At 45.2% G+C, this 72,089-nt stretch overlaps 2 protein-coding genes across 6 annotated transcripts; both read left to right on the top strand.

Annotated features, from left to right (window-relative positions):
* The first annotated feature begins 50,767 nt into the window (after positions 1 to 50,767).
* On the top strand, positions 50,768 to 56,345 carry LOC142255130 (uncharacterized). 3 transcript variants are annotated; one of them, XM_075326593.1, is made up of 3 exons: positions 50,768 to 50,949; positions 51,161 to 52,752; positions 55,137 to 56,345. In XM_075326593.1, the coding sequence occupies exons 2-3, from the start codon at positions 52,030 to 52,032 to the stop codon at positions 55,152 to 55,154; spliced, it is 741 nt and encodes a 246-aa protein (XP_075182708.1). In that variant the 5' UTR covers positions 50,768 to 50,949; positions 51,161 to 52,029; the 3' UTR covers positions 55,155 to 56,345. The 3 variants fall into 3 exon arrangements, with proteins under 3 accessions (XP_075182708.1, XP_075182709.1, XP_075182707.1); XM_075326594.1 differs by having other exon boundaries at positions 50,768 to 51,230; positions 51,314 to 52,752; XM_075326592.1 differs by having other exon boundaries at positions 50,768 to 52,752.
* Positions 56,346 to 56,391: 46 nt separating this feature from the next.
* LOC142255129 (uncharacterized) lies at positions 56,392 to 60,849 on the top strand. 3 transcript variants are annotated; one of them, XM_075326590.1, is made up of 3 exons: positions 56,392 to 56,573; positions 56,785 to 58,376; positions 60,761 to 60,849. In XM_075326590.1, the coding sequence occupies exons 2-3, from the start codon at positions 57,654 to 57,656 to the stop codon at positions 60,776 to 60,778; spliced, it is 741 nt and encodes a 246-aa protein (XP_075182705.1). In that variant the 5' UTR covers positions 56,392 to 56,573; positions 56,785 to 57,653; the 3' UTR covers positions 60,779 to 60,849. The 3 variants fall into 3 exon arrangements, with proteins under 3 accessions (XP_075182705.1, XP_075182706.1, XP_075182704.1); XM_075326591.1 differs by having other exon boundaries at positions 56,392 to 56,854; positions 56,938 to 58,376; XM_075326589.1 differs by having other exon boundaries at positions 56,392 to 58,376.
* The last annotated feature ends 11,240 nt before the right edge of the window (positions 60,850 to 72,089 follow it).

Raw genomic sequence — 72,089 nt, 5'->3', positions numbered from 1 at the left:
TTCCATCTTATAGTGATACGTCTTTGCCTGGTCTATCAATGTTTTTGTGGCTATATATCCACTATTTTATGTCACATTTACGATTGAATTATATGCAGGTGGTTAGACTATGTTGTCAATCTATATATTTTCTTTGACACTGTTCATAATCTTTTGGTCAGAGATTGATGGTTTGTGCCCTTACTTGTTTCGTGCCGCCCCGCACCTACCCCTGTGTTAATAAAGATTATCACTTTGCAACTTGGATATTTGGTCGTGTGCTTCTCTTTTATCTAGATCCATCCACATGCCTAATGAAAACACCGGGGTAGCCACCCCACACCTGCAAGAACTCTGTCACCTGAACCACTGGGCATAGGTGGTGCCCTGGCAATTCAAACAATATCACCAGACGTCCCCGACCTATTTGATCTGTCTTTGAAAACCGTAGCCGGCACTCGCTCCATCCCTTCCAAGCGTAACATCCTCCAATAACAGCCCGCCTACTGCATGCCTGGCAGGGCTACCCAATTCTCCGATGCAGAAAGCCCCAAAAAATGCCAATACGAAGGCAACCGTAAACAAGGCTCGTTCCTAATCGGACGAGCATATATCCTCCAAACACCTCACCAAACGAACCAACAACGGAAACAATATTGGCCGTCTCCTGTCTCGCGACTGCGCGCCCTTTCGAAAACCCTTCATCACCTGCCGCACCAGAAAATCCTTTGTCACGTCCCGAACCCCTTGCATTTTAAACAAGAAGGCCAACACCGCCAACTTGTAATCATCACCGAAACAGACCGGTCTGCTGAAAAATCCCAGCTACTCAATGACAAAACCCCCAGCACTCGGCCTGTCTAACCAAGCTCCATAAAATCCGTCTTCTCCAATTCCTCCCATTCCTGCCACACAGCCTGGTATCGGCACCAAGTAGCCTCAGCCACCGGTCTCCTGATTCCCTCAAATGCTACACCGACGCCAGGTCCCACAGCCATGCCGGGCATAGTTCTCCATCCTTGTCCGCTCCTGGCACCAGTCGCCTGAACCTGTGGAACTGAAACCGAGAGAGTGCATCAGCCACTTCATTTTGCACTCCGGGCACATGCTGCGCCACCACGCACATGTTAAGTTCTAAGCAACGCAACACCAGATGTCTCAAGTACCACACTACCGGGGGCGATTTTGCCGACAATGAATTGATCGAATGCGCCACTGCCATGTCATCACAATGCATGCAAAGCTCTTGCCCGCAAATTCTGGGCCCCACAACTCCACCGCCACTATGATGGGGAACAGTTCCAGCAGCGCCAAATTCGTCACCAACCCCTTTTCCACCCAAAGCCGTGGCCATTTGCCAATACACCAATGCGTCCGAAAAATTGCCCCAAAACCTGATGCCCCCGCCGCATCAATAAACAGTTCCAGCTGGCTATTTGATACTGCCTTACTCATCCATAACGTCCGTCCGTTGTATCGTTCAAGGAATGCAGCCCCACACCAGCAAATCTCCTTTCATCCTCATTGTCACTCTGACAAAATGATTTGTAGCAATCACCCCTGCTGTCGCGCTCGCCAGATGCCTGTTAAATATTCGCCCCATCGGCCTAATGCGACAGGCAAAATTCAACTTCCCAAGGACCGACTGAAATCCCGTAACCGCACCTTCTTAGCCCGGTGCAACAACTGCACCGACGCCTTCAAATCACGCAGCTCATCCTCCGGCAATCGGCATTCCATAGCCACCGTGTCAATTTCAATGGCCAGGAAACACAGGGACGTCACTGGCCCTTCTGTTTTCTCCTGTGCCAACGGAATGCCCAGGCTTCCTGCAATGCGTTCTAATGTAAATAACAGCAAGGAACAAACCGAGGAGCCCGCTGGGCCCACGCAAAAGAAATCATCCAAATAGTGTATTACTGAGTGGACACCCGCCACATCCCTGACTACCCATTCCACAAACGAACTAAACGCTTCAAAATAAGCGCACGAAATAGAACAACCCATGGGCAGGCACCGATCCACATAGTATTCCCCATCCCACATGCACCCCAAAAGGTGAAAACTCTCCGGGTGCACCGGAAGTAACCGGAAAGCTGCTTCCACGTCTGCCTTGGTCATCAGGGCCCCTTGCCCGGCTACCCACACTAACTCCAACGCCTTGTCAAATGATACATAACAGACCGCCGGCAACTCGGGTGAAATCCCACCGTTTACCAACAACCCACTTGGGTTACCACTCCCAGCGGCGAAAACCTCAAGTTGGGTAGTGGCGGGTCCTTGACCGGACCCACCATCCTCCCCACTCCACCTCCTTCTGCAGCTTTTCCGTCACCACCTCCGGATGTTCTTTCGCGGACCTCGAATTACCCGGGCGAAACACCGGTGCCCCAAATTCAAACGGAATCTGGAAACCTTCCGTAAAACCCGTCGCAAACAGCTCCGCCGCCCGATCATCCGGATATCTATTTAAATAGGGAAGCATCGCCTCGACCCTCACTGGCGTCCTCCCTTTTTCCAAAACCTTCCCCCGACTTTTCATTCCCCTTTTGAAACACCTGGCCAAAGAGTGGGAACCTCCACAACCGGAACACTCGTGTTTGAACTGACACGCTGCCCTAAACTTACATTGCCCCTCATTAAATTGCCAACACGCCCCTTTCTTTTGTCCAGCCGAAGACCCGCCACTCACACCCAGGCTCCTGGCACCCCCTCGAAAGGGCTGCGCCAGAGCAGTCATCAAACGCATCCACAGAGAAATATCTTTGTGGTCCCACCGGATGCCAGGCCGCATAGCCTTCCGTTGCCGGAACTGCTCGTCATATCGCAGCCAGCCTAAACCACCGTACACCCTGTATGCCTCGCCGATCGAGTCCATATGACCGAAAAAGGCGGAACAATGCTCCGGCTCCTTTTCCCCAACCACGCTGGCTAATATCGCAAAGGCCTGCAGCCAGTTAGTAAAAGTCCTCGGGATCAACCTACACCTCCTTTTTTCCTCATCCTCCTTTTCTTCTTTTAGAGTCACTTGGCTTCACTTTATCCAAGTTAAACTTTTCCAAGGGAAGCAGGGAAAAAATTTCCACATACTCCCCTTTCCTTATCTTCTCCCTCACCTCCTTTTTCAAATGCACCCCTAACGGACTCTCAAAGCACCCGTAACTTCGCTCCGTGCCCTATCATCCAAACGCACAACCTCATCATCCTTTTCCTTTTCCACGTCCTTGCTAACCAACGCCACGGCCGCCGCGCCGTCCGCCTGACCCGCAACGACCGCCGGCACAACCTCCTAAGCCTCTACCTCGCGCACCGGTACCACCGGCAGCACCCCGACCGTGGGACCCACCCACGCCCCCGCCGGGGACCCAGGCCCGCTTCGACCTGACCGCTCAGCCGACAACCCCTGCAACACCCCTAGCAGCTGCCCCCAAAACTCCGCCCCGGGTAACCCCGACTGACCGACCGCACTAACCCCCGGCAAACCACTCCCCGCGGTGGAACCCCCGCTAACACTACCCACAACATTAAACATATTGGTTGTCCTCTCACCGGGCTGCCTATGAAACCGAATCCGGAGCAGCCGTACCGCGAACATCCTGCTGCCGTTCCATCCGTCCTGCCGCCTCCTCCGGTCCTTCTTCCTCGCCTGAATAAGAAGAGCTGCTGGAGTACGCTGGGGGGACCAGCGAGGGGACAGCCCGCACCTGGCGGCCGTCAACCCCCACGGTCACCGCACCCTGCTCCTCCGTGCGCCTCCTGCTTGTCCTCTTTCTCTTGCCGCGACGCGGCGTCCTGCCGCCGTCCTTCTTTGCTGCCCCCTCCTGCTGCACCGCTGTAAGCTCCGTAGCTCCCGGTGGTCCCCCTCCCTGCCGACTGCAGGAAGGCCGTGCCTCTCCGTCCGGATGCCGGGAACACCCCCCAGCCCGATCCCTGCTGGGAGGTACCGTGACAACGGACCGCAGCAAGGGCCCTGCGGACTGCAGGACCCTGCCACCAGCCCCCTCCGACTACCGCTCCGATCCGCACTGCCCCTCCATCCATGCTCTCTCCCCTGCCGACTGCAGGGAGTCTCCACGTCCGCTCAGTGGTGCCGGGCGCCACCCCCAGCCCGCACCTCACTGGGGGCTGCCGCTGCTCTGGTCCGTGGCCGTGCAGGCCGCGGACCGGAAGTAGGCCTCACAGAAGCTCCGCCCACCCCCGGCCCGCGGGATCTCCGGCGAGGATTCCTCCCGGCGGCCGGAGACACGTCTGAAAGGTGAGGTGGGCTCCGCTGCCCCGGAGGGTCCCCGAAGGGGCTCCTAAATCTGTTTACGCCCTCCCCCCCCCGCCGGGGGAGTAGCGCTCCGGCGGTCGCGCCCGCCGAGTGCGCAGCGCAGGTCCGGGCGCAGGAGCAGAGATAGCCGCTCCAGCCCCGCAGACCGCCTCCAGCTGCTCCCGCAGCGCATCCACGCCGATGGCCTCAGATGCCCCCCGCACCAGCTCCAGCAGCGCTGCTAAGTCCGCCATTCTTCAGTCAGGGATGCAGCAGCGCAGGGGGGGGGGACATGCTGTCTGTAGGTCAAAAGGGGCAGTGACCTCTGCACAGCCCCCTTTATATCCACCACACCAACCCTCCCATATCTTGTCCCTCACCCAATCCCTTTTCCCGACTCTCCCACCAATCAGGCAGCCCCTATGTACCTCCAACCTTAGCACTTAACTCTTTCCTACTCTAACCCTCCCGATCGTCATGGGCCTGTTCACCCCTATGGGGCTCACTGCCCATCTTAATCAAGGTTAATACATGGACACATGAAATCATAACCATAGTCATTGAGAGTAAACAAAATTAATAATGTGTCTCAGCACCGTTGTGCGTATGACCTAGGTCAGACAGACAGCAGATGGAAATATATAGTCATCACAATATTAGAGATCATGTAGTAAGAGGAGCCCCTTATACTTAATTAAAAGGCTAACAAAAGCTATGTCAGTGTAGTACTGGAGAGGGAAAAAAAAAGGAGGGTTGCAAAAACAGTGATTGCGTATATGGACAGGTGCAGACAAAAGCAGATTAAATTATAAAAGAGGCCAAACTCAGGGGAATCATACAGATGTCCATGATCTCACAGATGTAGAGATGTGAGCAAGGATAGCTGCATCAAAAGGCGCATAAGCGCTAGATGTCAGATCAAAAAATGATCAAGAGGAGCATAGTTACCCACCGGGCCCAGTGTGGCCAAAGGATATGCATGCAACATAAAGGGAGAATAGAGGAGCTGAGAAGCAAATATGCTGTAGAGGAGGTCGTGGAGAGAGCCCCATGCGTTACGCTGACAGGCAGCTTCGTTTTTTGTTTTCTTTTCCTCTCCAGTACTACACTGACATAGCTTTTGTTAGCCTTTTAATTAAGTATAAGGGGCTCCTCTTACTGCATGATCTCTAATATTGTGATGACTATATATTTCCATCTGCTGTCTGTCTGACCTAGGTCATATGCACAACGGTGCTGAGACACATTATTATTTTGTTTACTCTCAATGACTATGGTTATGATTTCATGTGTCCATGTATTAACCTTGGTTAAGTGTTCCCCTTCTTCCCTGTTCTGCTGGGAATTAACTCTTTAGGTGCTGACTGCATATTATTGTCTGAATCCATCTTTGCAGGCCACTTATCATTATAATTATAATTGGAGAATTTATTGATACATATTTTGGATATTTTGAATCTATTTATTAGTACTCTTACTGATCTGTATCAATTGGATTATTATCCTGGAGCTATTGTATTACAAATTGAGGTCTTTTTGTGATTGTCTGTCCATTTTAAGTGATTTTAAAATTGTTTGTTTTTCTATTGACCCAATAAAATTATTATATATTACATTAATTCTCACTGTTACTTATTTTGATCATGGTCAAACTGTCTGCACTTTCCGTGGATAGTCGTGTGCGACTGTTATTATTGACCCGCTGAGCTGAAAACATGCTCAGACAACACACTCGCAGCAGGGCAAGCTAGCACTTCCAAAGCGTATAACGCAAGGTCTGGTCAAGTGTTGAGCTTGGAAACCCAATAGTTAAAGGGAATTGTAGACTCTGAAAGCACGCTGATACGGTCACCTACATAGTCCCTCACCATCGTACTTAACTGTTCCCTCCTTGTCATCGTTCCCCCAACCGGTATCTGATTCGCAGTTGACGGTTTGTGGAAAATGGCCCAGTTTTGGCACATTTGTCCCCCGCCTGTGTTGCTCCTACTATGCGTAGCCCTCTCTTGTAATCCTGTTGCATGAGAGGACATGCTACCTCTGACACCAGAATGATTTGAGGGTAATCGTTTAATCTACTGCTCTACTACAGCCCTCTTGAATGTTTCCATAGTGCAATCCTTATTTGCCTCGACAAGCAGTGAAGCGAATGTCTTTGTAGCGTGGGTCAAAGAAGGTACATAACCAGTATTTGTTGTCTGCCAAAATGTGGACTAGCCGACAGTCATGAGAAAAGCAGTGTGGCATGAACTGTGCCATGTGTCCCAGACTCCGAACTGGAAACCTTTTGTGTGTCACTGCTAAGAATACATTCTGTCTCCCTAAACCTCCTCTCCTCCTCAGTCTCTCTCTCCTCCTCATGCCATCCATGCTGGACAGCAGCCCTGAAGCTTGGGTTGTCAATCCCTTCGTTACCAACTTCAAAGCATTCCTGTTCTTCATCATCCTCCTCATCCTCATGATGCTGACCAAAGGTGGCCTGAGCCTGTTGGCCAAGGGTGTGAGGATTACTAGCAACCATTGTGAAGTCTTGATCCACAGACACCTCAGCTGGATTAACACTTTGGTCAGTCAGACTATCCAGAGAGCGTTTCAATAAACAAATCAGTGGAATGGAAATGCTGATAAGAGCATCATCACTGCTCACAATGCTGGTACAGTAATCAAAATTCTCTAGGACCTGACAAATTTCTGCAATCCACACCCACTCTGCAGTACTTATGTCTGGCAGCTGACGGGCATGTTCCAGCTGGAATTGGGATACTACTCTCTGCTACTCATGGATCCTGGCCAACATATGATAGATTGAATTCCATCTTGTAGGGAGGTCACAAATGAGTCTGAGACAAGGCTAGTGTAAGCGCTGCTGCAGCACTGCCAGGCCAGCAAAAGAGGGAGATTACTTGCGGAAAAATGGCGTTAATAAGTCAGGTATTTTTTGAGAAAGTGCTGAACTTCTAAATTTACAACGTGCGCCATACAAAGAACGTGTACAAGCTTTCTAAGCTTTAAAGCCGCCACCAGATTATGACCATTATCGCACACTACCATCCCTGGACGGAGGTCCAACAGTGCAAGCCACTTATCTGTCTGCTCAGTTATTGCTTTCAAAAGCTCAGGTGCCGTGTGTGATTTGTCACCGATACAGATAAGCTTCAGTAGAGCGTGTTGCCGCTTAGCCGAGGCAGTGCTGCAGAGACCCAACTGGGAAATGATGTCGACGGTTGGACACCGGCGGATGTTGAGGAGGATGCACAGGAGACCAGATGAAGAATAGGAGGAGGGAGTTGTTGCTATGTAGGAGGCTACTGAAACTGTGATTGACGTGGGGCCCGCTATTCTGGGTGTGGGAATTATATGGGATGTTGCCGACTCAGACTCTGTACCAGCCGCCACCAGGTTCACCCAGTGTGCCGTCAGTGAGATGTAGCATCCCTGTCCACGTCCGCTTGTCGTGTCGTGTCGGTGGTTAAGTGGACCTTCCCTGTTATAGCATTGGTGACAGCCTGTTTGATGTTTACGGACACGTGATTGTGGAGCGCGGGGACGGCACAACGTGAAAAATAGTGGCAGCTAGGCACAGAGTACCGATGTTCTAACACCGCCAAAAGGTCGCAGAAAGCCTTTGTTCCCAAAAGCCGATACGGCAACATCTCAAGGGCTATCTCAATGTGTGCAGTTATGGTTTCTGCCCTTGGGTGCGTAACAGGGTATTTTTGCTTCTTTTCAAAGCTCTGTGGTAAGGACAACTGAACGGAGTGCTGTGACACCGAAGCGGATGTGGGCGTTGATGATTGAGTTTGGCCAACATCAGGTTGGGAGAAGGCATTAGCGCCACCTTCTTGCACAACAGTTTGGGAAGCAGGCAGCCCAGGGGAAGTGGCAGAGTTTTGAGTCTGGAAATCGTGAATTTCACCTAGAGCTTTCAACCACCTAGTGGTGTGCTTGGCTAACATATAGTTTCTCATGCTGGAGGTGGCCAAGCTGGAAGTTTTTCAGTCTCTGCTAAGCTTGGTCTGACAGATTGGACAAATGGCAACAGTTTGGTCCGAATTACTCTTGAAAAAATAAATCCCACAGAATCGCAGCACGGACCATTGAACTCTGAGATGGCACAGGTGGTGCACGGACCCTTGGACTCTGAGATGGCAATGGTGGTGGTGTCCATGTTGGATCAGTCACCTCATCATCGACCAGGTCGTCTTCAAATTCCTGAAGGTCAACATCTTCGGTAATGGAGGTTTCAGGCTGACGTGAGGGCAATTGTGTCTCATCATCCACCAACACTTCCATTTGACTGCCCAGCATGTCAAGGCCAACAACATGGCTTTCTTCTGGCCTTGGGTGCTCAAAGATCCGTGCATCACTGCACACCACGGCCTCATCTGCATTGGTGGTGTTGCGCGGTGAGAGGCAAGACAGGTCAAGGCTCCCGTAAACCGTTCCTCAGAGTAACCTGCTCTGGGGTCATATGTTTCCTTAGAATACTGATGTTGTGAGGAAGGAGGACTAGGCTGAGGATTCGATGGGCCAGCCTCTGGACTACTCAAGTCTGTCTGTGTGGACCCCTGGGATTTGCTACTCGACAAGAAACTGGAGGAATTTTCTGCTAGCCAATTTGTTACCTGTTCGCACTGTTCAGGGCACAAGAGTGGTTTCCCACGTTGACAAGAAAATTGGGATAGGAAGGCAGATGTAGATAAAGCAGGAACCTTTTTCTTTGGCTCGGTCACACTGCTTGAGCGACCACCACTGTGTCTACCACCTCATCTACGGCCATTACCGCCTCTTTTTCCCATTTTTTTTTTTTTTTAAATTTGATTATTTTAAGGTGACTACTGTAACGTGCCTTTTGTACAGGCAGTGGAACGACACTGATGCTGGGTTGTTAAACTTGTGTTTATGGTTTCCCACGATAGCTGTTTCTGTAAGTCTAAAAATTGCAAGGTACCTTTTATTGGACAAAGTACCACTTGGAGGAGTCGACAAAGATGTTGTGAATGTCTTTCAGCCCGAAAAGAAAACAGGGTTTGACACCACTTTAATTTTAGTGTTGGTTTTTTGCACTCAGACTGTGTTTTAATAATAAGGAAGCAAGGGCCAAACATAGATCGCATAATCAATAAAAAGCAACAACTTCCTATAATGAATACATAAGGCAAGAAATGGAGTCTTTGATTTTGCAAAATGACAAAAGCATACCCAAACGAGCAGAAATATTGTGAAATATTTATTGAAGTAAAGTGCTCGAGGATATATTATACATAGTAGTAGTAGGTTCAAATAAAAAAGAAGAAAGGAAGGGGTGTGCTGAAGGGAAAGGAACCCCACGTGTCCCGGAATGAAATGAGGAGAAAAGGAATTTCCATTATCTCCAATACAGGGTAACTATGAGTAAATTATGGCATTTCGTCCAGGAAAAAAGTGGTGCAATATCAGTAGTAATAGTAAGCTCATAAGGAATCCCATTATGTTCCTAAGTTAAAACCAAAAGAGGTAAAGCCACTTACCCAAATCAAGTTACCATGGAGTACCGGGTTAACACGTGGGGACCAGTGTCCCTATACGTGTTTCGCGTAGATGTGCTTCGTCGAGGGACAGATAAAAGTGTGCAAGAGTACCAACCTTATAAAGCCCAAGAAAAGCTTCCGAACTGCCCATAACCAATGCGCGCTGAGCAGGTGTTCTGCATCCAGAGGCATGCCGCGGCTCGGCGTCCACAGCGGGGACCGGAAGGACGAATACTTCCTGTGACGTCATTACTGTTTACGGATCACCGCTGTCACGGACGCCGCCACAGTCATGCATAGAGAACAGATACTCCCCGCAGCGCGTCATGGTCCCCGCCCCCTCAAAGTGAGGAGATCACGAGTAGCATAATAGATGCCAGGAGAAATCTTAATGGCGCCTCCGCTGACATAGAGCAAGGCCGTACTATAAGAAGGAGAGTGCTAGGGAATGGAATACTCCCCACAGTACATCCCAGAAAACCTCCCTCTCCCAAAAGCCGAGAAAGAGGTTTGCGTAGGACGGCGCACAAGCTGCTACCATCACAGTGCCGCGCTGCTGGAGGAAGAATCGGTCCCGGAAAATGAAGAAGTTGTGCGTCAACACAAACTCCAACAATTCCATAATTAGCTGAGATAAAGATTTCTCCAGATTACTCATGTCAAGATAGAATCGTGTGGCTTTTAGCCCCTCTTGATGGCCAATGCTGGACTAGAGGGCCTCCACGTCCATAGTCGCCAGAAACACGTCCTCCTCTAATGCCAATCCCTCCAGCCGCCTCAGGACGTCAGAAGTGTCTCTGACGCTGGTCCCCACGTATTAACCCGGTACTCCACAGTAATTTGATTGGGCTAAGTGGCTTTACCTCTTTTGGTTTTGACTTAGGAACATAATGTGCTTCCTTATGAGCTTACTATTACTACTTTTTTCCTGGGCAATATGCCATAATTTGCTCATAGTTACCCTGTATTGGAGATAAAGGAAATTCCTTTTCTCCTCATTTCATACCGGGACACGTGGGGTTCCTTCCCCTTCAGCACACCCCTTCCTTTCTTCTTTTTTACTTGAACCTACTACTACTATATATATAATATATCCTTGAGCACTTTACTTCAATAAATATTTCTCAAAATTTCTGCTCGTTTGGGTATGCTTTTGTCATTTTGCAAAATCAAAGACTCAATTTCTTGCCTTATGTGTTTTTAATAAGAGCAGGACACTATGTAGGTTATGTAAGATATGAAGCTGCCACCAGTATGCTAGGTTCTGCTAGTAAGGTATTGGCTTTCAGGCAGAAGTAGAGCCACTGACACAGAGTATTAATTAAAATTTGGTAACACTGACACTGTGTTTTAGTAAGAGCAGGACACTATGTAGGTTCTGTAAGATATGAAGCTGCCAAAAGTATGCTAGGTTGCTGCTAGTAATATATTGGACTTCAGGCAGAAGCAGAGCCACTGACACCGAGTATCAATTAAAATTTGTTAACACTGAGACCGTGTATTAGTTGCAGCAGGCCATTATCTAAGTTCCGTAAGCTATGAAGCCACCACCAGGATGCTATATATTCTGGTATTTGGCTTCAGGCAGAACTACAGGCTGGGACAGCAATTTTATATATATATATATATATATATATATATATATATATATATATATATATATATATATATATATATATATATATATATATATATATATATATATATATATACATATATATATATATATATATATATATGTATAAATATTTTTTTTTTTTTTTTAAACTTAACTATTTTTTAAGTAGGGAACTATGGAGTTTATGTACGCTATGAAGCCAACACAAGGACGCAACTGTGCTGGTATGAATTGAGATGGTGGCTGACAGGCACTACACTACAACTGAACCCGTTGTTTTGTCAATTTTGGACCTTTTTTAGAAAGTTGTAATACCTATTCCTAGTAGAACACACACAAGGGATGAAGCAGTGCTGGGATTGTTGATTATTAGTAGCAGATGTCAGGACCGCTTTAAATCTCTCCCTGCCTGTCAAAAAGCTCTTCCTATATTACACACTGCAGTAACAGACAGTATGCAGCACTAATAAGAGGATTTATTTTTGCCCGGTTTAAAACAAGAACGGCTTTCACCTAACAAATCAATGCACTAACACTGTCCCTATAGCTGGTTCTGCGATTTCTTCAGCTGCTAGCAGATAATGCACATTATCTTCAGCTCTTACAAGGACTTTTTAGGATTTTGCAGCAGGAACGCTATCTCATAGAACGCACTGCACTGTCCCTATACCTGGTTCTACGATTTACACAGCTGCTAGCAGCTACTGGACACGGTGTTCAGCCCTTACAAGGACTATTATTAATTCACTATATAAACGCTCTCCCGCACACAGTACAGTCTATCTACACTGCCAGCTCAGGAATGAATGCGTGCACAAAATTGCGGCAGCCTTATATAGCCCCTACGACGCTGTGTGGGCAAGCCAATCACAGTAACACTACAACAAAGATGGCTGCGGAATTACTGTGAGGGCAAGCAACATCAGATGTGTTCATTGACTGGAAAAAGGCACCAGGAAGTCTGAAATGAAAATGAAAGTATCGAAGCGAATACCATGTTAGCCGTCGGATAGCAAATACCTCGAATACCCCATTATCCGTCAGATACCGAATAGTAGCGAATACATTCGTTCATCCCTAGTTATAAGGTCATGTGGGTAGTGACTGACCATTTTTCTAAGATGGTCCATTTCCTCCCTCTGCCAGTATACCATCCTCCATGGTACTGGCATCCCTATTCATCAAGCACGTCTTCCGCTTTCATGGGATGCCAGACAAGATCGTTAGCGACCAGAGGCCTCAGTTTGCTTCCCAGTTCTGGAGGGAGCTCTGCTCCCTGCTGGAGATAGAGCTGAATCTCTCCACCTCCTACTATTCTGTCACATCCTCACCAGAGTCCGCTCCTGCGACTTCTGCTTCAGTCACCAGGCGCCACCGTATTCCCGCTGTGGTCTGTGCCAGTGGCTTTGGTGGGTGCGTATCCACTAGGCTGCGTTTTCCTGACGCCTGCAGTACCAATGGCTGAGTGTAGGTGGCATGTGTCTTCCACCTGTGTCTTCCACCTGAGGTTGCCACTATTCAGCTACAGCCAATGGGAAGACACCATACCCTTCTTATCCCCCTTCTGTCTGCTGGCCATTGCCAGTTATAGATTGTGAGATCTGAAACCTCTGCAATATGCTTTATTGTTGTGTCCATTATATAGAACTCTTTTGCAAAATATAAACGATAGACCTATATGTAACGGGACAAATGCATTTTGCTTATAAACCAGAGCACCTTGAATTGTATTTACATGCAGATGTTTTATTTATCATTTGAGGGTTATCTCTCTTGCTCTTTTCAGTAAAAAGTTTCATTACTATTATCTACAGATTATATGCAAGGAGAATTGTACGAAAACCCTTTATATGTTTGCACAAACTCATCCCAGTATATAGGGGATGATAGATGATGGTTTCAATATACTAAATGATATTATGAATGAAATTGTCAAAATCATGCCTTCTTGATAGACTCCTCTTTCTACACCTTTGTTCATACATTTTTTTTTATTATGTCTTTGTGTCTTTTGTGTACATGTTTTTTTAATCATGTTAATAAAGATGGAATATTTTGTACTGTAATATGGTCTTTTGAAGTGTTTGTAGGGATATATTTAGTGACGCTCTAAAGACCACCATAAATAAGCCTTTTTGAGCATTGATAACTTCCTTGTGAGTAAACAATTGTTGCTGTTGTTTTAGGAAGGATCACCAACATGGACTTTAGAAACCGAGATTCTACATGGTTAAACAAATTGTCAACCATATTTGGAGATGTGGGTGGTGATGTTGTGGACAACACTTCAGAGGATATCACAGATGAGAAAGATGCATTGAAAGAATTATTGTACAGAAGGACTAAGACATGGTGGAACAAGGCTTCTTTAGAACATTATGACCAACGAAAACTTGTTCCACGTGGCCTACGAGTACAGGTTATGCCATCATTTTCCTTGGAAGAGGAACAATTGGCAAAAAAATGGGAGGAAGCGTGTAATACATGCTCATCATCTTTCCTATCAATATTGATTGAGGCCGATAAAAAACATCTTGAAAAACTAGAGGAACAAATTAAAATATCACAAGATAGAGTGAGACAGGCACTTTCTCCCGAACAAATGCAAAAATTTGACTCGGAATTGAACAACGCCTTCCAAAAGTGGGAGAAAGATATACAGACCTTGAAAACGAATAAATTTCAACGGGATGCCCGGGACTACCAGACTAACAAAGTCTATAGATGGAGATCAAGACCAAATCCCACGAGAACGACATCATTCTCATCGTCCATGAGTGATATCTCGACTATTTCTGCTGATAACTCCCGGGGAGAGACCTCAGCGGCCGGAGGTGGATACTACACACGCAATAAGGCGAAGAAATATAAACCATCTGGCTTTGAATCAGACCCAAAACCAACAAGTACTTTAAAGGTAATTAATTTATCTAACATTGTCTTGACAGCCGCACAAGAATCTGTCCTCTCCTTAGGTTTGGGCTTCAGCCCAACAGCCAATTTCGATCATTTTACGGCAATTAAGGATACCTTTCTTTTTGCCCGAAAATTATTGTTGAAGAAATACCACTCTAATAAATCAAAATCTGATTCATTCTCCACAGAGGAAGAACTGGCGGCACTACAAGCCTTAGAAGATCTGTTATTGGAGCAGATGAATATACAACCTGGTAAGTTTCCAGAAATCCTTAAGAAAAAGAGTACTTATTTTCCACCATTATCATTAAGTTCCTCAGTGGAGGTATTTGTTAGGATGGTTGTTGAGGCAATATTTCGTATTCCCCAACACCGACCGTATGACAACTTATGTAGGGAGCAGCGACAGGCCCTGGATGAATTAAGACACATGAAGGGTGTCATTTTTAAACCAGCAGACAAGGGGGGTAACGTGGTAGTGTGGCCTGTGGACCTCTATGAGAAAGAGGTCTTCAGACAGCTCCACGACCCCCTCTGCTATCAACAACTCCCTAAGGATCCCACGGAATCCTTTCAAAATGAATTATATGATATACTTGATGAAGCTCTTGAAGTGGGAGTCTTACCCAAGAAAGTATGGGAAGGTTTAAAGATCAAATTTCCTTGTGTACCAACGTTATATCTATTACCTAAGGTACACAAGGACCTAAAGAACCCCCCTGGGAGACCGATTGTCTCAGGGATGGGCAGTCTGGTGGAACCTGTATCCAAATTATTGGATCACTTTCTAAAGCCCATAGTCATGGAATTACCATCTTATGTAAGGGACTCCACTGAAGTTTTACAAAGACTAGATGGGATACACATGGACGAGGACATGTTCCTCGTCACATGTGATGTGGAGTCCCTGTACACTAGTATCCTTCATCCCCTGGGACTCTCGGCACTAAGATTTTTCCTAACTAATAGGGATATGGAGAATGATCTTGTTGACTTTCTTCTTACTGTGATGAAATTTATCCTCTCCCACAATTATTTTGTTTTCAAGGATCGCTTTTTCCTACAGAAGAGAGGCGTAGCAATGGGGGTGGCATGTGCCCCATCCTACGCTAATCTTTTCATGGGAATGTGGGAGAGGGAATTTGTGCAAAACAGCGAGGCAATGTTTTCTGGTTCAGTGGTGCTCTGGCTAAGATTCATAGATGACGTTCTATTCATTTGGCAGGGCTCCAGAACAGTGTTGGAAGAATTCCTGAACCATTTGAATAACAACTCGTGGAACGTCAAATTAACATACTCGGTCAGCAAGACCAGAATCAGCTTTTTGGATTTGGATATCATGGTGGACAACCAGGGAGACCTACACACCAACATACATCGTAAGGAGACAAGTGTCAATTCATTTTTACACGCTAAGTCAGCTCACCCTTCACATGTAATACGTGCCATTCCTACTGGCCAATTTATCAGAGCGCGACGCATCTGTGACAGAGTTGAGGACTTTGAACAACAGGCAGGAGATCTCCAGACAAGATTTCTCCAACGTGGATATAAGAGTAAATACATTAACCAAGCCTACCAGCGAGCGAAAACTGCGGAGAGATCAACACTTCTTGTTCCTCATCACAAGGGAACCTCTGATAACAAACTCCGGTTCATCACCACCTACCACTCCAGATGGGCGGAATTAACAGATGTCATTTCAAGACATTGGTCCATCCTAAAACAAGATCCTTATCTGTGTAAAATTGTCACTAACGAACCTTCCTTTGTAGCCAGGAGAAGCAAAACGATACGTGAGTTTCTGGTACATAGTCACCACGTGACTACAACATCTCAATTTATTTTTGATTCGAAGGGACCAAAATGGGGTTCTTGGAAATGCGGTAGCTGTTCAGCATGTAAATATGTCTTAAAAACCCAGAATTTTTCAGATGCGCTAAATGGTAGAACATTCAAAATTCTCCAATACATCAACTGCAGAACCACACATGTCATTTATTTGGCATGTTGTCCGTGCAAAAAATTATACGTGGGCATGACTACACGCGAACTTCGGGTTCGCATTTTGGAACACATCAGAGACATCAAGAATGCTGAAACAGTTACCGCAGACCAAACCGAGAAACTCGCTAAATTGAAACCGATTGCGAAACATTTTCGCGAATGCCACCCTGGTCAGGGACATAATCTTCAATTCTCAGGCATTGATAAATTGCATGTGGGAAACAGAAGGGGCGACATGGGGAAGAAACTGGGACAAATGGAATGCAAATGGATTACCTTATTGAGAACTATGAAACCAATAGGCCTCAATGAACAATGGGGATTTTCTAATTTCTTATAGGATTATCCATTTGTCCCTCCCATTTGACATCCATTGAATGATCTAATATGAATGTCACTTTTCTTCCCATGTCGCCTTGGTATAACATCAGATCACATGCAGCTGAAAATATGTCTCAGAGTTGAGGTCAAATTGTGACCCTATATATGGAGTTGTGACATCATATGTTATGAGTACCATCACATATATCCATATATGATAATGATTGATAACTTATATTATCTTTTGTCACAATGCTAGCCTGATAAAAATTAATACCTACTTTTTCTATCTATGCCATGGGTAGCGGGTGGCGACATTTTCTGTCGTCTCTCTCCACCTCATTGCTATAGATGAGTCCGCTATGGACTTCCCCTGACACTCTTATGACTGATGAGGACTTGAGAATAAAGACTGTTAAGGACTGAAATCTGAATCCCCCCGCCCCTATGATGCTATACATGATGAGTGGTGTCAATAACTGATGTCTATTTCCACTATGAGTATCATTGCATATACTTATATATGAATGAACAATGATCGATAACATACATAATCTTCTGTTGCAATGTTAGTCTGATAAAAATGCATACTGGCTCCTTTTTTCTATCTATGCCATGGGTAGCAGGTGGTGATATTCCTTATCACCTCTTTCTACATCATTACCATAGATGAGTCCTATATGGACTTCCTCTGACACTCCTATGATTGGTGAGGACCTGAAAATAAAGACTGTCAAGGATTGAGATTTGTATCTCTCCACCTCTTTTTGATATTATGTACAGTAGGTGGTGCCTATATGTGACACCCCTCTCTGGTACATTGTCTCTGATACTCTACGCCTTCTGTGTACAACATCCACATTGGAGTGGACATAATTAATTTGAATTTCATTGAATGCGCGGATATATACTTTCTAATTACTATACCATGTTTGGAGAGCGATGACACCCTTGTGTCACCCCTCTCTGTAATGTCGCCTTAGTAGGGTCTAATATGATCTTTCATGACCAAAAAGTTCAAACTCCTAATTGTGATATTCCTCTGAATGTGTCTGTTTGCGGCACCATTACTTTAGATTTGTGTTTTAATTATTTTAATTGAGGGAATGACATGGACACCTTATATGCAGCAACTATGTACATAATGGATATAATTAATATGGGATATTGCTGATAATTGTTTGACACACATACCCCTTCTGTGTCACAAATGTATAGATATATGAATGGTACATTATAAAAATTGATGCAATCTCTATGAATATAAGATTGAATATTAGAGTTGTGCCCTTTTTAGATCTATGAATAGAATATATGGGGTTTCGCTATCTACTTGTTGTCCTATATATCTTATTATCCATATGGAGAAGACCGATTTCTGGTATACAACAAAATGGAGCTGTTTCCCCCTGTACACAGCACTATGAGCACTGACGCTGCGATGCGCATGCGTGCTCCCGTCCCTGCGGCCTCGTGGCGTGGGTGCGTCATCACATGCGACTTCGGTCGCGTCTGGTGACGCGCCCGTGCCTCGCGGCGGCCGGGGGGGAGTTTTCGCGTCCGCACCAGCAGCGTCCGGTAAAAACAGTGTTCATCATTAATAGCAATCAGCTGTTTGGGGGGTATATGAGGCTGGCCAGCATTCCCTCACATCACTCCCTGACGAAGATACGTGAAACGATCGTTGGAGTGGTGTGAGGGAGGCTCTCTCCATTAGGTAACTATACCATCTTTCTGCATGTTTAGTCCACATGGACCTTGAAATACTGGCTTGTGAAATGCTATCGGGTCTCCTTCTTTGTGAGATCTGAAACCTCTGCAATATGCTTTATTGTTGTGTCCATTATATAGAACTCTTTTGCAAAATATAAACGATAGACCTATATGTAACGGGACAAATGCATTTTGCTTATAAACCAGAGCACCTTGAATTGTATTTACATGCAGATGTTTTATTTATCATTTGAGGGTTATCTCTCTTGCTCTTTTCAGTAAAAAGTTTCATTACTATTATCTACAGATTATATGCAAGGAGAATTGTACGAAAACCCTTTATATGTTTGCACAAACTCATCCCAGTATATAGGGGATGATAGATGATGGTTTCAATATACTAAATGATATTATGAATGAAATTGTCAAAATCATGCCTTCTTGATAGACTCCTCTTTCTACACCTTTGTTCATACATTTTTTTTTATTATGTCTTTGTGTCTTTTGTGTACATGTTTTTTTAATCATGTTAATAAAGATGGAATATTTTGTACTGTAATATGGTCTTTTGAAGTGTTTGTAGGGATATATTTAGTGACGCTCTAAAGACCACCATAAATAAGCCTTTTTGAGCATTGATAACTTCCTTGTGAGTAAACAATTGTTGCTGTTGTTTTAGGAAGGATCACCAACATGGACTTTAGAAACCGAGATTCTACATGGTTAAACAAATTGTCAACCATATTTGGAGATGTGGGTGGTGATGTTGTGGACAACACTTCAGAGGATATCACAGATGAGAAAGATGCATTGAAAGAATTATTGTACAGAAGGACTAAGACATGGTGGAACAAGGCTTCTTTAGAACATTATGACCAACGAAAACTTGTTCCACGTGGCCTACGAGTACAGGTTATGCCATCATTTTCCTTGGAAGAGGAACAATTGGCAAAAAAATGGGAGGAAGCGTGTAATACATGCTCATCATCTTTCCTATCAATATTGATTGAGGCCGATAAAAAACATCTTGAAAAACTAGAGGAACAAATTAAAATATCACAAGATAGAGTGAGACAGGCACTTTCTCCCGAACAAATGCAAAAATTTGACTCGGAATTGAACAACGCCTTCCAAAAGTGGGAGAAAGATATACAGACCTTGAAAACGAATAAATTTCAACGGGATGCCCGGGACTACCAGACTAACAAAGTCTATAGATGGAGATCAAGACCAAATCCCACGAGAACGACATCATTCTCATCGTCCATGAGTGATATCTCGACTATTTCTGCTGATAACTCCCGGGGAGAGACCTCAGCGGCCGGAGGTGGATACTACACACGCAATAAGGCGAAGAAATATAAACCATCTGGCTTTGAATCAGACCCAAAACCAACAAGTACTTTAAAGGTAATTAATTTATCTAACATTGTCTTGACAGCCGCACAAGAATCTGTCCTCTCCTTAGGTTTGGGCTTCAGCCCAACAGCCAATTTCGATCATTTTACGGCAATTAAGGATACCTTTCTTTTTGCCCGAAAATTATTGTTGAAGAAATACCACTCTAATAAATCAAAATCTGATTCATTCTCCACAGAGGAAGAACTGGCGGCACTACAAGCCTTAGAAGATCTGTTATTGGAGCAGATGAATATACAACCTGGTAAGTTTCCAGAAATCCTTAAGAAAAAGAGTACTTATTTTCCACCATTATCATTAAGTTCCTCAGTGGAGGTATTTGTTAGGATGGTTGTTGAGGCAATATTTCGTATTCCCCAACACCGACCGTATGACAACTTATGTAGGGAGCAGCGACAGGCCCTGGATGAATTAAGACACATGAAGGGTGTCATTTTTAAACCAGCAGACAAGGGGGGTAACGTGGTAGTGTGGCCTGTGGACCTCTATGAGAAAGAGGTCTTCAGACAGCTCCACGACCCCCTCTGCTATCAACAACTCCCTAAGGATCCCACGGAATCCTTTCAAAATGAATTATATGATATACTTGATGAAGCTCTTGAAGTGGGAGTCTTACCCAAGAAAGTATGGGAAGGTTTAAAGATCAAATTTCCTTGTGTACCAACGTTATATCTATTACCTAAGGTACACAAGGACCTAAAGAACCCCCCTGGGAGACCGATTGTCTCAGGGATGGGCAGTCTGGTGGAACCTGTATCCAAATTATTGGATCACTTTCTAAAGCCCATAGTCATGGAATTACCATCTTATGTAAGGGACTCCACTGAAGTCTTACAAAGACTAGATGGGATACACATGGACGAGGACATGTTCCTCGTCACATGTGATGTGGAGTCCCTGTACACTAGTATCCTTCATCCCCTGGGACTCTCGGCACTAAGATTTTTCCTAACTAATAGGGATATGGAGAATGATCTTGTTGACTTTCTTCTTACTGTGATGAAATTTATCCTCTCCCACAATTATTTTGTTTTCAAGGATCGCTTTTTCCTACAGAAGAGAGGCGTAGCAATGGGGGTGGCATGTGCCCCATCCTACGCTAATCTTTTCATGGGAATGTGGGAGAGGGAATTTGTGCAAAACAGCGAGGCAATGTTTTCTGGTTCAGTGGTGCTCTGGCTAAGATTCATAGATGACGTTCTATTCATTTGGCAGGGCTCCAGAACAGTGTTGGAAGAATTCCTGAACCATTTGAATAACAACTCATGGAACGTCAAATTAACATACTCGGTCAGCAAGACCAGAATCAGCTTTTTGGATTTGGATATCATGGTGGACAACCAGGGAGACCTACACACCAACATACATCGTAAGGAGACAAGTGTCAATTCATTTTTACACGCTAAGTCAGCTCACCCTTCACATGTAATACGTGCCATTCCTACTGGCCAATTTATCAGAGCGCGACGCATCTGTGACAGAGTTGAGGACTTTGAACAACAGGCAGGAGATCTCCAGACAAGATTTCTCCAACGTGGATATAAGAGTAAATACATTAACCAAGCCTACCAGCGAGCGAAAACTGCGGAGAGATCAACACTTCTTGTTCCTCATCACAAGGGAACCTCTGATAACAAACTCCGGTTCATCACCACCTACCACTCCAGATGGGCGGAATTAACAGATGTCATTTCAAGACATTGGTCCATCCTAAAACAAGATCCTTATCTGTGTAAAATTGTCACTAACGAACCTTCCTTTGTAGCCAGGAGAAGCAAAACGATACGTGAGTTTCTGGTACATAGTCACCACGTGACTACAACATCTCAATTTATTTTTGATTCGAAGGGACCAAAATGGGGTTCTTGGAAATGCGGTAGCTGTTCAGCATGTAAATATGTCTTAAAAACCCAGAATTTTTCAGATGCGCTAAATGGTAGAACATTCAAAATTCTCCAATACATCAACTGCAGAACCACACATGTCATTTATTTGGCATGTTGTCCGTGCAAAAAATTATACGTGGGCATGACTACACGCGAACTTCGGGTTCGCATTTTGGAACACATCAGAGACATCAAGAATGCTGAAACAGTTACCGCAGACCAAACCGAGAAACTCGCTAAATTGAAACCGATTGCGAAACATTTTCGCGAATGCCACCCTGGTCAGGGACATAATCTTCAATTCTCAGGCATTGATAAATTGCATGTGGGAAACAGAAGGGGCGACATGGGGAAGAAACTGGGACAAATGGAATGCAAATGGATTACCTTATTGAGAACTATGAAACCAATAGGCCTCAATGAACAATGGGGATTTTCTAATTTCTTATAGGATTATCCATTTGTCCCTCCCATTTGACATCCATTGAATGATCTAATATGAATGTCACTTTTCTTCCCATGTCGCCTTGGTATAACATCAGATCACATGCAGCTGAAAATATGTCTCAGAGTTGAGGTCAAATTGTGACCCTATATATGGAGTTGTGACATCATATGTTATGAGTACCATCACATATATCCATATATGATAATGATTGATAACTTATATTATCTTTTGTCACAATGCTAGCCTGATAAAAATTAATACCTACTTTTTCTATCTATGCCATGGGTAGCGGGTGGCGACATTTTCTGTCGTCTCTCTCCACCTCATTGCTATAGATGAGTCCGCTATGGACTTCCCCTGACACTCTTATGACTGATGAGGACTTGAGAATAAAGACTGTTAAGGACTGAAATCTGAATCCCCCCGCCCCTATGATGCTATACATGATGAGTGGTGTCAATAACTGATGTCTATTTCCACTATGAGTATCATTGCATATACTTATATATGAATGAACAATGATCGATAACATACATAATCTTCTGTTGCAATGTTAGTCTGATAAAAATGCATACTGGCTCCTTTTTTCTATCTATGCCATGGGTAGCAGGTGGTGATATTCCTTATCACCTCTTTCTACATCATTACCATAGATGAGTCCTATATGGACTTCCTCTGACACTCCTATGATTGGTGAGGACCTGAAAATAAAGACTGTCAAGGATTGAGATTTGTATCTCTCCACCTCTTTTTGATATTATGTACAGTAGGTGGTGCCTATATGTGACACCCCTCTCTGGTACATTGTCTCTGATACTCTACGCCTTCTGTGTACAACATCCACATTGGAGTGGACATAATTAATTTGAATTTCATTGAATGCGCGGATATATACTTTCTAATTACTATACCATGTTTGGAGAGCGATGACACCCTTGTGTCACCCCTCTCTGTAATGTCGCCTTAGTAGGGTCTAATATGATCTTTCATGACCAAAAAGTTCAAACTCCTAATTGTGATATTCCTCTGAATGTGTCTGTTTGCGGCACCATTACTTTAGATTTGTGTTTTAATTATTTTAATTGAGGGAATGACATGGACACCTTATATGCAGCAACTATGTACATAATGGATATAATTAATATGGGATATTGCTGATAATTGTTTGACACACATACCCCTTCTGTGTCACAAATGTATAGATATATGAATGGTACATTATAAAAATTGATGCAATCTCTATGAATATAAGATTGAATATTAGAGTTGTGCCCTTTTTAGATCTATGAATAGAATATATGGGGTTTCGCTATCTACTTGTTGTCCTATATATCTTATTATCCATATGGAGAAGACCGATTTCTGGTATACAACAAAATGGAGCTGTTTCCCCCTGTACACAGCACTATGAGCACTGACGCTGCGATGCGCATGCGTGCTCCCGTCCCTGCGGCCTCGTGGCGTGGGTGCGTCATCACATGCGACTTCGGTCGCGTCTGGTGACGCGCCCGTGCCTCGCGGCGGCCGGGGGGGAGTTTTCGCGTCCGCACCAGCAGCGTCCGGTAAAAACAGTGTTCATCATTAATAGCAATCAGCTGTTTGGGGGGTATATGAGGCTGGCCAGCATTCCCTCACATCACTCCCTGACGAAGATACGTGAAACGATCGTTGGAGTGGTGTGAGGGAGGCTCTCTCCATTAGGTAACTATACCATCTTTCTGCATGTTTAGTCCACATGGACCTTGAAATACTGGCTTGTGAAATGCTATCGGGTCTCCTTCTTTGTGAGATCTGAAACCTCTGCAATATGCTTTATTGTTGTGTCCATTATATAGAACTCTTTTGCAAAATATAAACGATAGACCTATATGTAACGGGACAAATGCATTTTGCTTATAAACCAGAGCACCTTGAATTGTATTTACATGCAGATGTTTTATTTATCATTTGAGGGTTATCTCTCTTGCTCTTTTCAGTAAAAAGTTTCATTACTATTATCTACAGATTATATGCAAGGAGAATTGTACGAAAACCCTTTATATGTTTGCACAAACTCATCCCAGTATATAGGGGATGATAGATGATGGTTTCAATATACTAAATGATATTATGAATGAAATTGTCAAAATCATGCCTTCTTGATAGACTCCTCTTTCTACACCTTTGTTCATACATTTTTTTTTATTATGTCTTTGTGTCTTTTGTGTACATGTTTTTTTAATCATGTTAATAAAGATGGAATATTTTGTACTGTAATATGGTCTTTTGAAGTGTTTGTAGGGATATATTTAGTGACGCTCTAAAGACCACCATAAATAAGCCTTTTTGAGCATTGATAACTTCCTTGTGAGTAAACAATTGTTGCTGTTGTTTTAGGAAGGATCACCAACATGGACTTTAGAAACCGAGATTCTACATGGTTAAACAAATTGTCAACCATATTTGGAGATGTGGGTGGTGATGTTGTGGACAACACTTCAGAGGATATCACAGATGAGAAAGATGCATTGAAAGAATTATTGTACAGAAGGACTAAGACATGGTGGAACAAGGCTTCTTTAGAACATTATGACCAACGAAAACTTGTTCCACGTGGCCTACGAGTACAGGTTATGCCATCATTTTCCTTGGAAGAGGAACAATTGGCAAAAAAATGGGAGGAAGCGTGTAATACATGCTCATCATCTTTCCTATCAATATTGATTGAGGCCGATAAAAAACATCTTGAAAAACTAGAGGAACAAATTAAAATATCACAAGATAGAGTGAGACAGGCACTTTCTCCCGAACAAATGCAAAAATTTGACTCGGAATTGAACAACGCCTTCCAAAAGTGGGAGAAAGATATACAGACCTTGAAAACGAATAAATTTCAACGGGATGCCCGGGACTACCAGACTAACAAAGTCTATAGATGGAGATCAAGACCAAATCCCACGAGAACGACATCATTCTCATCGTCCATGAGTGATATCTCGACTATTTCTGCTGATAACTCCCGGGGAGAGACCTCAGCGGCCGGAGGTGGATACTACACACGCAATAAGGCGAAGAAATATAAACCATCTGGCTTTGAATCAGACCCAAAACCAACAAGTACTTTAAAGGTAATTAATTTATCTAACATTGTCTTGACAGCCGCACAAGAATCTGTCCTCTCCTTAGGTTTGGGCTTCAGCCCAACAGCCAATTTCGATCATTTTACGGCAATTAAGGATACCTTTCTTTTTGCCCGAAAATTATTGTTGAACAAATACCACTCTAATAAATCAAAATCTGATTCATTCTCCACAGAGGAAGAACTGGCGGCACTACAAGCCTTAGAAGATCTGTTATTGGAGCAGATGAATATACAACCTGGTAAGTTTCCAGAAATCCTTAAGAAAAAGAGTACTTATTTTCCACCATTATCATTAAGTTCCTCAGTGGAGGTATTTGTTAGGATGGTTGTTGAGGCAATATTTCGTATTCCCCAACACCGACCGTATGACAACTTATGTAGGGAGCAGCGACAGGCCCTGGATGAATTAAGACACATGAAGGGTGTCATTTTTAAACCAGCAGACAAGGGGGGTAACGTGGTAGTGTGGCCTGTGGACCTCTATGAGAAAGAGGTCTTCAGACAGCTCCACGACCCCCTCTGCTATCAACAACTCCCTAAGGATCCCACGGAATCCTTTCAAAATGAATTATATGATATACTTGATGAAGCTCTTGAAGTGGGAGTCTTACCCAAGAAAGTATGGGAAGGTTTAAAGATCAAATTTCCTTGTGTACCAACGTTATATCTATTACCTAAGGTACACAAGGACCTAAAGAACCCCCCTGGGAGACCGATTGTCTCAGGGATGGGCAGTCTGGTGGAACCTGTATCCAAATTATTGGATCACTTTCTAAAGCCCATAGTCATGGAATTACCATCTTATGTAAGGGACTCCACTGAAGTCTTACAAAGACTAGATGGGATACACATGGACGAGGACATGTTCCTCGTCACATGTGATGTGGAGTCCCTGTACACTAGTATCCTTCATCCCCTGGGACTCTCGGCACTAAGATTTTTCCTAACTAATAGGGATATGGAGAATGATCTTGTTGACTTTCTTCTTACTGTGATGAAATTTATCCTCTCCCACAATTATTTTGTTTTCAAGGATCGCTTTTTCCTACAGAAGAGAGGCGTAGCAATGGGGGTGGCATGTGCCCCATCCTACGCTAATCTTTTCATGGGAATGTGGGAGAGGGAATTTGTGCAAAACAGCGAGGCAATGTTTTCTGGTTCAGTGGTGCTCTGGCTAAGATTCATAGATGACGTTCTATTCATTTGGCAGGGCTCCAGAACAGTGTTGGAAGAATTCCTGAACCATTTGAATAACAACTCGTGGAACGTCAAATTAACATACTCGGTCAGCAAGACCAGAATCAGCTTTTTGGATTTGGATATCATGGTGGACAACCAGGGAGACCTACACACCAACCTACATCGTAAGGAGACAAGTGTCAATTCATTTTTACACGCTAAGTCAGCTCACCCTTCACATGTAATACGTGCCATTCCTACTGGCCAATTTATCAGAGCGCGACGCATCTGTGACAGAGTTGAGGACTTTGAACAACAGGCAGGAGATCTCCAGACAAGATTTCTCCAACGTGGATATAAGAGTAAATACATTAACCAAGCCTACCAGCGAGCGAAAACTGCGGAGAGATCAACACTTCTTGTTCCTCATCACAAGGGAACCTCTGATAACAAACTCCGGTTCATCACCACCTACCACTCCAGATGGGCGGAATTAACAGATGTCATTTCAAGACATTGGTCCATCCTAAAACAAGATCCTTATCTGTGTAAAATTGTCACTAACGAACCTTCCTTTGTAGCCAGGAGAAGCAAAACGATACGTGAGTTTCTGGTACATAGTCACCACGTGACTACAACATCTCAATTTATTTTTGATTCGAAGGGACCAAAATGGGGTTCTTGGAAATGCGGTAGCTGTTCAGCATGTAAATATGTCTTAAAAACCCAGAATTTTTCAGATGCGCTAAATGGTAGAACATTCAAAATTCTCCAATACATCAACTGCAGAACCACACATGTCATTTATTTGGCATGTTGTCCGTGCAAAAAATTATACGTGGGCATGACTACACGCGAACTTCGGGTTCGCATTTTGGAACACATCAGAGACATCAAGAATGCTGAAACAGTTACCGCAGACCAAACCGAGAAACTCGCTAAATTGAAACCGATTGCGAAACATTTTCGCGAATGCCACCCTGGTCAGGGACATAATCTTCAATTCTCAGGCATTGATAAATTGCATGTGGGAAACAGAAGGGGCGACATGGGGAAGAAACTGGGACAAATGGAATGCAAATGGATTACCTTATTGAGAACTATGAAACCAATAGGCCTCAATGAACAATGGGGATTTTCTAATTTCTTATAGGATTATCCATTTGTCCCTCCCATTTGACATCCATTGAATGATCTAATATGAATGTCACTTTTCTTCCCATGTCGCCTTGGTATAACATCAGATCACATGCAGCTGAAAATATGTCTCAGAGTTGAGGTCAAATTGTGACCCTATATATGGAGTTGTGACATCATATGTTATGAGTACCATCACATATATCCATATATGATAATGATTGATAACTTATATTATCTTTTGTCACAATGCTAGCCTGATAAAAATTAATACCTACTTTTTCTATCTATGCCATGGGTAGCGGGTGGCGACATTTTCTGTCGTCTCTCTCCACCTCATTGCTATAGATGAGTCCGCTATGGACTTCCCCTGACACTCTTATGACTGATGAGGACTTGAGAATAAAGACTGTTAAGGACTGAAATCTGAATCCCCCCGCCCCTATGATGCTATACATGATGAGTGGTGTCAATAACTGATGTCTATTTCCACTATGAGTATCATTGCATATACTTATATATGAATGAACAATGATCGATAACATACATAATCTTCTGTTGCAATGTTAGTCTGATAAAAATGCATACTGGCTCCTTTTTTCTATCTATGCCATGGGTAGCAGGTGGTGATATTCCTTATCACCTCTTTCTACATCATTACCATAGATGAGTCCTATATGGACTTCCTCTGACACTCCTATGATTGGTGAGGACCTGAAAATAAAGACTGTCAAGGATTGAGATTTGTATCTCTCCACCTCTTTTTGATATTATGTACAGTAGGTGGTGCCTATATGTGACACCCCTCTCTGGTACATTGTCTCTGATACTCTACGCCTTCTGTGTACAACATCCACATTGGAGTGGACATAATTAATTTGAATTTCATTGAATGCGCGGATATATACTTTCTAATTACTATACCATGTTTGGAGAGCGATGACACCCTTGTGTCACCCCTCTCTGTAATGTTGCCTTAGTAGGGTCTAATATGATCTTTCATGACCAAAAAGTTCAAACTCCTAATTGTGATATTCCTCTGAATGTGTCTGTTTGCGGCACCATTACTTTAGATTTGTGTTTTAATTATTTTAATTGAGGGAATGACATGGACACCTTATATGCAGCAACTATGTACATAATGGATATAATTAATATGGGATATTGCTGATAATTGTTTGACACACATACCCCTTCTGTGTCACAAATGTATAGATATATGAATGGTACATTATAAAAATTGATGCAATCTCTATGAATATAAGATTGAATATTAGAGTTGTGCCCTTTTTAGATCTATGAATAGAATATATGGGGTTTCGCTATCTACTTGTTGTCCTATATATCTTATTATCCATATGGAGAAGACCGATTTCTGGTATACAACAAAATGGAGCTGTTTCCCCCTGTACACAGCACTATGAGCACTGACGCTGCGATGCGCATGCGTGCTCCCGTCCCTGCGGCCTCGTGGCGTGGGTGCGTCATCACATGCGACTTCGGTCGCGTCTGGTGACGCGCCCGTGCCTCGCGGCGGCCGGGGGGGAGTTTTCGCGTCCGCACCAGCAGCGTCCGGTAAAAACAGTGTTCATCATTAATAGCAATCAGCTGTTTGGGGGGTATATGAGGCTGGCCAGCATTCCCTCACATCACTCCCTGACGAAGATACGTGAAACGATCGTTGGAGTGGTGTGAGGGAGGCTCTCTCCATTAGGTAACTATACCATCTTTCTGCATGTTTAGTCCACATGGACCTTGAAATACTGGCTTGTGAAATGCTATCGGGTCTCCTTCTTTGTGAGATCTGAAACCTCTGCAATATGCTTTATTGTTGTGTCCATTATATAGAACTCTTTTGCAAAATATAAACGATAGACCTATATGTAACGGGACAAATGCATTTTGCTTATAAACCAGAGCACCTTGAATTGTATTTACATGCAGATGTTTTATTTATCATTTGAGGGTTATCTCTCTTGCTCTTTTCAGTAAAAAGTTTCATTACTATTATCTACAGATTATATGCAAGGAGAATTGTACGAAAACCCTTTATATGTTTGCACAAATTCATCCCAGTATATAGGGGATGATAGATGATGGTTTCAATATACTAAATGATATTATGAATGAAATTGTCAAAATCATGCCTTCTTGATAGACTCCTCTTTCTACACCTTTGTTCATACATTTTTTTTATTATGTCTTTGTGTCTTTTGTGTACATGTTTTCTTAATCATGTTAATAAAGATGGAATATTTTGTACTGTAATATGGTCTTTTGAAGTGTTTGTAGGGATATATGGCATGTGTCTTCCACCTGAGGTTGCCACTATTCAGCTACAGCCAATGGGAAGACACCATACCCTTCTTATCCCCCTTCTGTCTGCTGGCCATTGCCAGTTATAGATTGTATTCCTGCTAGACTCTGGTTCCCCCTTGCTCTGATTATGGATTCCTGCTTTGACCCCGGCTTGCTCTCTGACTACTCTCCTGTCTACTGTATTTGTACTTCGCTGCCCGATCCGGATTTGACTGCTGCTTTGTTTTCTTATAACGTACTTGTCTGCCTGATTATGCCCATGTTTTGAATTTCCCGGTTTGACCCTGCCTGGTTACTACTCTCATCAGACTGCAGCCTACCTCAGGTAGGGATCTCCCGGGCCCTGTGTAATTCCAAATCCCTGTATAGAGGTTAAAGGGTTTCAGGTTCTCGGGGTCCCGCTTTGTGTGCGGCTTTCCTCCAGCCTGTCCATCACAGCCAGTCTGAGTCTGGGGTTCCAGGCAGGCGTTGCATTATTTACTACATTATTTTCATGAGACAACACTGAACATATGCTACTTTGATACAATGTAAAGTAGTCAGTGTACAGCATGTATAACAGTGTAATTTTGGTGTGCCCTTTAAATAACTCAACACACAGCCATTAATGTCTTAACTGTTGGCGACAAAATTAAGTACACCTCTAAGTGAACTGTCACAATGACCATGAGGATAGCAGAAAATCAGGGCTCATAAGCTGACCCTCAGTCTAGGAGACTTGATGCTATCCCTAGTCTGAGGGATACCATAATGGTGGGGGTGCTTAAGTCTCCTCCCTGGCCCTGCTCCTGAGCAGCCCTGATCTGATACCCTTCCCCCGTCACTGGGAGAGGAGTGAGATTACACCCACAAAAGTAGACAGACAGGGGAAACAAACTCTGTCACATAGCATGCACACAGAGGTATAAGATAATAAGGAAGAAAACAAGCGCAGGAAGGAAAATGGGATGACGAGTAAATTCCACAACCACTCCAGACAAAAGCAACCCTTTCCAGATAGTTAGGGACACCAAAACCCACAGACCAGTACAACCTATAGCTGGCATGGGTAGAAGATTTCATTCAGCTTAAATATGAGTGGAGCAGATGTGATTGACTTCCTCACAACCTGTGATCAAAGGAACCTAACAAGCAGGCAATTAAAAGTTAACGTTTGCTAGCCTGAATGTGACTGAGAATACAGTAGGTCGACGCCTGAGTCAGCCTGTGTTGATCTCAGACACCAGAGAAACCATTGGGCGGAGTGTCAATATCTACAATGTGACCAGAGCCTGATGCCTCTGATAGGAACTGGTAACCGTGGACAATCACAAAAAATCCCATTAATCAGGAAAAAAACAAAACCACAAGAGTAGTTTGAAACTAAGCTGACTGCAATCCCTTATCTATTGGACAACACTAGAAATAGCAGTGGGATGATCCTAACACACCTAGACACCTCGTAACTGCCGGAGAAACTTGCTACACCTCAAAGATGAAAATGAAGAATCCTAACTTGCCTTAGAGCAGTCCCCAAAGAAATAGCATGCCCCCAACATGTAACGACGGTGATGTAAGAAAACAATACACAGATAGAAAATATAGATTAGCAAAAGTAAGGCCCAACTTACTAGATACAACAGGACAGGACAGATAACTGATTGCTGGCAGCAAAAATACCAAACTCCTTATAAGAAAAGAGTACTAAGACAGACACTTTAAATAGAACTGCAGATATAATGGGAAGAAACAAAATCACAGAACAAATAATATTCTAAAGTGCAAATAATCCAAACATGTACAGGGAGCAAGCTCCCTTTCTTGCTGAAGGAACTGCTCTGCTCACCAAAATAGAGAGACAGATTCTCACATACAAGAAACCAAACACAGAACAAAATGGAATAAGCAGAAGCGCCCTTAAGTGCAATTCCAGCAATTAGGCGCAGAAACTAGCAAACTTATCTGTAGTAGATTCAGGCACAGAATAAATGAGAGAAACTGAAGGGAAAACTGCCAGCCATCTTCATAAGCAGCAAGATACATTTACCAGAGGTAGTAGCCAGCTAAACACACTATGCTGATCTGCAATAGGACTTCCTGGATTCCTAATTAATTCCATCACCTGTTTGAGTCAAAGATTCATACTCAGACTTCATTACCATTTCTGGCCACCAGAGGGAGCCCCACACTAGCACCCAATCCAATGACATTCACAATAGTACCCCAACTTGAAGAAGGGGTCACCGAACCCTCATCAGAGCCACCGGGTATGTCAGGATGGGCATGATGAAAGGCACGAACCAATCTGTTAGAGTGAATGTCAAAAGCAAAAACCCAAGAATTGTCCTCCTGACCATAACCCTTCCACTTAACAAGGTACTGAAGCTTTCGTCTATTAAGGCGGGAATCCAAATCAGCAAGAATCGTATGACTAGATACCAAGGAAAAAGCTCAGTCCTGAGGGTCACCGCACAACAAGGAGATGACAATCCTAACCTGCTGCACGGGACTCCCTTAGGACTTAGGTCTTAAGGTAAAACATAATTTACAATTATTTTCAAAAATCAGGAATTTAGACCTATCCCCCAAGAACAATTCAGGAACGGGAATTTTAGGTTCTACAACAGGAGTCTGTCTAAGATAAGCTAATATACCCTGAACCTCAGAAGCTAGATGCTCCACACTATCAGACAACTGGTTAATATCCATGCCAGTAAAAGATCTTCCACTGAATCCAAAGAATAAGAGGAAAAGTATACAGAATAAAAAAAATGCTTCTTTTGAGTACCTCTTTTTTTGTGTGGCCGGTGATACTGTTGTGAACTGGTAATTGTGGACGATCACAAAAAATCCCATTAATCAGGAAAAAACAAAACCACAAGAGTAGTTGGAAACTAAACTTACCGCAATCAATCTATCGATTGTATCTATCGTACAACACTAGAAGTAGCAGTGGGATGTTCCTAACACACCTAGACACCTCGTCACTGCTGGAGAAACTTGCTACACCTCAAAGATAGAAATGAGGAATCCTAACTTGCTTCAGAGCAGTCCCCAAAAAAATAGCAAGCCCCAAACATGTAACAACGGTGATGTAAGAAAACACAATACACAGAAAATATAGATTAGCAAAGGTGAGGCCCGACTTACTAGATACAACAGGACAGGACAGATAACTGATTGAAGCTAGAAAAAAACCCTGCAAAAATACCTAACTCCTGATAGAAAAAAGTACTAAGACCACACGATCTTCCCCCGCTATATCAGGTATTCTTGTGCCAGACACTTTAAACAGAACTGCAGATATAATGTGAAGTAACAAAATCACAGAACAAATAGTATTCTAAAGTGCAAATAATCCAAACATGAACAGGGAGTAAGCAATCTTTCTTGCTGGAGGAACTGCCCTGCTCCCAAAAGCAGAAAAACAGATTCTCACATACAAGAAACCAAACACGGAACAAAATGGAATAAGCAGAAAAACCCTTAACACTAGAAGTGTTTCGGGGGCTGTCTGATTATAAAAACCAAAAAGATATCAGACCGTCAGGGTCCACCGTGCAAAGTCTCTGCTGCAGACTATGGCAGAGGATAAGGGGTATCTTGTACTATGGAAGCAGTACTGACACTGATACATCTCAGTGACACTAGAGCCAATCACGGCGTGTACTGTTAAAGTCACAGCGACTACCGTATTTAGCATTAACGTAAAAGGGATAGGTTAATGAGTGAGGAAGAGTATATAAGTGTGCCGCTGTAAATAGTAGTAGCACAAGTGCAGAGTGCAATACCTCTGTTAAACTCACAGAGGCATATAGTTAGGAAATAAAGCAATTCCTCCCTTACTCGGAGGGTGTGTGGTATGGTCTCTGTTAATGATCACAGAGACAAAAGCAGTGAATGTGAAATGGCAACTACCTAGGTCCGTTCCTCTAGTGGTACCAGGAGATGGACAGCAGCGTAAGCCGCACAAAGCTCCTACCTGCGTTCGCTCCACTAGTGTGCGAGGACACGAACCACTAGATATGGCACCTGCCTAGGTCCGCTCCACTAGTGGTGCAAAAGAGATGGACAGCAGCACAAGCCGCACAAAGCTCCTACCTATGTTCGCTCCCCTAGTGTGCGAGGATACGAACAACTGCCAGATGCAGTATAAGGAACGTTACCCTAGCGGTAACGTCCACCTACGAGTAGAATCACAAGGCCCAGCCGGACCATGTGCCTCAGGCACCTGCCTATGTCCGCTCCACTAAGATGTAAGGATACGGACCGCAGCCGAAGCTGTAAGGTACAAGAACGCTACCCTGCCGGTAGCGCTCACCTAGCATAGACAGAGAGATGCCTAGAGGGACGTGCACAGAGCGTCTACTCTCGTGCATGAGCCAAGAGGACTGAGCGCCGGGCGGCGTGCGTCAGGGTCTTATATAGACTCTGTGCCTCATCCAAGATGGAGGACACCAGAGCCAATCCGCTGCCAGAATGACAGCAATAACAGATAGTAGTAGAGAAGGGTTTCACGGCCGCGCCAAAGACTACTGGATCATATCAGCTTAAGATTAATGTTTCTTTATTTCATGCACAGGTCAGGTCAACGCGTTTCAGGAGGCACAGCTCCCTTCCTCAGGACAAACCAGCAAAGAACATCAAATCTGCTGTACAGAGAGCCTACACAGCATTATATACCTTAAAGATGACGTCAAGGCACACCCCCAGAGAAAAAAATCAGCGGGAATCTATACCTTTCAGGATCACAGATGACGTAGTACATTGTAATAAAATAATAATACAGATTGTTCTATCATAAGCTCTCTCTTTTATCCCAAGCTATTAAAAATAAAGAATTATATTGGAAAATTAGAATGGAGTGGTCTATTTGTGCACTAAAAATTATATATATATATATACTAGAAGGTGGCCCGATTCTACGCATCGGGTATTCTAGAATTTACGTATTGTGTAGTTCATGTATGATTTTTGTTATATATATATATATAGATAGATGTTGTTGTGTGTAGTTACCAAGTGTTTGTGTAGGGGCTGTACATGTTCTGGGTGTTGTCTGGGTGTGACGGGGGATGAGAGCGGTGTTGTATGTGTGTTGCGTTGTTTGTGGAGCGCTGTGTGTCTGTAGCGTTGTGTGTGTGTTACGCAGTTTGTGTGTGTGTGGTGTGTTTTGGGGGGAGGTATGTTTTGTGCAATGTGTGTGTTGTGCGGTATGTGCGTATATTTGTGTGTGCCGCGGTGTTTGTGTGTTGGGTGTTGTGTGTGTGCAGCGTTGTCTGTGTGTGTGGGTGTCTGTGTAGCGCAGTTGTTTGTGGTTCCCAGTGTGTGTGTGTGTGGTGTGTGGTGTGTTGTGCAGTGCGCGCGCGCGTGTGTGTGTGTGTGTGTGTGTGTTGGGGGGAGGTGCGCACTCCCAAACGTGCACCATCCCCTATGCTGCGCACCCCCCATTGTGCTCCATCTCCCATGCTGCGCACTCCCAAACGTGCTCCATCCGCCATGCTGCGCACTCCCAAACGTGCTCCATCCGCCATGCTGCGCACTCCCAAACGTGCTCCATCCGCCATACTCCGCACTCCCCATCGTGCTCCATCCCCCATGCAGCGCACTCCCCATCGTGCTCCATCCCCTATGCTGCGCACCCCCCATCGTGCTCCATCTCCCATGCTGCGCACTCCCAAACGTGCTCCACCCGCCATGCTGCGCACTCCCAAACGTGCTCCATCCCCCATGCTGCGAACTCCCCATCGTGCTCCATCCCCGATGCTGCGCACCCCCCCATCATGCTCCATCCCCGATGCTGCGCACCCCCCATCGTGCTCCATCCCCCATGCTGCACCAGCATCAGCCTCTCTGCCCCCAGCATCAGCTTCTCTGCCCCCAGCATCAGCCTCTCTCCTCCCAGCATCAGCCTCTCTCCTCCCAGCATCAGCCTCTCTCATCCTAGCATCAGCCTCTCTCCTCCCAGCATCAGCCTCTCCTCTCTGTCCCCAGCATCAGCCTCTCTCCTCCCAGCCTCCCTCCTCCCACCCTCCCCCAGCATCAGCCTCCCTCTCCCAGCCTCCCCCAGCATCAGCTTCCCCCAGCATCAGCCTCTCTTCTCTCAACCTACCTCTCCCAGCCTCCCTCCTCCCAGCCTCCCTCAGCATCAGCCTCCCTCTCCCAGCCTCCCCAAGCATCAGCCTCCACCAGCATCAGCCTCTCTCCTTCCAGCCTCCCCCAGCATCAGCCTCCGCCAGCATCAGCCTCTCTCCTTCCAGCCTCTTCCAGCATCAGCCTCCCTCTCCCAGCCTTCCCCAGGATCAGCCTCTCTCCTCCCAGCCTCCGTCCTCCCAGCCTTCCCCAGCATCAGCTTTCCCCTCCCAGCCTCCCTCAGCATCAGCCTTCCCCAGCATCAGCCTCTCTCCTCCCAGCCTCAGCCTCTCTCCTTCCAGCCTCCCCCAGCATCAGCCTCTCTCCTTCCAGCCTCCCTCAGCATCAGCCTCCCTGTTAGGCCTTGTGCGCACTAGGCGTTTTTGCCGTGTTTTTAGCGGCGTTTTTTACCGCGTTTTTGTGCTGAAAACGCAGTGACATTGCTTCCCCAGCAATGTCAATGGGTTTTCAGAAGTGCTGTCCTCACACAGCGTTTTTTTTTAGCTGCGTTTTTGTGGTGACCACAAAAACGCAGCATGTCAATTATTTCTGCGTTTTCCACTGCGTTTTTCACTCATTGAATTCAATGAGATGTTAAAAACGCAATGAAAAATGCATATAGCCGCATTTCTATGACTAAAAACGCAGCTATAAACGCAAGGGGTGGGCACTACAGTGACGTGTACAGGAAGAGGATTCCTTCTGTTGGTAAACACAGAAGCGTGAATCCTCCCGGTACCGTCACCGCTGCCTCCACCTCCCGTCCTGTGCATGTCAGCTCCGTGCGGCGCCGTGTCTGGGCGGGAGGTGGAGGCAGCGGCGAAAAACAAAGTGAACAGTAGAAAAAAAAATGTCATATACTCACCTGTCTGCAGGGTCCCGATGCCATGCCCGCTCCCAGCTCCTCCCGGTCCCGCCGCTCTGGCTGTGTGCAGTCTCCCCGGGGCAGGACCTTGCTTGCAGGACCTGGCGCTGATCACCTGATGCAGTCACCTGACGCATCAGCTGATCGCGGTGTCGCCGCCTTTTTCGCGCCCGGCCGGCTATCAGCTGATCCTGCCGTCAGGGGACTTCATCAGCTGATTACCGGCAGCTCTTGCAGCGATCGGACGGGATCAGACTCCTGTCCAATCGATCGCTCCAGGAGCTGCCGGTAATCAGCACAGCACATAAGTGAGTATTATTTTTTTTTTTTTTTTTTTGGCAACGATGCATCAGCTGATTGTATAACCGGCTTTTATACAATCAGCTGATGTGTGATGGGATTCAGGCACTTGATCCTGACACATCATCTGATCGCTTTGCCTTCCAGCAAACCGATCAGATGATATTGGATCCGGATTGGACGGCGCGGGACCCTAACCCAGGATTACTGCGGAGGGGGGTTTATTTCAATAAAGATGGAGTCACTAATTGTGTTGTGTTTTATTTCTAATAAAAATATTTTTCTCTGTGTTGTGTTTTTTTTTATCATTACTAGAAATTCATGGTGGCCATGTCTAATATTGGCGTGACACCATGAATTTCGGGCTTAGGGCCAGCTGATAATATACAGCTAGCCCTAACTCCATTATTACCTAGCTAGCCACCCGTCACCAGGGCAGCTAGAAGAGTTGGATACAGCGCCAGAAGATGGCGCTTCTATGAAAGCGCCATTTTCTGGGGTGGCTGCGGACTGCAATTCGCAGTGGGGGTGCCCAGAAAGCATGGGCACCCTGCACTGTGGATTCCAATCCCCAGCTGCCTAGTTGTACCCGGCTGGACTCAAAAATTAGGCGAAGCCCACGTCATTTTTTTTTTTTAATTATTTCATGAAATAATTAAAAAAAAAGGGCTTCTCTATATTTTTGGTTCCCAGCCGGGTACAAATAGGCAGCTGGGGGTTGGGGGCAGCCCGTACCTGCCTGCTGTACCCGGCTAGCATACAAAAATATGGCGAAGCCCACGTCATTTTTTTTTCTTTTTGGGCAAAAAACTGCATACAGTCCTGGATGGAGGATGCTGAGACTTGTAGTTCTGCAGCTGCTGTCTGCTCTCCTGCATACACTAGTGAATGGAGGATGCTGAGACTTGTAGTTCTGCAGCTGCTGTCTGCTCTCCTGCATACACTAGTGAATGGAGGATGCTGAGACTTGTAGTTCTGCAGCTGCTGTCTGCTCTCCTGCATACACTAGTGAATGGAGGATGCTGAGACTTGTAGTTCTGCAGCTGCTGTCTGCTCTCCTGCATACACTAGTGAATGGAGGATGCTGAGACTTGTAGTTCTGCAGCTGCTGTCTGCTCTCCTGCATACACTAGTGAATGGAGGATGCTGAGACTTGTAGTTCTGCAGCTGCTGTCTGCTCTCCTCCATACACTAGTGAATGGAGGATGCTGAGACTTGTAGTTCTGCAGCTGCTGTCTGCTCTCCTGCATACACTAGTTCTGCAGCTGTCTGCTCTCCTGCATACAATGAACATTTTGAAGAAGGAAATGACATCAGACCTTTTTTTTTTTTTCATCAACAATCTTTAATGGCATTGTGCACTGATTAAAAACGCAGTGAGCAAAAACGCAGCAAAAAACGCACCAAATCGCGGTTTTTTTAGCCGCGGGTGCGTTTTTTAGACAAAAACGCACATAAAAACGCAGCGTGAAAAAAACGCCTAGTGCGCACATACCCTTACGGTTGCTGCGAGCACTGGAGACTATGTCCAGATTTCTTGCTACTGCACATGTGCGAGCGCTGGAGACTAAGTCCAGATTTCTTGCTACTGCACATGTGCGAGCGCTGGAGACTAAGTCCAGATTTCTTGCTACTGCACATGTGCGAGCGCTGGAGACTAAGTCCAATCTTGGAGCCATTGCACATGTGCGGGTGACATCATCGCTGACACGAGGTCACATGTCTCTGACAACTTCTATGCCGATTGGTCGCTGGTCATGTGCTTGTGACGTCTTGCTCGGTGATAGGCCAGCATGACGTCACTCCTGTCGTTCTGGCAGCGGATTGGCTCTGGTGTCCTCCATCTTGGATGAGGCACAGAGTCTATATAAGACCCTGACACACGCCGCATGGTGCTCAGTCCTCTTGGTTCATGCATATGAGTAGACGCTCTGTGCGCGTTCCTCTAGGCATTCCTCTGTCTATGCTAGGTGAGCGCTACCGGCAGGGTAGCGTTCTTATACCTTACAGCTTCGGCTGCTGTCCGTATCCTTACCTCTTAGGGGAGCGGACATAGGCAGGTGCCTGAGGCACATGGTCTGGCTGGGCCTTGTGATTCTACTCGTAGGTGGACGTTGCCGCTAGGGTAACGTTCCTTATACTGCGTCTGGCAGTTGTTCGTATCCTCGCACACTAGGGGAGCGAACAGAGGTAGGAGCTTTGTGCGGCTTACGCTGCTGTTCGTCTCTTTTGCACCACTAGAAGAGCGGACCTCGGCAGGTGCCATATCTAGTGGTTCGTGTCCTCGCACACTAGTGGAGCGAACGCAGGTAGGAGCTTTGTGCGGCTTACGCTGCTGTTCGTCTCTTTTGCACCACTAGAAGAGCGGACCTAGGTAGGTGCCATTTCGCACACATTGCCTTTGTCTCTGTGATTATTAACAGAGATCATTCCACACACCCTCCAAGTAAGGGAGGAATTGCTTTACTTACTTATTATATCCTTCTGTGAGTTAACAGAGGTATTGCACTCTGCCATAGTCTGCAGCAAAGTCTTTGCACGGTGGACCCTGACTGTCTGATACTCCTTTCGGTTATTATCAGACAGCCCCCTGTAACACTCCCCTTCCCAGCCTTCCCCAGGATCAGCCTCTCTCCTCCCAGCCTCCTTCCTCCCAGCCTCCCCCTCCCAGCCTCCTTCAGCATCAGCCTTCCCCTCCCAGTCTCCCCCAGCATCAGCCTCCCCCTCCCAGCCTTCCCCAGGATCAGCCTCTCTCCTCCCAGCCTCCTTCCTCCCAGCCTCCCCCTCCCAGCCTCCTTCAGCATCAGCCTTCCCCTCCCAGTCTCCCCCAGCATCAGCCTCCCCCTCCCAGCCTTCCCCATGATCAGCCTCTCTGCTCCCAGCCTCCTCCAGCACGCCGTGCTCCTCTGCCGACACTCACACACCCGATCGCATCCACTCACACACACCCGATCGCATCCACTCACACACACCCGATCGCATCCACTCACACACACCCGATCGCATACACTCACACACACCCGATCGCATCCACTCACACACACCCGATCGCATACACTCACACACACAGACACTGACGATATCGCACATACGCGCTCACACTCACAACATCCGGAGATACCACATGCCTCTGGCCATGTGATCCTCCGTCAGGTCCTGGAAGGTCACAACAGCACAGTATCGAGGCCGAGAAGCAAGCGATATCGCCGGATGCTGTGAGTGTGTGGATGCGATGTGAGGTGTGTGTGAGGTGTGTGTGAGAGTGAGTGTGATCTGATGTGTGTGTATGTTTGTGTGTGTGCTGTTATGTGTGTGCGTGTGGATCTTCCGCCGCAGCAGGACCTTGATGCGCTTGTAACCATGCTCGCATGGTTACCAACGTATCCACACCACTCCCGTGCGAGCGGGGGCCGGGGGGGGTGGGGGTGGGGGGGGAGTACAGTACTCACCTCCGTGACAGCCGTGTCAGTTCGGGGAATGCGCGGGGGAGGGGGGGGGGGAGTACAGTACTCACCTCCGTGACAGCCGTGTCAGTTCGGGGAATGCGCGGGGAGGGGGAGGGGGGGGGAGTACAGTACTCACCTCCGTGACAGCCGTGTCAGTTTGGGGAATGCGCCGGGGGGAGGGAGGGGGCGGGGCCAGAGCTAGCGTGCATTGCGTGAGGGGGGCAGGGCGTGGCGTGGCCGAATTGCCAATGCCTGCAGGGTGCCGGGGCGAGAGGCCAATCTGTGGGGGGGGCGGAGCCTGGGCGAGCGGCTGGCCAATCCGTGTGGGGGCGCAGCCTGGGCGAGCGGCCAATACGTGTGGGGGGGCGGGGCCATGGCGAGCCTAGCGGCCAATCAGCTTTGTGTCACCGTAAGGACACAATTTTGGAGCATGACAGACAGACAGATAGACAGACAGACAGACAGACAGACAGAATAAGGCAATTATATATATATATATATATATATATATATATATATATATATGTAACAATGTATGTGTATATAGTCAAATCAGTGTACTACACATTGCCTAGAACACTATAGATAGCGTCAGGCATTCATTAATCCAGAAACCAGGAACAGTGTGTGAAGAACGTGCAGCTGAAATGCCACTTGTTATATACGGATCAGTCTCCTGCCCGATCTTATAAGGGATATCTATCCCTCTTAGGTTAGAAAAAGGAAAAAGAAAAAAAGAAAAAAAGGGGGAGGGGGGGAAAAAATGAAAGGGGATTCGTGTGAAATTAGTGTGTGAAAAAAATATTTTTTTGCTATTAGTGGTAACATAATCCCCGCTGGGATATTACCATTATATCATAAGATTGTGGAAGGAACAGTGGTCGTGTTTCAAAAATTTAAAAACAACAATTGCTATCATTAATATAAAAAAATTGTTTAAAAGAACAGAGAGTCCTCAGTGGTTGATACCTTTTAATGGCTAACTGAAAAGATGGTAATAATTGCAAGCTTTCGAGACTACTCAGGTCTCTTCATCAGGCATGGTATAACACAAAATCTGAAGAGTCACGTATTTATACACAACAGGACTTAGAATAGTGCAGTAAAAAAAAAAAAAAAAAAAAAAAAAAAAAAAAAGAACAAGTTATATATATATCATTAATATAGCCGTATGTGCACCAATATATGGCTTAAATCCAAAAACATAAGCATATAGTTACAAGGGCTCATATAAGAGGATCCGGCATTTGTAAGTGTAAACTATTAATACTGTACGTGAGTATAAATACTATAAAAAATGACGCATAGTGAGCGGCTTGCTGCAGTGCTTGTTTAAGAAAAGAACTATTATTGCCAATGAAGCAACGGTAAAAATTAATGAACTTTATAAGGAACTTAATCACTATGACTTACATCCTGAATATAAGATTATAAATTCTGAAATCAATACTAAACTTACTCAATTGGAACAGGACACCATCTTTAGAAAGCCCAAAAAACTTCAGAGGGATAGACAGGATATGATTCCCATCAGAACGCAGGATCCCATTCATAAGGATAATACTAGAGAACCCCTAAATCGCAGACCCAGAATTAATAGCCACAGTAAAAGTTTTTTCAATAGCAAGTTCCATAAAAAGAGGTCCGATTCTTTCACTAGAAATGCATCTAATGATAATATTCCTAAAACAAATTCTATCCCCCATCCTAATTGTCGGGCCTGATATTGAGCCCATAATGACTACTACAGTTGATGAAGTATTTCCCACTGAACCAGTGATAACTATCCCAAATGAGACTACCAAAACTAGTAACAATCCCAGGGATTTTGTGGAAACTAGAAAACAACTAGAAGCCATTAGAGTCCAGATCGAGAGGATCCGTAGAGGAAGGGATCTGGATCTGACACAGGGAGGAGACAATCTAACCTCTATGGAAACGGTACACCTGATAAAGATTTCATAGACCTGTTGGAAATATCAACACATGAGGAGTATGTTCCACTACCAGAGATACAGAATACTATTGAAGAACCCCCAATAGTTGATCACACAATCACTATCGACAATACACAAAAAGGGAACACTTGTGTGCCTTTTTTATCTATGGCCAGAAACACACAGAGCCACATTACAAACTTCCTGACACCCAGAACAGGAAAAAGAAAAAGCAATACAGAGGAACAAGGGCTGGAGCTAGGATCCAACAAAAAAGAGAGGAGAGGTCCACAGCAATAAATAAAAGTAAAAATATGGGTATATTCAATTTATCTAACTACACTTTATCCAAAGGGGAAATAAAAATTCTCAATAAAGGATTATCTTTTTGTCCGGCCACCAATGCCAATGACTTTGATTTATATCTGGATTTCCAGAGGTTTGTTAGGAAACTCACATTAATGAGACACTTTCAAATTCACAAATTTAACCCTAACACTACTTAAGAAGGAATTGATGATTTTTATCATACAGACCTTAAATTAAAATCCAACTTTTACCCCTTAGGCTAGGTTCACACACTGCGTTTTTGTGCATTTTTTGCGGCAAAAAACGCACAAAAACGCACCCGCGGCAAAAAAACGCGGCAAAAAACGCACGCGTTTTGCCGCGATTTGGTGCGTTTTTCTGCTGTTTTGCTGCGTTTTTGCTCACTGCGTCTTTATGCGTTTTTTATCAGTGAACAAAAAAAAAAGGTCTGATGTAATTTCCTTCTTCAATGTGTTCTTCATTCTCCACTAGTGTATGCAGAAGATCAGACAGCTGCAGAACTACAAGGCTCAGCATACTCCATCCAATAGTGTATGCAGGAGAGCAGACAGCAGCTGCAGAACTACAAGGCTCAGCATGCTCCATCCAGGACTGTATGCTTGAGGGAGAGTCAGGGGGAACAGACCTACAAGGCTCAGCATCCTCCATCCAATAGTGTATGCAGGAGAGCAGACAGCAGCTGTCGAACTACAAGGCTCAGCATCCTCCATCCAATAGTGTATGCAGGAGAGCAGACAGCAGCTGTCGAACTACAAAGGCTCAGCATCCTCCTTCCAGGACTGTATGCAGGATTTCTTTGCCCCCCCAAACAAAAAAAATGACGTGGGCTTCGCCATATTTTTGTATGCTAGCCGGGTACAGCAGGCAGGTACGGGCTGCCCCCAACCCCCAGCTGCCTATTTGTACCCGGCTGGGAACCAAAAATATAGGGAAGCCCTTTTTTTTTTTAATTATTTCATGAATTTCATGAAATAATTTAAAAAAAAAATGACGTGAGCTTCGCCCAATTTTTGAGTCCAGCCGGGTACAACTAGGCAGCTGGGGATTGGAATCCACAGTGCAGGGTGCCCATGCTTTCTGGGCACCCACGCTGTGAATTGCAGTCCCGCAGCCACCCCAGAAAATGGCGCTTTCATAGAATAATGGGGTTAGGGCTAGCTGTATATTATCAGCTGGCCCTAAGCCCAAAATTCATGGTGTCACGCCAATATTAGACATGGCCACCATGAATTTCTAGTAAAGATAAAAAAAAAAACACAACACACAGAAAAATATTTTTATTAGAAATAAAACACAACACAATTAGTGACTCCATCTTTATTGAAATAAAGAACCCCCCTCCGCAGTAATCCTGGGTCAAGGGTCCCGCGCCGTCCAATCCGGATCCAATATCATCTGATTGGTTTGCTGGAAGGCAGAGCGATCAGATGATGTGTCCGGTTCTAGGGGCTGAATCACATCACACATCAGCTGATTGTATAAAAGCCGATTATACAATCAGCTGATGCATCGGTGCAAAAAAAAAAAAATACTCACTTATGTGCTGATTACCGGCAGCTCCTGCAGCGATGGGGCGGGAGTCTGATCCTGTCCGATCGCTGCAGCAGCTGCCGGTAATCAGGGATGAAGTCTCCTGACGCATCCGCTGATAACCGGCTGGGCGCCGGCGTCAGCCCGAGACTTACGATCAGCTGATGCGTCAGGTGACTGCATCAGGTGATCCAACACCAGGTCCTGCATCCTGCAGGCATACGTACCCGGGGAGACTGCACACAGCTGGAGCAGCGGGACCGGGAGGAGATGGGAGCGGGCATGACACCGGGACCCTGCAGACAGGTGAGTATAACTTTTTTTTTTTTTCTACTGTTCACTTTTGTTTTCGCAGCCGCTTCCACCTCCAGCCCAGACATGGCGCCGCACGGCAGCATACATGCACAGGACCGGAGGTGGAAGCAGCGGTGACGGTACCGGGAGGATGCACACTTCTGTGTTTACTGACAGAAGGAATCCTCTTCCTGTACACGTCACTTTACTACCCACCTCCTGCGTTTATAGCTGCGTTTTTGGTCTTAGAAACGCATTAAAACGCAGCTATTTGCGTTTCTCATTGCGTCTTTCAACATCCCATTGCACTCAATGGATGAAAAGCGCAGTGAAAAACGCGGGGAATAATTGACATGCTGTGTTTTTGTGGCACCACAAAAACGCAGCTGAAAAAAAACGCTGTGTGCAGACAGCAAAAATGAAAACTCATAGACTTTGCTGGGGAAGCAAAGTCATGCAGTTTTCTGAGCAAAAACGCACCCGAAAACTGCGCAAAAACGCCGCGAAAAACGCACTGTGTGAACTTACCCTTACAGAGCAAAGGTCACCATTTAAAAACCTTCAGCGACCTAGTGCTGGAGGACCTTAAAAAACTTAATGGTTACAGGAGTACCACCAAAACGAACCTTACTACAGAGGAAAGAAGAGCTCTTCTCTCACTAAAAAATAATCCTGACCTTGTCATCAGGAGTGCTGATAAAGGTGGTGGTATAGTGATACAGGATAAAGAGACTTACCGTATTTTTCGGACCATAAGACGCACTTTTTTTCCTCCAAATTTGGGAGGAAAGTGTGGGGTGCGTCTTATGGTCTGAAGCTGCGGGGTAGGGAGCTGTGGGGAGTCAGCGCTATGCAGTGGGATCACAGGAGGCAGGGAGGGTCGCTGCTGCAGGATGCCGGCGGCTGGAGAAACCACGTGTACCCGCTGCTTAAAGTCAGTGAATATTCATTAGCTGCTCCCCGCCCACCTCTCTCTGCAGTCAGGCTCAGCGGGGGTGAGGAGCAGCTAATGAATACCGTACTTGTTTAATGTAAACAGCGGACACACATGGGAGCTCCAGATGCCGGCTTCCTGCAGCGGCTGGGGAGACTGTGTGTCCGCTGTGTAGGAGGCAGGAGCAGGGTGCTGCTGCACTCATGTATGGCCGGGGGGAAGTGCAGATCACTGCATTGTCCGGGCCAGAGCACGGCATACCTTCACAGCACAGCCGCAGTCTCTGTGCTGAGGGCTCAAATTACTTTCACTTTGCTCCTGCTGCCTTTACAGTAGAAACAGTAAAAGTAAGGCAATAAATAATATAGTATAGGCATTACTGTACACCTAGATGGGGTTGGATTATATATATATATATCTCTATCACACACACACACTATATAACTATATACACACACAACCACACACGCACAGTATATAACTCAATATATATATATATATATATATATATATATATATATATATATATATATATACACACACACTATATACACACAACCACACACACAGTATATAACATATATATATATATATATATATATACACATACATACACATACACACACACACACACATCAGATTGGAGGATCACACATATAATGATGGGGAACATACATATTCCACAATAGGGGCCATATATACCTGGAAGGTACCCAGAATGGGGGATATGAGGACAGAATTTATTATTATTATTACCTCAGTAACACTGTCAGCAGTAAAATAACAGTGTAAAGAAATATATACTCCGGCACTCAAATGAATTGTGAAAAAGAGTCCAATATGATGCTCAAAAAACGTCTTTATTATAAATGTATATTATGTCCGACGTTTCTACCCATTTAGGGTCTTCTTCAAGGACTAATATATAATAACAAGAAAAGAAAAAATACAGTGTCAAAACAACATATTGTACTGTATTGTTACATAATAAATGTGGATATTACACATACAAAGGGAAAAGGAAGAGAGAAAGGGCAAGCTCTTCTTACCAAAAAAATATTATTTCAAAACAAATGTGCATGTATATATATAACTACAGACATACGCATATATATCCATGCATGTACGCGCATACACATCAATGAGCATTACATAAAGAATGTATATGAAAAACACCCACGGGTACATGATAGTAAACAAAAGTACAATAAACTCAACAAATTCCCCTTAGGGGATCAAGCATAGAGTATTAGTACGAGGACTGAGGACTGAGAATCAAGACATACCTATGATAGATGCTATTTAAGGTATATGAATGAGCATCGTAGCACGTCTGGTGAATCAATTATGGATGTCCATAAAAGGGTACTGAAAGGCGAAATATGAAAAGTCAATCTTATGCAAAACTATGAAAGAGAGAGCGGACAGTGGGGGTGGTGTATAGGGTATACCTGAGATACTAAGATGGCCAATGTTAGGAACAGGGCATCCGTTTAGGTAAACAGAGGGACCTCAGTCGTGCTGAAAGAAGGGGATGTGTGTGTCAGATGGGGGTATTATCTGTTGTAACCTGTAACTGGTTACTTCTCCCATGTGGTATACCTTCATGGTGAAAATAATGCGTCTGTTTCTAAAACATCATACAGAAGACTGCGTATAAAGGATCATACTCGTGTCAACTATGGGAAACATGTAGCTAGATGTATGGCACATGTTCCTCTGGAGGACATACCTCACGGTAAATCCAATCTGCACCAGGGGTCCGGGACCACGGTTCAGGTCGGGTTAACCAGTGTAGATAAAGGGTTCACACTGCGTGAAAAAATGATGTATAAGTAAATCAGAACTAAAATCAGATGTACATGTTACTGAGAATTTAGACCAAGCTAAGAGTGTAGTAAAGTTATAGTTACCATATACGTGGGAGTGGGTCTCGAAAATCTGAAAGACTAGGGTGAGACTCAAATGGCAAAGAGGATGACCTCACCGTTGAGGGTTTACCGTACAAAAGTTATACTGTATCCACCGCAAGTTCAGGGGTGATGAGCATATGCTATAGTCAGAAACACATACAAACACATTACATGTAAAGTGATGTCAGAAAGGTGTATGTCACTACCTCTAATGAAAAAACGATTCCTCTAACTGTGTCAGAGACACCATCATACCTCATAAAATGGCAACTGTTGTGGAAAGGTGCGGCTACCTGCAGGGCTTATATGTAGTAAGCAAACATGGAGATGTCACTGAAATGGAGCATATGAGTAAGCTCACTAAATACATAAATCACATGTGGTACATAACGGTGAAGAGACATAACTGACCTGCTAGCAAATGTATAACACTCTAAGTGGGGCTGGCCAAAGGCTCTATAGGGGAGTGGAAAAAAGGAAAAAATGAAAATCAATTCTCCAACATAGATGATTTACTGGTCACATTAGATGTTAACAGTCTATATACCAGCATAGCACACGCAGATGGAATACAGGCGGTAGATTGGTTTCTTGAGCTACAAGGTACTTTCACTGTAGCTCAACAATCCTTTTGTATGGATCTCATCCACACCATATTGGAGAATAATTTCTTTATCTTCGAGGATTCGTTCTTTTTACAACGTAGGGGCACAGCGATGGGTTCTAATATGGCACCCCCTTATGCGAACATTTATATGGCGCATTTTGAGGCCCTTTACATATACGGGAACTCCCTTTGGAAAAAGCACTCGATGATGTGGAAAAGATTCATCGATGATGTTTTTATGATTTGGCACGGCGATGTCTCCACGCTAGATGAATTTTTCCAACAGATCAATACATACAGATCTGGCCTCACTTTCACCATACACCATGATCCTCAATCGATAAGTTTTCTTGATACTCGGATACAACTTTCCCCTAGGGGTCACATTGATACAGACCTCTTTGTGAAAACCACCGATAGGAATAGTCTTCTTCACTTTACCAGCTGCCATCCAGCCCATACCAAAAAAGCACTCCCCATATCACAGCACAGACGAGTGGAAAGAATTGTATCTGATCCTGAGACACGGGCATTGAGATTGCAGGAAATGGGCTCTAAGTTCATTGACAGGGGCTATCCTGCCCACATAGCCAACAATCGCATGTCACGACTGGACACAACCCGATCTAGTATGCCTCGTATAGCGTGTGTGAATACATATCATCCATTTTCACCACTTATTAAGGGTAGCGTCATGAAGCATTGGTCATTATTACAAACTGCTTACCCCACCGTCTCCGAGTTCTCCCAACCTCCCTTATTCTGTTACAAGAGACCTAAGAATCTTCGGGACAATCTGGTATGGGCCGACATCGGGTCCTCGAGTAGAACGACACGGCAAACCTTTTTAGGCACACCAAAAGTTGGCAATTATCCCTGTTTACATTGTTTACAATGTAACAATTTAACCCGGGGTGATACTTTCACCCACCCTCATACCGGTAAGGTGTTTCAGATTCGAGATTACTTGACATGTGACTCGTCATTTGTGGTATACCTCATTAAGTGTCCCTGCGGTCTCGGATATGTTGGGGAGACCACCCAACATGTCCGGGACCGTATCAATAAGCACAAATCTACGATTCGTTGTCAACAGATCCTATTGCCCATTCCACACCATTTTGTCACGTTTAGACATACAGTGGCACAGCTTAAGTTCCAGATCCTCGAACATGTACCACCCATTAGAAGGGGCGGGAACAGGATAAAGATTCTCAAACAACGCGAGGCATATTGGATTCACACTCTGAGAACTTTGGAACCCTATGGGTTAAACCGTGAATATGATGTGATTCTTTAGGTTTCCTTCTATGGTGAATGACATACTGATTTGTTGGTAATGTTTTACAGTATGGTTTCATTATTCTTTTAATAGAGGGGTGTATGCTATTATAACAATTTTCCCCTTCTTCTCTTTTAGGTCACTCACAACACCTGAATGTAATTTCACCCAGCACATCACTTACGATCTGTGTCCAGCACTCTCACAGTGGTTTGTATTTTCCCCTTCTGACAGTTCTTCCCTCACTGCGCGTGCGCGGGCGCCCCTGTCCTTCGCGCGCCCGCGATGCGCGGTGCCACGATGGCGCCCCGCCCCGTTGGGCTCGCGTCGGCCATGGGTCCCTACGCGCACGCGCGTAGGACAGTTCACCACGTTTTAGTGCGCGCGTGTGTGTTTGCTCACCGCGCAGGCGCGGATACGCCTGTGGTGGCGTTACACACCGCGCTTGCTCGGAGCATCTTCACACACGCCCCCCGTCACCCAGTACACATGCAGGCGTGTGGGCTTGCCTCCCGCGCATGCGCGGGTCGGGCGCCGCTATCGCGGCGTCTGATTCTCCCGCGCATGCGCGGGGCTTCACGTCATCACGCCTGCTAACGCTATCACGTCACTGACCGTCCTCTCCGATTGGGTGCAGGCGTGTGGACTCTGTCTTCCGCGCATGCGCGGGTCTGACGCCGCTGACGCGGTGTTTGACCCTACCACGCATGCGCGGGACTACAGGTCATCACGCCTTAGGACGTAATCACGTCACAGGCCGTCCACCTGCATTGGACACTTACGTTTCTACTAGCATAAATACCCCCCCTTGTTTTAACATGGCGTCCGGCGCCTTGCATGCGGTCACCATCTCACACACAGGTATGTGACACAGTCTCCATTATCATCTATGTTGGAGAATTGATTTTCATTTTTTCCTTTTTTCCACTCCCCTATAGAGCCTTTGGCCAGCCCCACTTAGAGTGTTATACATTTGCTAGCAGGTCAGTTATGTCTCTTCACCGTTATGTACCACATGTGATTTATGTATTTAGTGAGCTTACTCATATGCTCCATTTCAGTGACATCTCCATGTTTGCTTACTACATATAAGCCCTGCAGGTAGCCGCACCTTTCCACAACAGTTGCCATTTTATGAGGTATGATGGTGTCTCTGACACAGTTAGAGGAATCGTTTTTTCATTAGAGGTAGTGACATACACCTTTCTGACATCACTTTACATGTAATGTGTTTGTATGTGTTTCTGACTATAGCATATGCTCATCACCCCTGAACTTGCGGTGGATACAGTATAACTTTTGTACGGTAAACCCTCAACGGTGAGGTCATCCTCTTTGCCATTTGAGTCTCACCCTAGTCTTTCAGATTTTCGAGACCCACTCCCACGTATATGGTAACTATAACTTTACTACACTCTTAGCTTGGTCTAAATTCTCAGTAACATGTACATCTGATTTTAGTTCTGATTTACTTATACATCATTTTTTCACGCAGTGTGAACCCTTTATCTACACTGGTTAACCCGACCTGAACCGTGGTCCCGGACCCCTGGTGCAGATTGGATTTACCGTGAGGTATGTCCTCCAGAGGAACATGTGCCATACATCTAGCTACATGTTTCCCATAGTTGACACGAGTATGATCCTTTATACGCAGTCTTCTGTATGATGTTTTAGAAACAGACGCATTATTTTCACCATGAAGGTATACCACATGGGAGAAGTAACCAGTTACAGGTTACAACAGATAATACCCCCATCTGACACACACATCCCCTTCTTTCAGCACGACTGAGGTCCCTCTGTTTACCTAAACGGATGCCCTGTTCCTAACATTGGCCATCTTAGTATCTCAGGTATACCCTATACACCACCCCCACTGTCCGCTCTCTCTTTCATAGTTTTGCATAAGATTGACTTTTCATATTTCGCCTTTCAGTACCCTTTTATGGACATCCATAATTGATTCACCAGACGTGCTACGATGCTCATTCATATACCTTAAATAGCATCTATCATAGGTATGTCTTGATTCTCAGTCCTCAGTCCTCGTACTAATACTCTATGCTTGATCCCCTAAGGGGAATTTGTTGAGTTTATTGTACTTTTGTTTACTATCATGTACCCGTGGGTGTTTTTCATATACATTCTTTATGTAATGCTCATTGATGTGTATGCGCGTACATGCATGGATATATATGCGTATGTCTGTAGTTATATATATACATGCACATTTGTTTTGAAATAATATTTTTTTGGTAAGAAGAGCTTGCCCTTTCTCTCTTCCTTTTCCCTTTGTATGTGTAATATCCACATTTATTATGTAACAATACAGTACAATATGTTGTTTTGACACTGTATTTTTTCTTTTCTTGTTATTATATATTAGTCCTTGAAGAAGACCCTAAATGGGTAGAAACGTCGGACATAATATACATTTATAATAAAGACGTTTTTTGAGCATCATATTGGACTCTTTTTCACAATTCATTTGAGTGCCGGAGTATATATTTCTTTATATTGTATGATTTTTCTCCAGAGCACCTACTATTACTGAGTGGTTGAGCCAGGTTCATCTCCCTCTATACAGTCTATTTTTGACCTGTGCCCCCACCTACCCACATTTGGTTTTGTCTTTTTTATAGACACTTTCTCATGTCTTTTTCAACTTTTTCCTATGGAGCGACTGAGGTCACTGACATATTGTCAAAAGTGACAATTCCGGACTCTTTTTTGTCAACACCTTCAGAAGAAGTTCGCACCCGCGATTATGAGAAAGAACTCAGAAAACGGACCGCATTTGAACTACACTGTGCCACATTGGCACAATACCACAGAGTACAGCGTATCCCGAGGGGTTTGAGGGTATCCCTTCGACCTACACTTTTCTCGGAGAACTCGGATTATTGCTCTAAATTCGAGAGCATTCTAAACAAATGCTCAATGGACATTATTATTTTGACCATAGAATTCTTACAAAAGGAGATAGAGGAGCTTGGACCAAAAATTCGTTCCATTGAGGACCAACTTACGAACAGCCTACCCAGCACCGAATGGGATAAAATCCATAAGAAAACTCAAGACACCATTGCAGAATTTCGAAAGACCTTGCAAGAAAGGAAGCGCCTAAAGTTCGTCCGTGATCAGGAGGACTACTCCAGAGACCGAGTTTACAGGTGGCGATCATCGGATAATTTCTCCAGACGACCAGCAGGACCTTCGGGCCCCTCACGATATTCGGCCTCTTCTGGCTCGGATAGTGATTCCTTCTTCTCCCGGCCGTCCCATTTTTTAGAACAGAGACAATCCACAAGAGGGCGACCCGGCGGGGGAAGAGGAAAGGCGTTCACACCATATCGAGTACAAACCCGCTCTCAGGTATGACGAATCTAGTGTTTAATATCTCTTCATACAATCTTTCCTTCACAGAGACACAGGTTTTACAGAAAGGCCTCACATTTTGCCCAACTCCAGTATTTGACTCATTTCAATTAGACCAGGAACTTAGAAGATTCTATAGAACCCTACGCCTGAAAGCCCATTTCTCTAACCTTGACACTGACATGTCTATATCCAATACAGATGACACCTCTGGCATTTTTTCTTTATGCAATCTCAACCTCAGACAATTGAGTAGATTTAATCCACCCAGGCATCATCATCCAGTGGAGACTTACATCTCACTGGTCTCCAAAGATATCGATATGACGTTGAAATCCATTGAGAAGGGTGAATATAGGGTCAGGAATAATATCACACCGGAGGAACATAGGGCCATACGTACTCTTAGGGACAATACCCAGATTGTTATTAAACCAGCCGATAAGGGTGGAGCGATAGTGGTTCTGGACAAAACTTATTACGTTTCAGAGATTCTTAGACAACTACAGGACAGCGACACTTACCTCCCTATCCCTAGGGATCCAACTAGAGATATCCAGGTTAAGATTAAAGACCTTGTGGATTATCATTTATCTCAAAAAAGCATAGATAATAAACTGGCGGAATTTCTAATCAAGACTGACCCTGTTACACCAGTATTCTACACTTTGCCCAAAATCCACAAGAATCTACAATCACCACCTGGCCGTCCTATTGTTGCGTCCACAGACTCTATATTGTCCCCACTAGCCATCACTGTCGACAAAATTCTCACACCTCTGATTCATACCATACCTTCATATCTTAGAGACACCTCTGACTTTCTTGGTCATTTACGCTCACTCCCGGACATTCCATCAAACTGTTTACTGGTCACATTAGATGTTAACAGTCTATATACCAGCATAGCACACGCAGATGGAATACAGGCGGTAGATTGGTTTCTTGAGCTACAAGGTACTTTCACTGTAGCTCAACAATCCTTTTGTATGGATCTCATCCACACCATATTGGAGAATAATTTCTTTATCTTCGAGGATTCGTTCTTTTTACAACGTAGGGGCACAGCGATGGGTTCTAATATGGCACCCCCTTATGCGAACATTTATATGGCGCATTTTGAGGCCCTTTACATATACGGGAACTCCCTTTGGAAAAAGCACTCGATGATGTGGAAAAGATTCATCGATGATGTTTTTATGATTTGGCACGGCGATGTCTCCACGCTAGATGAATTTTTCCAACAGATCAATACATACAGATCTGGCCTCACTTTCACCATACACCATGATCCTCAATCGATAAGTTTTCTTGATACTCGGATACAACTTTCCCCTAGGGGTCACATTGATACAGACCTCTTTGTGAAAACCACCGATAGGAATAGTCTTCTTCACTTTACCAGCTGCCATCCAGCCCATACCAAAAAAGCACTCCCCATATCACAGCACAGACGAGTGGAAAGAATTGTATCTGATCCTGAGACACGGGCATTGAGATTGCAGGAAATGGGCTCTAAGTTCATTGACAGGGGCTATCCTGCCCACATAGCCAACAATCGCATGTCACGACTGGACACAACCCGATCTAGTATGCCTCGTATAGCGTGTGTGAATACATATCATCCATTTTCACCACTTATTAAGGGTAGCGTCATGAAGCATTGGTCATTATTACAAACTGCTTACCCCACCGTCTCCGAGTTCTCCCAACCTCCCTTATTCTGTTACAAGAGACCTAAGAATCTTCGGGACAATCTGGTACGGGCCGACATCGGGTCCTCGAGTAGAACGACACGGCAAACCTTTTTAGGCACACCAAAAGTTGGCAATTATCCCTGTTTACATTGTTTACAATGTAACAATTTAACCCGGGGTGATACTTTCACCCACCCTCATACCGGTAAGGTGTTTCAGATTCGAGATTACTTGACATGTGACTCGTCATTTGTGGTATACCTCATTAAGTGTCCCTGCGGTCTCGGATATGTTGGGGAGACCACCCAACATGTCCGGGACCGTATCAATAAGCACAAATCTACGATTCGTTGTCAACAGATCCTATTGCCCATTCCACACCATTTTGTCACGTTTAGACATACAGTGGCACAGCTTAAGTTCCAGATCCTCGAACATGTACCACCCATTAGAAGGGGCGGGAACAGGATAAAGATTCTCAAACAACGCGAGGCATATTGGATTCACACTCTGAGAACTTTGGAACCCTATGGGTTAAACCGTGAATATGATGTGATTCTTTAGGTTTCCTTCTATGGTGAATGACATACTGATTTGTTGGTAATGTTTTACAGTATGGTTTCATTATTCTTTTAATAGAGGGGTGTATGCTATTATAACAATTTTCCCCTTCTTCTCTTTTAGGTCACTCACAACACCTGAATGTAATTTCACCCAGCACATCACTTACGATCTGTGTCCAGCACTCTCACAGTGGTTTGTATTTTCCCCTTCTGACAGTTCTTCCCTCACTGCGCGTGCGCGGGCGCCCCTGTCCTTCGCGCGCCCGCGATGCGCGGTGCCACGATGGCGCCCCGCCCCGTTGGGCTCGCGTCGGCCATGGGTCCCTACGCGCACGCGCGTAGGACAGTTCACCACGTTTTAGTGCGCGCGTGTGTGTTTGCTCACCGCGCAGGCGCGGATACGCCTGTGGTGGCGTTACACACCGCGCTTGCTCGGAGCATCTTCACACACGCCCCCCGTCACCCAGTACACATGCAGGCGTGTGGGCTTGCCTCCCGCGCATGCGCGGGTCGGGCGCCGCTATCGCGGCGTCTGATTCTCCCGCGCATGCGCGGGGCTTCACGTCATCACGCCTGCTAACGCTATCACGTCACTGACCGTCCTCTCCGATTGGGTGCAGGCGTGTGGACTCTGTCTTCCGCGCATGCGCGGGTCTGACGCCGCTGACGCGGTGTTTGACCCTACCACGCATGCGCGGGACTACAGGTCATCACGCCTTAGGACGTAATCACGTCACAGGCCGTCCACCTGCATTGGACACTTACGTTTCTACTAGCATAAATACCCCCCCTTGTTTTAACATGGCGTCCGGCGCCTTGCATGCGGTCACCATCTCACACACAGGTATGTGACACAGTCTCCATTATCATCTATGTTGGAGAATTGATTTTCATTTTTTCCTTTTTTCCACTCCCCTATAGAGCCTTTGGCCAGCCCCACTTAGAGTGTTATACATTTGCTAGCAGGTCAGTTATGTCTCTTCACCGTTATGTACCACATGTGATTTATGTATTTAGTGAGCTTACTCATATGCTCCATTTCAGTGACATCTCCATGTTTGCTTACTACATATAAGCCCTGCAGGTAGCCGCACCTTTCCACAACAGTTGCCATTTTATGAGGTATGATGGTGTCTCTGACACAGTTAGAGGAATCGTTTTTTCATTAGAGGTAGTGACATACACCTTTCTGACATCACTTTACATGTAATGTGTTTGTATGTGTTTCTGACTATAGCATATGCTCATCACCCCTGAACTTGCGGTGGATACAGTATAACTTTTGTACGGTAAACCCTCAACGGTGAGGTCATCCTCTTTGCCATTTGAGTCTCACCCTAGTCTTTCAGATTTTCGAGACCCACTCCCACGTATATGGTAACTATAACTTTACTACACTCTTAGCTTGGTCTAAATTCTCAGTAACATGTACATCTGATTTTAGTTCTGATTTACTTATACATCATTTTTTCACGCAGTGTGAACCCTTTATCTACACTGGTTAACCCGACCTGAACCGTGGTCCCGGACCCCTGGTGCAGATTGGATTTACCGTGAGGTATGTCCTCCAGAGGAACATGTGCCATACATCTAGCTACATGTTTCCCATAGTTGACACGAGTATGATCCTTTATACGCAGTCTTCTGTATGATGTTTTAGAAACAGACGCATTATTTTCACCATGAAGGTATACCACATGGGAGAAGTAACCAGTTACAGGTTACAACAGATAATACCCCCATCTGACACACACATCCCCTTCTTTCAGCACGACTGAGGTCCCTCTGTTTACCTAAACGGATGCCCTGTTCCTAACATTGGCCATCTTAGTATCTCAGGTATACCCTATACACCACCCCCACTGTCCGCTCTCTCTTTCATAGTTTTGCATAAGATTGACTTTTCATATTTCGCCTTTCAGTACCCTTTTATGGACATCCATAATTGATTCACCAGACGTGCTACGATGCTCATTCATATACCTTAAATAGCATCTATCATAGGTATGTCTTGATTCTCAGTCCTCAGTCCTCGTACTAATACTCTATGCTTGATCCCCTAAGGGGAATTTGTTGAGTTTATTGTACTTTTGTTTACTATCATGTACCCGTGGGTGTTTTTCATATACATTCTTTATGTAATGCTCATTGATGTGTATGCGCGTACATGCATGGATATATATGCGTATGTCTGTAGTTATATATATACATGCACATTTGTTTTGAAATAATATTTTTTTGGTAAGAAGAGCTTGCCCTTTCTCTCTTCCTTTTCCCTTTGTATGTGTAATATCCACATTTATTATGTAACAATACAGTACAATATGTTGTTTTGACACTGTATTTTTTCTTTTCTTGTTATTATATATTAGTCCTTGAAGAAGACCCTAAATGGGTAGAAACGTCGGACATAATATACATTTATAATAAAGACGTTTTTTGAGCATCATATTGGACTCTTTTTCACAATTCATTTGAGTGCCGGAGTATATATTTCTTTATATTGTATGATTTTTCTCCAGAGCACCTACTATTACTGAGTGGTTGAGCCAGGTTCATCTCCCTCTATACAGTCTATTTTTGACCTGTGCCCCCACCTACCCACATTTGGTTTTGTCTTTTTTATAGACACTTTCTCATGTCTTTTTCAACTTTTTCCTATGGAGCGACTGAGGTCACTGACATATTGTCAAAAGTGACAATTCCGGACTCTTTTTTGTCAACACCTTCAGAAGAAGTTCGCACCCGCGATTATGAGAAAGAACTCAGAAAACGGACCGCATTTGAACTACACTGTGCCACATTGGCACAATACCACAGAGTACAGCGTATCCCGAGGGGTTTGAGGGTATCCCTTCGACCTACACTTTTCTCGGAGAACTCGGATTATTGCTCTAAATTCGAGAGCATTCTAAACAAATGCTCAATGGACATTATTATTTTGACCATAGAATTCTTACAAAAGGAGATAGAGGAGCTTGGACCAAAAATTCGTTCCATTGAGGACCAACTTACGAACAGCCTACCCAGCACCGAATGGGATAAAATCCATAAGAAAACTCAAGACACCATTGCAGAATTTCGAAAGACCTTGCAAGAAAGGAAGCGCCTAAAGTTCGTCCGTGATCAGGAGGACTACTCCAGAGACCGAGTTTACAGGTGGCGATCATCGGATAATTTCTCCAGACGACCAGCAGGACCTTCGGGCCCCTCACGATATTCGGCCTCTTCTGGCTCGGATAGTGATTCCTTCTTCTCCCGGCCGTCCCATTTTTTAGAACAGAGACAATCCACAAGAGGGCGACCCGGCGGGGGAAGAGGAAAGGCGTTCACACCATATCGAGTACAAACCCGCTCTCAGGTATGACGAATCTAGTGTTTAATATCTCTTCATACAATCTTTCCTTCACAGAGACACAGGTTTTACAGAAAGGCCTCACATTTTGCCCAACTCCAGTATTTGACTCATTTCAATTAGACCAGGAACTTAGAAGATTCTATAGAACCCTACGCCTGAAAGCCCATTTCTCTAACCTTGACACTGACATGTCTATATCCAATACAGATGACACCTCTGGCATTTTTTCTTTATGCAATCTCAACCTCAGACAATTGAGTAGATTTAATCCACCCAGGCATCATCATCCAGTGGAGACTTACATCTCACTGGTCTCCAAAGATATCGATATGACGTTGAAATCCATTGAGAAGGGTGAATATAGGGTCAGGAATAATATCACACCGGAGGAACATAGGGCCATACGTACTCTTAGGGACAATACCCAGATTGTTATTAAACCAGCCGATAAGGGTGGAGCGATAGTGGTTCTGGACAAAACTTATTACGTTTCAGAGATTCTTAGACAACTACAGGACAGCGACACTTACCTCCCTATCCCTAGGGATCCAACTAGAGATATCCAGGTTAAGATTAAAGACCTTGTGGATTATCATTTATCTCAAAAAAGCATAGATAATAAACTGGCGGAATTTCTAATCAAGACTGACCCTGTTACACCAGTATTCTACACTTTGCCCAAAATCCACAAGAATCTACAATCACCACCTGGCCGTCCTATTGTTGCGTCCACAGACTCTATATTGTCCCCACTAGCCATCACTGTCGACAAAATTCTCACACCTCTGATTCATACCATACCTTCATATCTTAGAGACACCTCTGACTTTCTTGGTCATTTACGCTCACTCCCGGACATTCCATCAAACTGTTTACTGGTCACATTAGATGTTAACAGTCTATATACCAGCATAGCACACGCAGATGGAATACAGGCGGTAGATTGGTTTCTTGAGCTACAAGGTACTTTCACTGTAGCTCAACAATCCTTTTGTATGGATCTCATCCACACCATATTGGAGAATAATTTCTTTATCTTCGAGGATTCGTTCTTTTTACAACGTAGGGGCACAGCGATGGGTTCTAATATGGCACCCCCTTATGCGAACATTTATATGGCGCATTTTGAGGCCCTTTACATATACGGGAACTCCCTTTGGAAAAAGCACTCGATGATGTGGAAAAGATTCATCGATGATGTTTTTATGATTTGGCACGGCGATGTCTCCACGCTAGATGAATTTTTCCAACAGATCAATACATACAGATCTGGCCTCACTTTCACCATACACCATGATCCTCAATCGATAAGTTTTCTTGATACTCGGATACAACTTTCCCCTAGGGGTCACATTGATACAGACCTCTTTGTGAAAACCACCGATAGGAATAGTCTTCTTCACTTTACCAGCTGCCATCCAGCCCATACCAAAAAAGCACTCCCCATATCACAGCACAGACGAGTGGAAAGAATTGTATCTGATCCTGAGACACGGGCATTGAGATTGCAGGAAATGGGCTCTAAGTTCATTGACAGGGGCTATCCTGCCCACATAGCCAACAATCGCATGTCACGACTGGACACAACCCGATCTAGTATGCCTCGTATAGCGTGTGTGAATACATATCATCCATTTTCACCACTTATTAAGGGTAGCGTCATGAAGCATTGGTCATTATTACAAACTGCTTACCCCACCGTCTCCGAGTTCTCCCAACCTCCCTTATTCTGTTACAAGAGACCTAAGAATCTTCGGGACAATCTGGTACGGGCCGACATCGGGTCCTCGAGTAGAACGACACGGCAAACCTTTTTAGGCACACCAAAAGTTGGCAATTATCCCTGTTTACATTGTTTACAATGTAACAATTTAACCCGGGGTGATACTTTCACCCACCCTCATACCGGTAAGGTGTTTCAGATTCGAGATTACTTGACATGTGACTCGTCATTTGTGGTATACCTCATTAAGTGTCCCTGCGGTCTCGGATATGTTGGGGAGACCACCCAACATGTCCGGGACCGTATCAATAAGCACAAATCTACGATTCGTTGTCAACAGATCCTATTGCCCATTCCACACCATTTTGTCACGTTTAGACATACAGTGGCACAGCTTAAGTTCCAGATCCTCGAACATGTACCACCCATTAGAAGGGGCGGGAACAGGATAAAGATTCTCAAACAACGCGAGGCATATTGGATTCACACTCTGAGAACTTTGGAACCCTATGGGTTAAACCGTGAATATGATGTGATTCTTTAGGTTTCCTTCTATGGTGAATGACATACTGATTTGTTGGTAATGTTTTACAGTATGGTTTCATTATTCTTTTAATAGAGGGGTGTATGCTATTATAACAATTTTCCCCTTCTTCTCTTTTAGGTCACTCACAACACCTGAATGTAATTTCACCCAGCACATCACTTACGATCTGTGTCCAGCACTCTCACAGTGGTTTGTATTTTCCCCTTCTGACAGTTCTTCCATCACTGCGCGTGCGCGGGCGCCCCTGTCCTTCGCGCGCCCGCGATGCGCGGTGCCACGATGGCGCCCCGCCCCGTTGGGCTCGCGTCGGCCATGGGTCCCTACGCGCACGCGCGTAGGACAGTTCACCACGTTTTAGTGCGCGCGTGTGTGTTTGCTCACCGCGCAGGCGCGGATACGCCTGTGGTGGCGTTACACACCGCGCTTGCTCGGAGCATCTTCACACACGCCCCCCGTCACCCAGTACACATGCAGGCGTGTGGGCTTGCCTCCCGCGCATGCGCGGGTCGGGCGCCGCTATCGCGGCGTCTGATTCTCCCGCGCATGCGCGGGGCTTCACGTCATCACGCCTGCTAACGCTATCACGTCACTGACCGTCCTCTCCGATTGGGTGCAGGCGTGTGGACTCTGTCTTCCGCGCATGCGCGGGTCTGACGCCGCTGACGCGGTGTTTGACCCTACCACGCATGCGCGGGACTACAGGTCATCACGCCTTAGGACGTAATCACGTCACAGGCCGTCCACCTGCATTGGACACTTACGTTTCTACTAGCATAAATACCCCCCCTTGTTTTAACATGGCGTCCGGCGCCTTGCATGCGGTCACCATCTCACACACAGGTATGTGACACAGTCTCCATTATCATCTATGTTGGAGAATTGATTTTCATTTTTTCCTTTTTTCCACTCCCCTATAGAGCCTTTGGCCAGCCCCACTTAGAGTGTTATACATTTGCTAGCAGGTCAGTTATGTCTCTTCACCGTTATGTACCACATGTGATTTATGTATTTAGTGAGCTTACTCATATGCTCCATTTCAGTGACATCTCCATGTTTGCTTACTACATATAAGCCCTGCAGGTAGCCGCACCTTTCCACAACAGTTGCCATTTTATGAGGTATGATGGTGTCTCTGACACAGTTAGAGGAATCGTTTTTTCATTAGAGGTAGTGACATACACCTTTCTGACATCACTTTACATGTAATGTGTTTGTATGTGTTTCTGACTATAGCATATGCTCATCACCCCTGAACTTGCGGTGGATACAGTATAACTTTTGTACGGTAAACCCTCAACGGTGAGGTCATCCTCTTTGCCATTTGAGTCTCACCCTAGTCTTTCAGATTTTCGAGACCCACTCCCACGTATATGGTAACTATAACTTTACTACACTCTTAGCTTGGTCTAAATTCTCAGTAACATGTACATCTGATTTTAGTTCTGATTTACTTATACATCATTTTTTCACGCAGTGTGAACCCTTTATCTACACTGGTTAACCCGACCTGAACCGTGGTCCCGGACCCCTGGTGCAGATTGGATTTACCGTGAGGTATGTCCTCCAGAGGAACATGTGCCATACATCTAGCTACATGTTTCCCATAGTTGACACGAGTATGATCCTTTATACGCAGTCTTCTGTATGATGTTTTAGAAACAGACGCATTATTTTCACCATGAAGGTATACCACATGGGAGAAGTAACCAGTTACAGGTTACAACAGATAATACCCCCATCTGACACACACATCCCCTTCTTTCAGCACGACTGAGGTCCCTCTGTTTACCTAAACGGATGCCCTGTTCCTAACATTGGCCATCTTAGTATCTCAGGTATACCCTATACACCACCCCCACTGTCCGCTCTCTCTTTCATAGTTTTGCATAAGATTGACTTTTCATATTTCGCCTTTCAGTACCCTTTTATGGACATCCATAATTGATTCACCAGACGTGCTACGATGCTCATTCATATACCTTAAATAGCATCTATCATAGGTATGTCTTGATTCTCAGTCCTCAGTCCTCGTACTAATACTCTATGCTTGATCCCCTAAGGGGAATTTGTTGAGTTTATTGTACTTTTGTTTACTATCATGTACCCGTGGGTGTTTTTCATATACATTCTTTATGTAATGCTCATTGATGTGTATGCGCGTACATGCATGGATATATATGCGTATGTCTGTAGTTATATATATACATGCACATTTGTTTTGAAATAATATTTTTTTGGTAAGAAGAGCTTGCCCTTTCTCTCTTCCTTTTCCCTTTGTATGTGTAATATCCACATTTATTATGTAACAATACAGTACAATATGTTGTTTTGACACTGTATTTTTTCTTTTCTTGTTATTATATATTAGTCCTTGAAGAAGACCCTAAATGGGTAGAAACGTCGGACATAATATACATTTATAATAAAGACGTTTTTTGAGCATCATATTGGACTCTTTTTCACAATTCATTTGAGTGCCGGAGTATATATTTCTTTATATTGTATGATTTTTCTCCAGAGCACCTACTATTACTGAGTGGTTGAGCCAGGTTCATCTCCCTCTGTAAAATAACAGTGTGTCATGACCACATTCTTTTACTTTAATTTTATTTTTTTTTTCTATTTTTTCCTCCTCTAAAACAAGGGTGCGTCTTATAGTCCGGTGCGTCTTATAGTCCGAAAAATACGGTATATCCAAGAAGTTTTTAAGAAACCTGTCAAACCCCTCACATTATGAGGTGGTGGACATGGTCCACTATGATCAGTCCATTGTGGAATATCATTCCTTGATACAGAAAGCAATAACAGCAGGTATTTTGAATAAAGATGAGAGAAAATTTCTTGAAATTAAGAATCCTAAAATGGCATTTTACTATCACTTGCCCAAAATACATAAGAGCCTTCAAAATCCCCCAGGGAGGCCGATTATTTCGGGGATAGACTCCCTAACAGTAAATCTGGTGGCTTACATAGACCGGGTCATGAGGGTCCATGTTACTAACCTGAGAAGCTACTTACGGAACTCTACAAACCTCATTAATATTATTAAGGATGTGGAATGGAAAAACTCCTTTTTATTTGTATCTTTAGATATATCTGCTTTATATACGAACATCTCCCATGATTTAGGTTTAGAGTGTTTTAAACAGTTCCTTTTGGCAGATGACCGGCTACCTGAGGCCCAAAAAGAATTTCTCCTGGAAGGGATGAGATTCATATTGACTAATAACTACTTCACTTTTCAAGATAGATTATACCATCAGTGCTGCGGAACTGCGATGGGGTCAAAGGTCGCACCTACGTTTGCTAACCTATTTATGGGTATGTTCGAATTATTATTTATATATAATTCTGAATACTTCAAAAATGTAATTGTATACAAAAGATATATTTATGACAATTTGGATGATAACATAGATACTTTCTTGGGTCATATAGAGAACAACAATTGGGGTCTCACTTTCTCCCCTAATGTTAAAAAGGATGCAATTGATTTTTTGGATCTGACCATCATACACATGAAGGGAGCAATTCATACGAAAACCTTTTTTAAAAAAGTGGATAGTAATGGTTATATCCATTTCTCCAGTAGCCACTATAATAAATGGCTCAGAAATGTCCCGAAAAATCAATTTCAGAGAATCCGTAGAAACTGTACATCAGATGGAGATTTTCTCATACAGGCTAATATCCTGAAGGAAAGATTCCTGGATAAAGACTATCCCCCCTCATTGATAAAAAAGCATACAGAGAGAGTAAAACTCTGACACAGATGGATCTTATTACACAGAATAGAATTTCAGACAAGAAATCTGATCATGCGTTTTCCTCTAATCTATTAATTACTTATAGCAATGATGGGGACCTGATTAAGAACATCATTCACAAACACTGGAAAATCCTTCAGAATGATCCCTTCTTGAAGGATGCCATACCGGAGATACCAGGGATTACCTACCGTAGGGCCCCTAGCCTAAAAAATCAACTGGCCCCGAGTAGATTGAGAAACAATACTGTTATGGAAACCACTAACAATATGGTGGGGGCTTTTAAATGTCTAGTAAGAAACTGTTTGTGCTGCAAATCCATACAACACAAAAGGGTTAATTTCTATTCCTCAGTAAGAGGAGATGTGTTTTCTATTAAAACCCATCTTACGTGTCAGTCAGATTTTGTTATATATCTGATTGATTGTGAATGCAACAAACAGTATATAGGAAGAACGATTCAGGCACTGCACAACAGACTGAACTCTCATAGACATAATATAAAAATAGGATTCATGCTACATGGCCTCTCTAGACATGTTACTTTATGCCATGATGGGAAATCAAAACTTAGGATTACTCCCATTGAGCAAATACCCCTTTTTGCTCATAATAACCGCATTGAATTATTGAAGAGAAAAGAAACATACTGGATCTACAAATTAAATACTCTTAAACCCTTTGGGCTCAATGAGGTTACAGATCTATTTTACTAGGGCATGTTTTAAACTTGTTAACATTTATTATAAAGTGGTTTTGTCTCCGGTAGTTATTTCTATTATTAATTATTTTACATATATATTTATGAATTATATGTTTTTTATGTGTATTTTTTATGTGTATTTTTCTGTTTTCATCTTGAGTAATAATATTTTACATGCCGGGTCTTGAATAATGCTAATCTTATTATATGTTTTTACTAGTGATGAGCGAGTACTAAAAAGCTCGGGTGCTCGAGGCTCGGGCCAAGCATCCCAAGATACTCGAGCACCGAGCCCAATGTTATCCTATGGGAGACCCGAGTATTTTTATGAAATGACTCCCGGCAGCATGTAGAAACCCTAAAAATGTCACAAAAGTCTCCAGAAGAGTGCTCAAATGACATGGCAACAGCATGGGGAAGACCCCTTGAAGCATTTATCACTCAAAAGTCACAGCTGTGAACAGTTTTGTCCGCGTTTTACGCCATTTTTACGGACTCACCAGAAAACCTTCAAAATGACACCAAAATGAATTTTCATGGCGGAAATGTTAAGGGCACATACCCAATAGTGAGATAGAGCTGGTGTATGTTACTTTTTGAGATTAATACATGAAAGATTTTACGTAAAACATTGTGTGGCACTCCGATGTCCCTGAGAAGAGACGTACATGAAGGCCTCTTGAGTCTAATGTACCCATTTTGAGGAAGTGAGTCTTTGTAGTATTTTCCTTTGCCAGGGCAGTCCAAAATTGTGAGGTTCACCAATGCCCCTGCATACAGACGTGCATGAGGGCTTGTAAACCTGAAGTGCCCATTGTAAGGAAGTGGGTCTATTGTAGTTTAGCCCGTTGGCAGGGCAGCCAAAAATTGGGAGGCTCCACATTGTCCCTGGATAGAGACGTGCATGAGGGCCTGTAAACCTGAAGTGCCCATTGTAAGGAAGTGGGTCTATTGTAGTATAGCCCTTTGGTAGGGCAGCCAAAAATTGGGAGGCTCCACGTTGTCCCTGGATAGAGACGTGCATGATGGCCTGTAAACCTGAAGTGCCCATTGTAAGGAAGTGGGTCTATTGTAGTATAGCCCTTTGGCAGGGCAGCCAAAAATTGGGAGGCTCCACGTTGTCCCTGGATAGAGACGTGCATGAGGGCCTGTAAACCTGAAGTGCCCATTGTAAGGAAGTGGGTCTATTGTAGTATAGCCCTTTGGCAGGGCAGCCAAAAATTGGGAGGCTCCACGTTGTCCCTGGATAGAGACGTGCATGAGGGCCTGTAAACCTGAAGTGCCCATTATAAGGAAGTGGGTGTATTGTAGTATAGCCCTTTGGCAGGGCAGCCAAAAATTGGGAGGCTCCACATTGTCCCTGGATAGAGACCTGTTAGGTTCTTAGTGCGTCCGTGCTTGCATTTAAAAACCGCACGTGTGTGCCTGTTGGTGGCAGCGTTCAGGTGCACTTGTGTGCGTTTTGCAAAAACTTGGATATAACGCACAAGTCTAGTGAATACACATCAGCACAGCATTGCAGAATGCGCAAGGGCGTTGGCAACGAACAAGGAAGTGGACGTGATGGTGGTGCAGGCAGAGACCGAGGTCGCGTGAAAGCTCTAATTTCGCCACAACAAAGGGCCACATCTACTCGCTCGCATGTCCTGTCCCAAATTCTTGGGGACCGCAGCAGTACACCGCTCTTGAACCAAGACCAGTGTCAACAGGTTGTTAGTTGGATAGCGGATAATGCTTCCAGTCAGATTGGCACCACCACAAACACTCTGTCTTCCACACGGTCAAGTGTCAGTAGCCGTGATACTGCACCGCACATTTCAGAACCTGATCCTTCTTCCTACCACCAGGCCGAGTACACGTCCACGGACATTACTGATCCCACACTTGGACACTCGGAAGAGCTGTTCACGTTTCCATTCACACATTCTGGCCTCTCACCAGCTCCTGTTGAAGTGGGCCATGACGAGATTGTATGTACAGATGCCCAAATATTTGAGCAGCCACGTTCTCACGAAGTTGGCAACGTGTCTCAACAAGAGGTGGACGATGATGAGACACAATTGTCAGGAAATCAGGAGGAGGAGCAGGGTGCGGAAGAGGAAGACGATGTGGTGGATGATCCAGTAACTGACCTAACCTGGCAGGAGGATATGCAGAGCGAGGACAGCAGTGCACAGGGGGAGGGAGGCATAGCATCCCAACAGGCAGTAAGAAGCAGGGTGGTGGCCCCAGGCAGACGTCAGGCAACCGTTCCCCGGAACAACAACATGAGACAAGGTGCTTGTACAAATGTTAGGTCTTCCCGAGTCTGGCAGTTTTTTAAGTTGGCTCCAGATGATTCTAAAAAGGTCATTTGCAACACCTGCCATGCCAGCATCAGCAGGGGTACCAAAACTAGCAGCCTGACCACCACCAGCATGATCAGGCACATGTCAGCCAAGCACCCGACTTTGTGGGAGGTACAACAGAGTCAAGGAGCAGTGCTTGCTGAGGTCACTGCTACGTCTTCGCTTGTTGTGCATGCGAGCCAATCCCCTGTCCATGCTGCCCGCAAACAAGCCTCCTCCGGCCCTGCACCTGCAGTTGCCCACACAGAAATAACACCATCATCAAGCACGTCCTTGTCCCAGCGCAGCATTCAGTTATCCATTCAGCAAACCTTTGAACGCAGGCGCAAATACACTGCCAACGCCCCACATGCCACACTTCTAAATGCTAACATTTCGCGACTGCTTGCGCTGGAAATGTTGCCTTTTAGGCTGGTGGAGACAGAAGCATTCCGCGACCTGATGGCGGAAGCTGTCCCACGTTACTCGGTCCCCAGCCGCCACTATTTCTCCCGGTGTGCCGTCCCCACATTGCATAACCACGTGTCACAAAACATCACACGTGCCCTGAACAACGCTGTTTCAGCCAAAGTCCACCTAACCGCAGACACGTGGACAAGTGCTTGTGGGCAAGGCCGCTACATCTCGTTGACGGCACACTGGGTTAATATTGTGGAAGCTGGGACCCAGTCTGAGCGAGGGACGGAACACGTCCTTCCCACACCAAGTTTTGCAGGCCCTACCTCAGTCAGGGTTTCACCCACACTCTACAGCTCCGGAATGTCATGCTCCTAAGCCTCCTCCTCCTCCTGCACATCCTCATCCACTTTACCCTCCACACCAGTCCCAAGCTGGAAGTGTCGCGGGCGGAGGAGGGGACGCTGCGCTCTCCCACTGCTCGGGTCCGGCTGCCGCTGCTCTACGGCTGCTGCTGCTGCTCGGTGGCTCGAGCGATGGCCAGATCCCGGGGACTCGAGCGGCGCTCCTCGCCCGTGAGTGAAAAGGGGTGGTTTGGGTTTTGGGGATATTGTCCGTGACGCCACCCACGGTTGTGGTGATTGTGTGGACACCACCGCTGCTCTGGACGGGGATCCCGGGAGCCTGTGACAGGGAGCAGCTTTGTTGTTATTTCTCCCCTCTGTGGGTAGGGGGGTTGGTTGTCCCGGGGCCCGGTGATGGGGTAGAGATGGATGACAGGCGGGTTGCGGGGCCTGATGAGGTGCAGGGTCGCAGGGGCAGCGCTGTGCTGCACGGCACGGAGGTACTCACTCAGCCCAATGATGATGACACATTTCACGGTAAAACAAGCGGCTGGATGGACGGGTCCCTCGGACGGCTGCGGTTGTTCCTCCCTGCAGGTTAGTGATGACTGTCTCTCCCTGCACCTAAGTTCAGTGTTGGTAGTGATGGTTTCCCACCGGTAACCCGCTCCCCGACCTGGATATGGGCCGGAGGAGCCCCTTTTGCCCACAGGCGCTGGCTCTGGGAGACGGTTGCCCTTGGCGGTGGCGGTGTCTCCCCTTCACGGTTGGACGGTTGCCTTCTATCGGGACTTGGCTGTTTGGAAACCCGGAGGTCCCCTTCACTAATGGATTTGGCAAATTCACGGCGACACCAAGCCTTGCCGGGATTCGAAAGGCCCCTGCCAATGGTGCTGGCTTCTCTTTGTATACCGGTCCGGTACCGCCGGGTCACCACCCGTCCACGGTCCTTACGGCAGACTCCAATCGGCCTCCACTGCAGACGGTCCCCACATCCTGCCAACCTTGCTGTCCTGTCCGGGCCACACACCCGGACCAACTTCAGGCTCTTTGCTGTCACTTTTCTCCTCTCTACTACTTTCCTCCTTCCACTTCCTTAGCTTAACTCTCACTGCCTGTGTTTTCCCTCCTCCAGGACTGTGAACTCCTTAGTGGGTGGAGACCAACCGCCTGGCTCCACCCCCTGGTGTGGACAACAGCCCCTGGGGAAGGCAACAAGGATTTTGTGTTTTGACTATGATGTGCCTGCAGGGAGTGTGGGGTGTGTAAGTGTTGTGCTCTGTGGCCCCTGGCTTGTCCAGGGCGACACAGAAGCACTGCAGCACTGCCTCGGCGAAGCGGCAACAGGCTGTGCTGAAGCTAATCTGCATAGGTGACCAACCCCACAATGCAGAAGAGGTGTGGACAGCTCTGAAACAGCATGCAGATCACTGGCTCACACCTCTGAACCTAAAGCCAGGAAAGATTGTGTGTGACAATGGCCGTAACCTGGTGGCGGCTTTGAGGCGAGGCCAGCTGACACATGGTCCATGCGTGGCCCATGTGCTCAACCTCGTGGTTCAGCGGTTTCTAAAGTCATACCCAGAGCTGTCTGATCTGCTGGTAAAAGTTCGCCGCCTGTCTGCACATTTTCGAAAGTCACCTACTGCTTCAGCCGGCCTTGCCGGCTTTCAGCGCCATTTGCATCTTCCGGCTCACAGACTGGTGTGTGATGTCCCCACGCGTTGGAATTCAACTCTGCACATGTTGGTCAGGATATGTGAGCAGAAGAGGGCAGTTGTTGAGTACCTGCATCACCTAAGCCGTACGGAAATGGGTCAAACTCCACACATAACACCTGAGGAGTGGAGATGGATGTCCGACCTATGTACCATCCGCCAAAACCTTGAGGACTCCACCAAGATGGTGAGCGGCGATGACGACATTATTAGCTTCACCATACCGGTTCTCTGCCTTCTAAAATGGTCTCTGCTCAAAAACAAACATGATGCATTGCAGGCGGAGCGCGATGAGTTGGAGCAAGAAACAGTAGTGGGTGGGGGTGATGATAACACACAGCCCAGCCTCGTCTCATCACAACGTGCAGTGGAGGACTATGACGAGGAGGAGGATGAAGACATGGAGCAACTCTCCGGCCAAATTGAGGATATGACATGCAGTCATATCCTCGGTTCAGCGTGGCTGGCCAGAGGACAGGGTAGATGATGAGGAGGAGGAGGAGGAGGACAGCATGTTCAGTCATCGTGTTGGTCAGGCTACTGAAGTCCTGGCTGTTAAGAGTCTGGCACACGTGGCTGAGTTTATGGTAAGCTGCCTGTCTCGTGACCCTCGCGTTAAGAACATCTTGGCCGACAATCATTACTGGTTGGTAACACTGTTAGACCCACGCTACAAGGAGAACTTTATGTCTCTTATTCCCGAGGTGGAGAGGTCAGCCAAAATGCAGCAGTTCCGGAAGGCCATAGTCAAGGAAGTAGGCAAAGCATTCCCCTCACAAAACGCTAGCGGCATAGGTCAGGAATCAGTGGACAACCAAGGCGTACAGCCGAGAGGGGCACAAGTCCAATCCGCCAGAGGTAGGGGAACAGTCTTTAAGATGTGGGACAGTTTTCTCAGCCCCTCACATACCACAGCCCCTGAGGTGCGGGGTAGTGCCACAAGAAATCCTAAGTTTGCCCAGATGCTCAAGGAGTACCTTGCAGATCGAACAACTGTACTCCGACATTCCTCTGTGCCTTATAATTAATGGGTATCCAAGCTGGACACGTGGCATGAATTGGCTCTCTATGCCTTGGAAGTCCTGGCCTGCCCTGCCGCTAGCGTTTTGTCAGAGCGTGTTTTTAGTGCCGCAGGTGTAATCATTACAGATAAACGCACCCGCCTGTCAACTGAAAATGCTGACAGGCTGACTCTGATCAAGATGAACAAGGGTTGGATTGGGCCAGACTTCACCACACCACCGGCAAATGACAGCGGAATTTAAAGTTTGTAACGGGAATTTGCCATGTACCTCCACTCACCCATGGTAACACACTTCTGGACTTTGGCTAATCGCTGGAGTGCTCCTCCTTCTCCTCATGCGCCATCATGATGACCGTTACAATAGTTAGGCCGTTGTTTCAGGTATACCCCCAGTGGTAAATTTTTTCGCCCATTCTTTCAGAATGGGCATTACAACGACAGGAGACCAGCTCCTTTGCAATGGGAACAATGTTTTGAAGCCCTCATGCACATCTCTATCCAGGGACAATGTGGAGCCTCCAAATTTTTGGCTGCCCTGCCTAAGGGCTATACTACAATAGACCCACTTCCTTACAATGGGCACTTCAGGTTTACAGGCCATCATGCACGTCTCTATCCAGGGACAATATGGAGCCTGACGCTGCCACCGACTGCCACACACGTGCGGTTTTTAATTGCAAGCACGGACGCACTAAGAACCTAACAGGTTTTTAGGAGCGACAATTACTGAGAAGTCTGACACTATCAGACACTGCTGACTGACGTGTATTATACACTAGACTTGTGCGTTATATAATAGTTTGTGCAAAACGTGCACCTGTACGCTGCCACCGACAGGCACACACGTGCGGTTTTTAAATGCAAGCACGGACGCACTAAGAACCTAACAGGTTTTTAGGAGCGACAATTACTGAGAAGTCTGACACTATCTGGACTGTTTTAGACTGTGTACACCAGCCCCAGATATGATGAAGGCTGGTATATGGTCACCACTAGGAATGGCTATATACCCTGCCTGCCTGCCTGCCTGCCTGCCTGTATACTGCTACAATAGTCCTGACAAGGACTCTTCTGGTCACTAGCCTGTATTCCGACCTGGCTATACCCTGCCTGTATACAGCAACAATAGTCCTGAGAAGGACTCTG

Source organism: Anomaloglossus baeobatrachus, chromosome 10 (genome assembly GCF_048569485.1).
Source record: "Anomaloglossus baeobatrachus isolate aAnoBae1 chromosome 10, aAnoBae1.hap1, whole genome shotgun sequence".
Taxonomy (NCBI): Eukaryota; Metazoa; Chordata; class Amphibia; order Anura; family Aromobatidae; genus Anomaloglossus; species Anomaloglossus baeobatrachus.
The sequence above is the reverse complement of the archived record's forward strand: the minus strand, read 5'-3'. Positions and strand labels throughout refer to the sequence as shown.

Excerpts from the sequence above, each read along its gene's own strand:
- LOC142255130 (XM_075326593.1), top strand. The coding sequence starts at position 52,030 with ATGTCTTTTTCAACTTTTTCCTATGGAGCGACTGAGGTCACTGACATA.
- LOC142255129 (XM_075326590.1), top strand. The coding sequence starts at position 57,654 with ATGTCTTTTTCAACTTTTTCCTATGGAGCGACTGAGGTCACTGACATA.